This window comes from Triturus cristatus, chromosome 1_1 (assembly GCF_964204655.1).
Source record: "Triturus cristatus chromosome 1_1, aTriCri1.1, whole genome shotgun sequence".
Taxonomy (NCBI): domain Eukaryota; kingdom Metazoa; phylum Chordata; class Amphibia; order Caudata; family Salamandridae; genus Triturus; species Triturus cristatus.
In genome coordinates, this window is record NC_140579.1 from 739,488,923 (window position 1) to 739,561,011 (window position 72,089).

Genomic DNA, 72,089 nt, shown 5'->3' on the forward strand with positions numbered 1-72,089 from the left:
CACTGCACTACCCTAAAATCTGAAATACTACCCCCAGCAAGACCTACTACACTACACAGACACTACTGCACTGCCATAAACCCTAAAACACTACCCCCAGCACGACCCCCTACATTACCCAAACACCACTGCAATGCACTGCCCTAAACTGTAAAACACTACCCCCAGCACGAACCCCTACACTACCCAAACACCACTACACTGCCCTAAACCCTAAACACTACCCCCAGCACAACCCCCTACACTACACAAACACCACTGCATTACCCTAAAACACTACCCCCAGTACGACCCCCTATACTACACAAACACCACGGCACTACCCTAAAACCTAGAACACTACCCCCTACATTACACAAACAGCACTGCACTACCGTAAACCCTAAAACACTACCCCCAGCACGACCCCTACACTACACAAACACCACTTCACTACCCTAAACACTTTAACACTTCCCCAGCACAGCCCCCTCACTACCCAAGCATCACTGCACTAACCTAAATCCTAAACACTACCCCAGCACTACCCCCTACACTACCCAAACACCACTGCTCTGCACTAAACCCTAAAACACTACCCCCAGCAGGACCCCCTACACAACACAAACACCACTGCACTATCCTAAACCGTAAAACATTACCCCTAGCACGACCCCCTACACAACCCAAACACCACTGCTCTATCCGAAACCATAAATCTACCCCAGTGTGACCCCCTACACTACACAAACACCAATCCACTACACTAAACCTTAAAACACTTCCCCCGGCATGACCCCCTACACTACCCAAACACCACCGCACTACCCTAAACCCTAAAACACTACCCCCAGCAGTACCCCCTACACTACCCAAACACAACTGCACTACCCTAAACCCTACAACACTACCCCAGCATGACCCCCTACACTACACAAACACCACTGCACTTCCCTAAACCCTAAAACACTACCTCCAGCACTACCCCCTACACTACCCAAACACCACTGCACTACACTAAACCCTAAAACACTACCCCCAGCAGGACCCCCTACATAACACAAACACCACTGCACTACCCTAAACCCTAAAACATTACCCCTAGCATGACCCCCTACACTACCCAAACCCCACTGCACTACCCTAAACCCAAAAACAGTACCCCCAGCATGACCCACTACAATACACAAACACCACGGCACTACCTTAAAACACTACCCCCAGCAGTACCCCCTACACTACACAAACACAACTGCACTACCCTAAACCCTACAACACTACCCCAGCATGACCCCCTACACTACACAAACACCACTGCACTTCCCTAAACCCTAAAACACTACCTCCAGCATGACCCCCTACACTACCCAAACACCACTGCACTGCCCTAAACCCTAAGACACTTTCCCCAGCATGACCCATTACACTACACAAATACTACTGCACTACCCTAAACATTAAAACGCTACACCCAGCATGACCCCCTACACTCCCCGAACACCACTGCACTACCCTAAAACCTGAAATACTACCCCCAGCAAGACCTCCTACAATACACAGACACTACTGCACTGCCGTAAACCCTAAAACACTACCCCCAGCACAAACCCCTACACTACCCAAACACCACTGCACTACCCTAAAACCTGTAATACTACCCCCAGCAAGACCTCCTACAATACACAGACACTACTGCACTGCCGTAAACCCTAAAACACTACCCCCAGCACGACCCCCTACATTACCCAAACACCACTGCAATGCACTGCCCTAAACCGTAAAACACTACCCCCAGCGCGACTCCCTACACTGCCCAAACACCACTATACTGCCCTAAACCCTAAACACTACCCCCAGCACAACCCCCTACACTACACAAACACCACTGCACTACCCTAAACCCTAAAACACTAGCCCCAGCCTGCCCCTACACTAGACAAACACCACTGCAATACCCTAAACCCTAAAACACTACCCCCAGCAAGACCCCCTACACTATGCAAACACCACTGCATTACCCTAAAACACTACCCCCAGTACAACCCCCTATACTACACAAACACCACGGCACAACCCTAAAACCTAGCACACTACCCCCTACATTACACAAACACCACTGCACTAACGTAAACCCTAAAACACTACCCCCAGCACGACCCCTTACACTACACAAACGCCACTTCTCTACCCTAAACCCTTAAACACTTCCCCTGCACAGCCCCCTCACTACCCAAACATCACTGCACTACCCTAAACCCTAAAACACTACCCCAGCACTACCCCTACACTACCCAAACACCACTGCACTACACTAAACCCTAAAACATTACCCCTAGCACGACCCCCTACACTACCCAAACACCACTGCACTACCCTAAACCCTAAAACAGTACCCCCAGCATGACCCACTACAATACACAAACACCACAGCACTACCTTAAAACACTACCCCCAGCAGTACCCCCTACACTACCCAAACACCACTGCACTTCCGTAAACCCTAAAACACTACCTCCAGCATGACCCCCTACACTACCCAAACACCACTGCACTGCCCTAAACCCTAAGGCACTTTCCCCAGCATGACCCATTACACTACACAAACACTACTGCACTACCCTAAACATTAAAACTCTACCCCCAGCATGACCCCCTACACTCCCCAAACACCACTGCACTACCCTAAACCCTAAATCTACCCCCTTCACAAACCCCTACACTACCCAAACACCACTGCACTACGATACAACCTGAAATACCATCCCCAGCAAGACCTCCTACACTACACAGACACTACTGCACTGCTGTAAACCCTAAAACACTACCCCCAGCATGACCCCCTACATTACCCAAACACCACTGTAATGCACTGCCCTAAACCGTAAAACACTACCCCCAGCACGACCCCCTACACTGCCCAAACACCACTACACTGCACTAAACCCTAAACACTACCCCCAGCACAACCCCCTACACTACCCAAACACCACTGCATTACCCTAAACCCTAAATCTACCCACAGCATGACCCCCTACACTACACAAACACCACTGCACTACCCTAAACCCTAAAACACTACCCCCAGCAAGACCCCCTACACTACACAAACATAACTGCATTACCCTAAAACAATACCCCCAGTACGACCCCTTACACTACACAAACACCACGGCACTACCCTAAAACTTAAAACACTACCCCCTACACTACACAAACACCACTGCACTACCCTATACCCTAAAACACTACCCCCAGCACGACCCCCGACACTACACAAACGCCACTGCACTACCCTAAACCCTTAAACACTTCCCCAGCACAGCCCCCTACACAACCCAAACATCACTTCACTACCCTAAACCCTAAAACACTACCCCAGCATGACCCCCTACACTAGTAAAACACCACTTCAATACCCTAAACCCTAAAACGAAGCCCCCTGCACTACACAAACACCATTGCACTACCCTAAACCCTAAAACACTAACCCCAGCACAACCCCCTTAACTACACAAACACCACTGCACTACCCTAAACCCTTAAACACTACCCCCAGCACTAACACCTACACTACGCAAGCACCACTGCACTACCCTAAACCCTAAGACACTACCCATAGCACGACCCCTACACTACCCAACCACAACTGCACTACCCAAAACCCTAGATTTATCCCCAGCACAACCCCCTACACTACACATACACCACTACACTACCCTAAACCCTAAAACACTTACCCTAGCACGACCCCATACACCACACAAACAATACTACACTACCCTAAACCCTAAAACACTACCCCATCATGATCCCCAATACTACCCAAACACCACTCCACTACCCTAAACCCTAAAACACTTACCACAGCATAACCCCCTATACCACACAAACACCACTGCACTGCCCTAAACCCTAAAACACTACCCCCAGTAAGACCCCCTACACTACACAAACACCACTGCATTACCGTAAAACACTACCCCCAGTACGACCCCCCATTCCTACACAAACACCACGGCACTACCCTAAAACCTAGAACACTACCCCCTACATTACACAAACACCACTGCACTACCGTAAACCCTAAAACACTACCCCCCGCACGACCCCCTACACTACACAAATGCCACTTCACTACCCTAAACCCTTAAACACTTCCCCAGCACAGCCCCCTCACTACCCAAACATCACTGCACTACCCTTAACCCTAAAACACTACCCCAGCACTACCCCCTACACTACTCAAACACCACTGTACTACACTAAACCCTAAAACACTACCCCCAGCAGGACCCCCTAAACAACACAAACACCACTGCACTTCCCTAAACCCTAAAACACTACCTCCAGCATGACCCCCTACACTACCCAAACACCACTGCACTGCCCTAAACCCTAAAGCAGTACCCCCAGCATGATCCCCTACAATACACAAACACCACAGCACTACCTTAAAACACTACCCCCAGCAGTACCCCCTACACTACCCAAACACAACTGCACTACCCTAAACCCTAAAACACTACCCCAGCATGGCCCCTACACTACACAAACACCACTGCACTTCCCTAAACCCTAAAACACTACCTCCAGCATGACCCCCTACACTACCCAAACACCACTGCACTGCCCTAAACCCTAAGACACTTTCCCCAGCATGACCCATTACACTACACAAATACCGCTGCACTACCCAAAACAATAAAACTCTACCCCCAGCATGGCCCCTACACTCCCCGAACACCACTGCACTACCCTAAACCCTAAATCTACCCCCTACACAAACCCCTACACTACCCAAACACCACTGCACTACCCTAAAATCTGAAATACTACCCCCAGCAAGACCTCCTACACTACACAGACACTACTGCACTGCCATAAACCCTAAAACACTACCCCCAGCACGACCCCCTACATTACCCAAACACCACTGCAATGCACTGCCCTAAACCGTAAAACACTACCCCCAGCACGACCCCCTACACTACCCAAACACCACTTCACTGCCCTAAACCCTAAACACTACCCCCAGCACAACCCCCTACACTACACAAACACCAATGCATTACCCTAAAACACTACCTCCAGTACGACCCCCTATACTACACAAACACCACGGCACTACCCTAAAACCAAGAACACTACCCCCTACATTACACAAACACCACTACACTACCATAAACCCTAAAACACTACCCCCAGCACGACCCCCTACACTACACAAACGCCACTTCACTACCCTAAACCCTTCAACACTTCCCCAGCACAGCCCCCTCACTACCCAAACATCACTGCACTACGCTAAACCCTAAAACACTACCCCAGCACTACCCCCTACACTACCCAAACACCACTGCACTCCACTAAACCCCAAAACACTACCCCCAGCAGGACCCCCTACACAACACAAACACCACTGCACTATCCTAAACCCTAAAACATTACCCCTAGCACGACCCCCTACACTACCCAAACACCACTGCACTACCCTAAACTCTAAAACACTACCCCCAGCACGACCCCCTACACTACACAAACACCTCTGCACTGCCCTAAAACACTACCCCAGCACAACCCCCTACACTACCCAAACACCACTGCACTGCCCTAAACACTATAACACTTCCACCAGTACGATCCCCCTGCAACACCCAAACACCACTGCACTGCCCTAAACTTTAAATCACTACCCCGGCACGACACCCTACTGTACAAAAACACCACTGCACTGCCCTAAACCCTAAAACACTACCCCCAGCACGACCCCCTACACTACACAAACACCTCTGCACTGCCCTAAAACACTACCCCAGCACAACCCCCTACACTACCCAAACACCACTGCACTGCCCTAAACACTATAACACTTCCACCAGTACGATCCCCCTGCAACACCCAAACACCACTGCACTGCCCTAAACTTTAAATCACTACCCCGGCACGACACCCTACTGTACAAAAACACCACTGCACTGCCCTAAACCCTAAAACACTACCCCCAGCACGACCCACTACACTACACAAACACCTCTGCACTGCCCTAAAACACTACCCCCAGCACAACCCCCTATACTACCCAAACACCACTGCACTGCCCTAAACACTATAACACTTCCACCAGCACGATCCCCCTACACTACACAAACACCACTGCACTTCCCTAAACCCTAAAACACTACCAGCAGCACGACCCCCTACACTACCCAAACACAACTGCACTACCCTAAACCCTAAAACACTACCCCAGCATGACCCCCCTACACTACACAAACACCACTGCACTACCCTAAACCTTAAAACACTACCTCCAGCATGACCCCCTACACTACCCAAACACCACTGCACTGCCCTAAACCCTAAGACACTTTCCCCAGCATGACCCATTACACTACACAAATACCACTGCACTACCCAAAACATTAAAACTCTACCCCCAGCATGGCCCCCTACACTCCCCGAACACCACTGCACTACCCTAAACCCTAAATCTACCCCTACACAAACCCCTACACTACCCAAACACCACTGCACTACCCTAAAATCTGAAATACTACCCCCAGCAAGACCTACTACACTACACAGACACTACTGCACTGCCGTAAACCCTAAAACACTACCCCCAGCACGACCCCCTACATTACCCAAACACCACTGCAATGCACTGCCCTAAACTGTAAAACACTACCCCCAGCACGAACCCCTACACTACCCAAACACCACTACACTGCCCTAAACCCTAAACACTACCCACAGCACAACCCCCTACACTATACAAACACCACTGCATTACCCTAAAACACTACCCCCAGTACGACCCCCTATACTACACAAACACCACGGCACTACCCTAAAACCTAGAACACTACCCCCTACATTACACAAACAGCACTGCACTACCGTAAACCCTAAAACACTACCCCCAGCACGACCCCCTACACTACACAAACGCCACTTCACTACCCTAAACCCTTAAACACTTCCCCAGCACAGCCCCCTCACTACCCAAACATCACTGCACTACCCTTAACCCTAAAACACTACCCCAGCACTACCCCCTACACTACTCAAACACCACTGTACTACACTAAACCCTAAAACACTACCCCCAGCAGGACCCCTAAACAACACAAACACCACTGCACTTCCCTAAACCCTAAAACACTACCTCCAGCATGACCCCCTACTACCCAAACACCACTGCACTTCCCTAAACCCTAAAAGACTACGTCCAGCATGACCCCCTACACTACCCAAACACCACTGCACTGCCCTAAACCCTAAAACAGTACCCCCAGCATGACCCCCTACAATACACAAACACCACAGCACTACCTTAAAACACTACCCCCAGCAGTACCCCCTACACTACCCAAACACAACTGCACTACCCTAAACCCTAAAACACTACCCCAGCATGGCCCCTACACTACACAAACACCACTGCACTTCCCTAAACCCTAAAACACTACCTCCAGCATGACCCCCTACACTACCCAAACACCACTGCACTGCCCTAAACCCTATGACACTTCCCCAGCATGACCCATTACACTACACAAATACCACTGCACTACCCAAAACATTAAAACTCTACCCCCAGCATGGCCCCTACACTCCCCGAACACCACTGCACTACCCTAAACCCTAAATCTACCCCCTACACAAACCCCTACACTACCCAAACACCACTGCACTACCCTAAAATCTGAAATACTACCCCCAGCAAGACCTCCTACACTACACAGACACTACTGCATTGCCATAAACCCTAAAACACTACCCCCAGCACGACCCCCTACATTACCCAAACACCACTGCAATGCACTGCCCTAAACCGTAAAACACTACCCCCAGCACGACCCCCTACACTACCCAAACACCACTACACTGCCCTAAACCCTAAACACTACCCCAGCACAACCCCCTACACTACACAAACACCACTGCATTACCCTAAAACACTACCTCCAGTACGACCCCCTATACTACACAAACACCACGGCACTACCCTAAAACCAAGAACACTACCCCCTACATTACACAAACACCACTGCACTACCATAAACCCTAAAACACTACCCCCAGCACGACCCCCTACACTACACAAACGCCACTTCACTACCCTAAACCCTTCAACACTTCCCCAGCACAGCCCCCTCACTACCCAAACATCACTGCACTACCGTAAACCCTAAAACACTACCCCAGCACTACCCCCTACACTACCCAAACACCACTGCACTCCACTAAACCCCAAAACACTACCCCCAGCAGGACACCCTACACAACACAAACACCACTGCACTATCCTAAACCCTAAAACATTACCCCTAGCACGACCCCCTACACTACCCAAACACCACTGCACTACCCTAAACTCTAAAACACTACCCCCAGCACGACCCCCTACACTACACAAACACCTCTGCACTGCCCTAAAACACTACCCCAGCACAACCCCCTACACTACCCAAACACCACTGCACTGCCCTAAACACTATAACACTTCCACCAGTACGATCCCCCTGCAACACCCAAACACCACTGCACTGCCCTAAACTCTAAATCACTACCCCGGCACGACACCCTACTGTACAAAAACACCACTGCACTGCCCTAAACCCTAAAACACTACCCCCAGCACGACCCCCTACACTACACAAACACCTCTGCACTGCCCTAAAACACTACCCCAGCACAACCCCCTATACTACCCAAACACCACTGCACTGCCCTAAAAACTATAACACTTCCACCAGCACGATCCCCCTACACTACACAAACACCACTGCACTTCCCTAAACCCTAAAACACTACCAGCAGCACGACCCCCTACACTACCCAAACACAACTGCACTACCCTAAACCCTAAAACACTACCCCAGCATGACCCCCTACACTACACAAACACCACTGCACTTCCCTAAACCCTAAAACACTACCTCCAGCATGACCCCCTACACTACCCAAACACCACTGCACTGCCCTAAACCCTAAGACACTTTCCCCAGCATGACCCATTACACTACACAAATACAACTGCACTACCCAAAACATTCAAACTCTACCCCCAGCATGGCCCCCTACACTCCCCGAACACCACTGCACTGCCCTAAACCCTAAATCTACCCCTACACAAACCCCTACACTACCCAAACACCACTGCACTACCCTAAAATCTGAAATACTACCCCCAGCAAGACCTACTACACTACACAGACACTACTGCACTGCCATAAACCCTAAAACACTACCCCCAGCACGACCCCCTACATTACCCAAACACCACTGCAATGCACTGCCCTAAACTGTAAAACACTACCCCCAGCACGAACCCCTACACTACCCAAACACCACTACACTGCCCTAAACCCTAAACACTACCCCCAGCACAACCCCCTACACTACACAAACACCACTGCATTACCCTAAAACACTACCCCCAGTACGACCCCCTATACTACACAAACACCACGGCACTACCCTAAAACCTAGAACACTACCCCCTACATTACACAAACAGCACTGCACTACCGTAAACCCTAAAACACTACCCCCAGCACGACCCCTACACTACACAAACACCACTTCACTACCCTAAACACTTTAACACTTCCCCAGCACAGCCCCCTCACTACCCAAGCATCACTGCACTAACCTAAATCCTAAACACTACCCCAGCACTACCCCCTACACTACCCAAACACCACTGCTCTGCACTAAACCCTAAAACACTACCCCCAGCAGGACCCCCTACACAACACAAACACCACTGCACTATCCTAAACCGTAAAACATTACCCCTAGCACGACCCCCTACACAACCCAAACACCACTGCTCTATCCGAAACCATAAATCTACCCCAGTGTGACCCCCTACACTACACAAACACCAATCCACTACACTAAACCTTAAAACACTTCCCCCGGCATGACCCCCTACACTACCCAAACACAACTGCACCACCCTAAACCCTACAACACTACCCCAGCATGACCCCCTACACTACACAAACACCACTGCACTTCCCTAAACCCTAAAACACTACCTCCAGCACTACCCCCTACACTACCCAAACACCACTGCACTACACTAAACCCTAAAACACTACCCCCAGCAGGACCCCCTACATAACACAAACACCACTGCACTACCCTAAACCCTAAAACATTACCCCTAGCATGACCCCCTACACTACCCAAACCCCACTGCACTACCCTAAACCCAAAAACAGTACCCCCAGCATGACCCACTACAATACACAAACACCACGGCACTACCTTAAAACACTACCCCCAGCAGTACCCCCTACACTACACAAACACAACTGCACTACCCTAAACCCTACAACACTACCCCAGCATGACCCCCTACACTACACAAACACCACTGCACTTCCCTAAACCCTAAAACACTACCTCCAGCATGACCCCCTACACTACCCAAACACCACTGCACTGCCCTAAACCCTAAGACACTTTCCCCAGCATGACCCATTACACTACACAAATACTACTGCACTACCCTAAACATTAAAACGCTACACCCAGCATGACCCCCTACACTCCCCGAACACCACTGCACTACCCTAAAACCTGAAATACTACCCCCAGCAAGACCTCCTACAATACACAGACACTACTGCACTGCCGTAAACCCTAAAACACTACCCCCAGCACAAACCCCTACACTACCCAAACACCACTGCACTACCCTAAAACCTGTAATACTACCCCCAGCAAGACCTCCTACAATACACAGACACTACTGCACTGCCGTAAACCCTAAAACACTACCCCCAGCACGACCCCCTACATTACCCAAACACCACTGCAATGCACTGCCCTAAACCGTAAAACACTACCCCCAGCGCGACTCCCTACACTGCCCAAACACCACTATACTGCCCTAAACCCTAAACACTACCCCCAGCACAACCCCCTACACTACACAAACACCACTGCACTACCCTAAACCCTAAAACACTAGCCCCAGCCTGCCCCTACACTAGACAAACACCACTGCAATACCCTAAACCCTAAAACACTACCCCCAGCAAGACCCCCTACACTATGCAAACACCACTGCATTACCCTAAAACACTACCCCCAGTACAACCCCCTATACTACACAAACACCACGGCACAACCCTAAAACCTAGCACACTACCCCCTACATTACACAAACACCACTGCACTAACGTAAACCCTAAAACACTACCCCCAGCACGACCCCTTACACTACACAAACGCCACTTCTCTACCCTAAACCCTTAAACACTTCCCCTGCACAGCCCCCTCACTACCCAAACATCACTGCACTACCCTAAACCCTAAAACACTACCCCAGCACTACCCCTACACTACCCAAACACCACTGCACTACACTAAACCCTAAAACATTACCCCTAGCACGACCCCCTACACTACCCAAACACCACTGCACTACCCTAAACCCTAAAACAGTACCCCCAGCATGACCCACTACAATACACAAACACCACAGCACTACCTTAAAACACTACCCCCAGCAGTACCCCCTACACTACCCAAACACCACTGCACTTCCGTAAACCCTAAAACACTACCTCCAGCATGACCCCCTACACTACCCAAACACCACTGCACTGCCCTAAACCCTAAGGCACTTTCCCCAGCATGACCCATTACACTACACAAACACTACTGCACTACCCTAAACATTAAAACTCTACCCCCAGCATGACCCCCTACACTCCCCAAACACCACTGCACTACCCTAAACCCTAAATCTACCCCCTTCACAAACCCCTACACTACCCAAACACCACTGCACTACGATACAACCTGAAATACCATCCCCAGCAAGACCTCCTACACTACACAGACACTACTGCACTGCTGTAAACCCTAAAACACTACCCCCAGCATGACCCCCTACATTACCCAAACACCACTGTAATGCACTGCCCTAAACCGTAAAACACTACCCCCAGCACGACCCCCTACACTGCCCAAACACCACTACACTGCACTAAACCCTAAACACTACCCCCAGCACAACCCCCTACACTACCCAAACACCACTGCATTACCCTAAACCCTAAATCTACCCACAGCATGACCCCCTACACTACACAAACACCACTGCACTACCCTAAACCCTAAAACACTACCCCCAGCAAGACCCCCTACACTACACAAACATAACTGCATTACCCTAAAACAATACCCCCAGTACGACCCCTTACACTACACAAACACCACGGCACTACCCTAAAACTTAAAACACTACCCCCTACACTACACAAACACCACTGCACTACCCTATACCCTAAAACACTACCCCCAGCACGACCCCCGACACTACACAAACGCCACTGCACTACCCTAAACCCTTAAACACTTCCCCAGCACAGCCCCCTACACAACCCAAACATCACTTCACTACCCTAAACCCTAAAACACTACCCCAGCATGACCCCCTACACTAGTAAAACACCACTTCAATACCCTAAACCCTAAAACGAAGCCCCCTGCACTACACAAACACCATTGCACTACCCTAAACCCTAAAACACTAACCCCAGCACAACCCCCTTAACTACACAAACACCACTGCACTACCCTAAACCCTTAAACACTACCCCCAGCACTAACACCTACACTACGCAAGCACCACTGCACTACCCTAAACCCTAAGACACTACCCATAGCACGACCCCTACACTACCCAACCACAACTGCACTACCCAAAACCCTAGATTTATCCCCAGCACAACCCCCTACACTACACATACACCACTACACTACCCTAAACCCTAAAACACTTACCCTAGCACGACCCCATACACCACACAAACAATACTACACTACCCTAAACCCTAAAACACTACCCCATCATGATCCCCAATACTACCCAAACACCACTCCACTACCCTAAACCCTAAAACACTTACCACAGCATAACCCCCTATACCACACAAACACCACTGCACTACCCTAAACCCTAAAACACCTCCCCCAGCAGAACCCACTACACTACCCAAACACAACTGCACTACCCTTAACCCTAAAACGCTACCACCAGCATGACCCCTACACTACACAAACACCACTGCACTACCCTACTGCACTACTCTAAACCCTAAAACACTACCCCCAGCATGACCCCCCACACTACCCAAACACCACTGCATTACCCTAAACCCTAAAGCACTACCCCCAGCATCACCCTCTGCATTACCCAAACACAACTACACTACCGGAAACCCTAAAACACTACCACCAGCAAGACCCCCTACACTCCACAACCACCACTGCGCTACCCTAAACCCTAAAACAATCCCCAGCAGTACCACCTATATAACCCAAACACCACTGCACTACCCTAAACCCTAAATCTAACCCAGCATGGCCCCTACACTACACAAACACTACTGCGCTAACCTAAACCCTAAAACACTACCCCAGCATGACCCCCTACACTACCAAAACACCACTGCACTACCCTAAACCCTAAAACACTACCTCGGCACGATCCCCTATAGTACACAAACACCACTGCACTACCCTAAGCCCTAAAACACTACCCCCAGCATGAACCCCTACACTACACAAACACCACTGAACTACCCTAAACCCTAAAACACTACCCCAAGCACAACCCCTACACTCCACAAACACCACTGTACTACCCTAAACCCTAAAACACTACCCCAGCAAGACCCCCTACACTACACAAACACCACTGTACTACCCTAAACCCTAAAACATTACCCCGAGCACGACCCCTACACTACACAAACACCACTGTAATACCCCAAACCCTAAAACACTACCTCCAGTACGACCCCCTATACTACACAAACACCACGGCACTACCCTAAAACCAAGAACACTACCCCCTACATTACACAAACACCACTACACTACCATAAACCCTAAAACACTACCCCCAGCACGACCCCCTACACTACACAAACGCCACTTCACTACCCTAAACCCTTCAACACTTCCCCAGCACAGCCCCCTCACTACCCAAACATCACTGCACTACGCTAAACCCTAAAACACTACCCCAGCACTACCCCCTACACTACCCAAACACCACTGCACTCCACTAAACCCCAAAACACTACCCCCAGCAGGACCCCCTACACAACACAAACACCACTGCACTATCCTAAACCCTAAAACATTACCCCTAGCACGACCCCCTACACTACCCAAACACCACTGCACTACCCTAAACTCTAAAACACTACCCCCAGCACGACCCCCTACACTACACAAACACCTCTGCACTGCCCTAAAACACTACCCCAGCACAACCCCCTACACTACCCAAACACCACTGCACTGCCCTAAACACTATAACACTTCCACCAGTACGATCCCCCTGCAACACCCAAACACCACTGCACTGCCCTAAACTTTAAATCACTACCCCGGCACGACACCCTACTGTACAAAAACACCACTGCACTGCCCTAAACCCTAAAACACTACCCCCAGCACGACCCCCTACACTACACAAACACCTCTGCACTGCCCTAAAACACTACCCCAGCACAACCCCCTACACTACCCAAACACCACTGCACTGCCCTAAACACTATAACACTTCCACCAGTACGATCCCCCTGCAACACCCAAACACCACTGCACTGCCCTAAACTTTAAATCACTACCCCGGCACGACACCCTACTGTACAAAAACACCACTGCACTGCCCTAAACCCTAAAACACTACCCCCAGCACGACCCACTACACTACACAAACACCTCTGCACTGCCCTAAAACACTACCCCCAGCACAACCCCCTATACTACCCAAACACCACTGCACTGCCCTAAACACTATAACACTTCCACCAGCACGATCCCCCTACACTACACAAACACCACTGCACTTCCCTAAACCCTAAAACACTACCAGCAGCACGACCCCCTACACTACCCAAACACAACTGCACTACCCTAAACCCTAAAACACTACCCCAGCATGACCCCCCTACACTACACAAACACCACTGCACTACCCTAAACCTTAAAACACTACCTCCAGCATGACCCCCTACACTACCCAAACACCACTGCACTGCCCTAAACCCTAAGACACTTTCCCCAGCATGACCCATTACACTACACAAATACCACTGCACTACCCAAAACATTAAAACTCTACCCCCAGCATGGCCCCCTACACTCCCCGAACACCACTGCACTACCCTAAACCCTAAATCTACCCCTACACAAACCCCTACACTACCCAAACACCACTGCACTACCCTAAAATCTGAAATACTACCCCCAGCAAGACCTACTACACTACACAGACACTACTGCACTGCCGTAAACCCTAAAACACTACCCCCAGCACGACCCCCTACATTACCCAAACACCACTGCAATGCACTGCCCTAAACTGTAAAAAACTACCCCCAGCACGAACCCCTACACTACCCAAACACCACTACACTGCCCTAAACCCTAAACACTACCCACAGCACAACCCCCTACACTATACAAACACCACTGCATTACCCTAAAACACTACCCCCAGTACGACCCCCTATACTACACAAACACCACGGCACTACCCTAAAACCTAGAACACTACCCCCTACATTACACAAACAGCACTGCACTACCGTAAACCCTAAAACACTACCCCCAGCACGACCCCCTACACTACACAAACGCCACTTCACTACCCTAAACCCTTAAACACTTCCCCAGCACAGCCCCCTCACTACCCAAACATCACTGCACTACCCTTAACCCTAAAACACTACCCCAGCACTACCCCCTACACTACTCAAACACCACTGTACTACACTAAACCCTAAAACACTACCCCCAGCAGGACCCCTAAACAACACAAACACCACTGCACTTCCCTAAACCCTAAAACACTACCTCCAGCATGACCCCCTACTACCCAAACACCACTGCACTTCCCTAAACCCTAAAACACTACGTCCAGCATGACCCCCTACACTACCCAAACACCACTGCACTGCCCTAAACCCTAAAACAGTACCCCCAGCATGACCCCCTACAATACACAAACACCACAGCACTACCTTAAAACACTACCCCCAGCAGTACCCCCTACACTACCCAAACACAACTGCACTACCCTAAACCCTAAAACACTACCCCAGCATGGCCCCTACACTACACAAACACCACTGCACTTCCCTAAACCCTAAAACACTACCTCCAGCATGACCCCCTACACTACCCAAACACCACTGCACTGCCCTAAACCCTATGACACTTCCCCAGCATGACCCATTACACTACACAAATACCACTGCACTACCCAAAACATTAAAACTCTACCCCCAGCATGGCCCCTACACTCCCCGAACACCACTGCACTACCCTAAACCCTAAATCTACCCCCTACACAAACCCCTACACTACCCAAACACCACTGCACTACCCTAAAATCTGAAATACTACCCCCAGCAAGACCTCCTACACTACACAGACACTACTGCATTGCCATAAACCCTAAAACACTACCCCCAGCACGACCCCCTACATTACCCAAACACCACTGCAATGCACTGCCCTAAACCGTAAAACACTACCCCCAGCACGACCCCCTACACTACCCAAACACCACTACACTGCCCTAAACCCTAAACACTACCCCAGCACAACCCCCTACACTACACAAACACCACTGCATTACCCTAAAACACTACCTCCAGTACGACCCCCTATACTACACAAACACCACGGCACTACCCTAAAACCAAGAACACTACCCCCTACATTACACAAACACCACTGCACTACCATAAACCCTAAAACACTACCCCCAGCACGACCCCCTACACTACACAAACGCCACTTCACTACCCTAAACCCTTCAACACTTCCCCAGCACAGCCCCCTCACTACCCAAACATCACTGCACTACCGTAAACCCTAAAACACTACCCCAGCACTACCCCCTACACTACCCAAACACCACTGCACTCCACTAAACCCCAAAACACTACCCCCAGCAGGACACCCTACACAACACAAACACCACTGCACTATCCTAAACCCTAAAACATTACCCCTAGCACGACCCCCTACACTACCCAAACACCACTGCACTACCCTAAACTCTAAAACACTACCCCCAGCACGACCCCCTACACTACACAAACACCTCTGCACTGCCCTAAAACACTACCCCAGCACAACCCCCTACACTACCCAAACACCACTGCACTGCCCTAAACACTATAACACTTCCACCAGTACGATCCCCCTGCAACACCCAAACACCACTGCACTGCCCTAAACTCTAAATCACTACCCCGGCACGACACCCTACTGTACAAAAACACCACTGCACTGCCCTAAACCCTAAAACACTACCCCCAGCACGACCCCCTACACTACACAAACACCTCTGCACTGCCCTAAAACACTACCCCAGCACAACCCCCTATACTACCCAAACACCACTGCACTGCCCTAAAAACTATAACACTTCCACCAGCACGATCCCCCTACACTACACAAACACCACTGCACTTCCCTAAACCCTAAAACACTACCAGCAGCACGACCCCCTACACTACCCAAACACAACTGCACTACCCTAAACCCTAAAACACTACCCCAGCATGACCCCCTACACTACACAAACACCACTGCACTTCCCTAAACCCTAAAACACTACCTCCAGCATGACCCCCTACACTACCCAAACACCACTGCACTGCCCTAAACCCTAAGACACTTTCCCCAGCATGACCCATTACACTACACAAATACAACTGCACTACCCAAAACATTCAAACTCTACCCCCAGCATGGCCCCCTACACTCCCCGAACACCACTGCACTGCCCTAAACCCTAAATCTACCCCTACACAAACCCCTACACTACCCAAACACCACTGCACTACCCTAAAATCTGAAATACTACCCCCAGCAAGACCTACTACACTACACAGACACTACTGCACTGCCATAAACCCTAAAACACTACCCCCAGCACGACCCCCTACATTACCCAAACACCACTGCAATGCACTGCCCTAAACTGTAAAACACTACCCCCAGCACGAACCCCTACACTACCCAAACACCACTACACTGCCCTAAACCCTAAACACTACCCCCAGCACAACCCCCTACACTACACAAACACCACTGCATTACCCTAAAACACTACCCCCAGTACGACCCCCTATACTACACAAACACCACGGCACTACCCTAAAACCTAGAACACTACCCCCTACATTACACAAACAGCACTGCACTACCGTAAACCCTAAACACTACCCCCAGCACGACCCCTACACTACACAAACACCACTTCACTACCCTAAACACTTTAACACTTCCCCAGCACAGCCCCCTCACTACCCAAGCATCACTGCACTAACCTAAATCCTAAACACTACCCCAGCACTACCCCCTACACTACCCAAACACCACTGCTCTGCACTAAACCCTAAAACACTACCCCCAGCAGGACCCCCTACACAACACAAACACCACTGCACTATCCTAAACCGTAAAACATTACCCCTAGCACGACCCCCTACACAACCCAAACACCACTGCTCTATCCGAAACCATAAATCTACCCCAGTGTGACCCCCTACACTACACAAACACCAATCCACTACACTAAACCTTAAAACACTTCCCCCGGCATGACCCCCTACACTACCCAAACACAACTGCACCACCCTAAACCCTACAACACTACCCCAGCATGACCCCCTACACTACACAAACACCACTGCACTTCCCTAAACCCTAAAACACTACCTCCAGCACTACCCCCTACACTACCCAAACACCACTGCACTACACTAAACCCTAAAACACTACCCCCAGCAGGACCCCCTACATAACACAAACACCACTGCACTACCCTAAACCCTAAAACATTACCCCTAGCATGACCCCCTACACTACCCAAACCCCACTGCACTACCCTAAACCCAAAAACAGTACCCCCAGCATGACCCACTACAATACACAAACACCACGGCACTACCTTAAAACACTACCCCCAGCAGTACCCCCTACACTACACAAACACAACTGCACTACCCTAAACCCTACAACACTACCCCAGCATGACCCCCTACACTACACAAACACCACTGCACTTCCCTAAACCCTAAAACACTACCTCCAGCATGACCCCCTACACTACCCAAACACCACTGCACTGCCCTAAACCCTAAGACACTTTCCCCAGCATGACCCATTACACTACACAAATACTACTGCACTACCCTAAACATTAAAACGCTACACCCAGCATGACCCCCTACACTCCCCGAACACCACTGCACTACCCTAAAACCTGAAATACTACCCCCAGCAAGACCTCCTACAATACACAGACACTACTGCACTGCCGTAAACCCTAAAACACTACCCCCAGCACAAACCCCTACACTACCCAAACACCACTGCACTACCCTAAAACCTGTAATACTACCCCCAGCAAGACCTCCTACAATACACAGACACTACTGCACTGCCGTAAACCCTAAAACACTACCCCCAGCACGACCCCCTACATTACCCAAACACCACTGCAATGCACTGCCCTAAACCGTAAAACACTACCCCCAGCGCGACTCCCTACACTGCCCAAACACCACTATACTGCCCTAAACCCTAAACACTACCCCCAGCACAACCCCCTACACTACACAAACACCACTGCACTACCCTAAACCCTAAAACACTAGCCCCAGCCTGCCCCTACACTAGACAAACACCACTGCAATACCCTAAACCCTAAAACACTACCCCCAGCAAGACCCCCTACACTATGCAAACACCACTGCATTACCCTAAAACACTACCCCCAGTACAACCCCCTATACTACACAAACACCACGGCACAACCCTAAAACCTAGCACACTACCCCCTACATTACACAAACACCACTGCACTAACGTAAACCCTAAAACACTACCCCCAGCACGACCCCTTACACTACACAAACGCCACTTCTCTACCCTAAACCCTTAAACACTTCCCCTGCACAGCCCCCTCACTACCCAAACATCACTGCACTACCCTAAACCCTAAAACACTACCCCAGCACTACCCCTACACTACCCAAACACCACTGCACTACACTAAACCCTAAAACATTACCCCTAGCACGACCCCCTACACTACCCAAACACCACTGCACTACCCTAAACCCTAAAACAGTACCCCCAGCATGACCCACTACAATACACAAACACCACAGCACTACCTTAAAACACTACCCCCAGCAGTACCCCCTACACTACCCAAACACCACTGCACTTCCGTAAACCCTAAAACACTACCTCCAGCATGACCCCCTACACTACCCAAACACCACTGCACTGCCCTAAACCCTAAGGCACTTTCCCCAGCATGACCCATTACACTACACAAACACTACTGCACTACCCTAAACATTAAAACTCTACCCCCAGCATGACCCCCTACACTCCCCAAACACCACTGCACTACCCTAAACCCTAAATCTACCCCCTTCACAAACCCCTACACTACCCAAACACCACTGCACTACGATACAACCTGAAATACCATCCCCAGCAAGACCTCCTACACTACACAGACACTACTGCACTGCTGTAAACCCTAAAACACTACCCCCAGCATGACCCCCTACATTACCCAAACACCACTGTAATGCACTGCCCTAAACCGTAAAACACTACCCCCAGCACGACCCCCTACACTGCCCAAACACCACTACACTGCACTAAACCCTAAACACTACCCCCAGCACAACCCCCTACACTACCCAAACACCACTGCATTACCCTAAACCCTAAATCTACCCACAGCATGACCCCCTACACTACACAAACACCACTGCACTACCCTAAACCCTAAAACACTACCCCCAGCAAGACCCCCTACACTACACAAACATAACTGCATTACCCTAAAACAATACCCCCAGTACGACCCCTTACACTACACAAACACCACGGCACTACCCTAAAACTTAAAACACTACCCCCTACACTACACAAACACCACTGCACTACCCTATACCCTAAAACACTACCCCCAGCACGACCCCCGACACTACACAAACGCCACTGCACTACCCTAAACCCTTAAACACTTCCCCAGCACAGCCCCCTACACAACCCAAACATCACTTCACTACCCTAAACCCTAAAACACTACCCCAGCATGACCCCCTACACTAGTAAAACACCACTTCAATACCCTAAACCCTAAAACGAAGCCCCCTGCACTACACAAACACCATTGCACTACCCTAAACCCTAAAACACTAACCCCAGCACAACCCCCTTAACTACACAAACACCACTGCACTACCCTAAACCCTTAAACACTACCCCCAGCACTAACACCTACACTACGCAAGCACCACTGCACTACCCTAAACCCTAAGACACTACCCATAGCACGACCCCTACACTACCCAACCACAACTGCACTACCCAAAACCCTAGATTTATCCCCAGCACAACCCCCTACACTACACATACACCACTACACTACCCTAAACCCTAAAACACTTACCCTAGCACGACCCCATACACCACACAAACAATACTACACTACCCTAAACCCTAAAACACTACCCCATCATGATCCCCAATACTACCCAAACACCACTCCACTACCCTAAACCCTAAAACACTTACCACAGCATAACCCCCTATACCACACAAACACCACTGCACTACCCTAAACCCTAAAACACCTCCCCCAGCAGAACCCACTACACTACCCAAACACAACTGCACTACCCTTAACCCTAAAACGCTACCACCAGCATGACCCCTACACTACACAAACACCACTGCACTACCCTACTGCACTACTCTAAACCCTAAAACACTACCCCCAGCATGACCCCCCACACTACCCAAACACCACTGCATTACCCTAAACCCTAAAGCACTACCCCCAGCATCACCCTCTGCATTACCCAAACACAACTACACTACCGGAAACCCTAAAACACTACCACCAGCAAGACCCCCTACACTCCACAACCACCACTGCGCTACCCTAAACCCTAAAACAATCCCCAGCAGTACCACCTATATAACCCAAACACCACTGCACTACCCTAAACCCTAAATCTAACCCAGCATGGCCCCTACACTACACAAACACTACTGCGCTAACCTAAACCCTAAAACACTACCCCAGCATGACCCCCTACACTACCAAAACACCACTGCACTACCCTAAACCCTAAAACACTACCTCGGCACGATCCCCTATAGTACACAAACACCACTGCACTACCCTAAGCCCTAAAACACTACCCCCAGCATGAACCCCTACACTACACAAACACCACTGAACTACCCTAAACCCTAAAACACTACCCCAAGCACAACCCCTACACTCCACAAACACCACTGTACTACCCTAAACCCTAAAACACTACCCCAGCAAGACCCCCTACACTACACAAACACCACTGTACTACCCTAAACCCTAAAACATTACCCCGAGCACGACCCCTACACTACACAAACACCACTGTAATACCCCAAACCCTAAAACACTACCTCCAGTACGACCCCCTATACTACACAAACACCACGGCACTACCCTAAAACCAAGAACACTACCCCCTACATTACACAAACACCACTACACTACCATAAACCCTAAAACACTACCCCCAGCACGACCCCCTACACTACACAAACGCCACTTCACTACCCTAAACCCTTCAACACTTCCCCAGCACAGCCCCCTCACTACCCAAACATCACTGCACTACGCTAAACCCTAAAACACTACCCCAGCACTACCCCCTACACTACCCAAACACCACTGCACTCCACTAAACCCCAAAACACTACCCCCAGCAGGACCCCCTACACAACACAAACACCACTGCACTATCCTAAACCCTAAAACATTACCCCTAGCACGACCCCCTACACTACCCAAACACCACTGCACTACCCTAAACTCTAAAACACTACCCCCAGCACGACCCCCTACACTACACAAACACCTCTGCACTGCCCTAAAACACTACCCCAGCACAACCCCCTACACTACCCAAACACCACTGCACTGCCCTAAACACTATAACACTTCCACCAGTACGATCCCCCTGCAACACCCAAACACCACTGCACTGCCCTAAACTTTAAATCACTACCCCGGCACGACACCCTACTGTACAAAAACACCACTGCACTGCCCTAAACCCTAAAACACTACCCCCAGCACGACCCCCTACACTACACAAACACCTCTGCACTGCCCTAAAACACTACCCCAGCACAACCCCCTACACTACCCAAACACCACTGCACTGCCCTAAACACTATAACACTTCCACCAGTACGATCCCCCTGCAACACCCAAACACCACTGCACTGCCCTAAACTTTAAATCACTACCCCGGCACGACACCCTACTGTACAAAAACACCACTGCACTGCCCTAAACCCTAAAACACTACCCCCAGCACGACCCACTACACTACACAAACACCTCTGCACTGCCCTAAAACACTACCCCCAGCACAACCCCCTATACTACCCAAACACCACTGCACTGCCCTAAACACTATAACACTTCCACCAGCACGATCCCCCTACACTACACAAACACCACTGCACTTCCCTAAACCCTAAAACACTACCAGCAGCACGACCCCCTACACTACCCAAACACAACTGCACTACCCTAAACCCTAAAACACTACCCCAGCATGACCCCCCTACACTACACAAACACCACTGCACTACCCTAAACCTTAAAACACTACCTCCAGCATGACCCCCTACACTACCCAAACACCACTGCACTGCCCTAAACCCTAAGACACTTTCCCCAGCATGACCCATTACACTACACAAATACCACTGCACTACCCAAAACATTAAAACTCTACCCCCAGCATGGCCCCCTACACTCCCCGAACACCACTGCACTACCCTAAACCCTAAATCTACCCCTACACAAACCCCTACACTACCCAAACACCACTGCACTACCCTAAAATCTGAAATACTACCCCCAGCAAGACCTACTACACTACACAGACACTACTGCACTGCCGTAAACCCTAAAACACTACCCCCAGCACGACCCCCTACATTACCCAAACACCACTGCAATGCACTGCCCTAAACTGTAAAAAACTACCCCCAGCACGAACCCCTACACTACCCAAACACCACTACACTGCCCTAAACCCTAAACACTACCCACAGCACAACCCCCTACACTATACAAACACCACTGCATTACCCTAAAACACTACCCCCAGTACGACCCCCTATACTACACAAACACCACGGCACTACCCTAAAACCTAGAACACTACCCCCTACATTACACAAACAGCACTGCACTACCGTAAACCCTAAAACACTACCCCCAGCACGACCCCCTACACTACACAAACGCCACTTCACTACCCTAAACCCTTAAACACTTCCCCAGCACAGCCCCCTCACTACCCAAACATCACTGCACTACCCTTAACCCTAAAACACTACCCCAGCACTACCCCCTACACTACTCAAACACCACTGTACTACACTAAACCCTAAAACACTACCCCCAGCAGGACCCCTAAACAACACAAACACCACTGCACTTCCCTAAACCCTAAAACACTACCTCCAGCATGACCCCCTACTACCCAAACACCACTGCACTTCCCTAAACCCTAAAACACTACGTCCAGCATGACCCCCTACACTACCCAAACACCACTGCACTGCCCTAAACCCTAAAACAGTACCCCCAGCATGACCCCCTACAATACACAAACACCACAGCACTACCTTAAAACACTACCCCCAGCAGTACCCCCTACACTACCCAAACACAACTGCACTACCCTAAACCCTAAAACACTACCCCAGCATGGCCCCTACACTACACAAACACCACTGCACTTCCCTAAACCCTAAAACACTACCTCCAGCATGACCCCCTACACTACCCAAACACCACTGCACTGCCCTAAACCCTATGACACTTCCCCAGCATGACCCATTACACTACACAAATACCACTGCACTACCCAAAACATTAAAACTCTACCCCCAGCATGGCCCCTACACTCCCCGAACACCACTGCACTACCCTAAACCCTAAATCTACCCCCTACACAAACCCCTACACTACCCAAACACCACTGCACTACCCTAAAATCTGAAATACTACCCCCAGCAAGACCTCCTACACTACACAGACACTACTGCATTGCCATAAACCCTAAAACACTACCCCTAGCACGACCCCCTACATTACCCAAACACCACTGCAATGCACTGCCCTAAACCGTAAAACACTACCCCCAGCACGACCCCCTACACTACCCAAACACCACTACACTGCCCTAAACCCTAAACACTACCCCAGCACAACCCCCTACACTACACAAACACCACTGCATTACCCTAAAACACTACCTCCAGTACGACCCCCTATACTACACAAACACCACGGCACTACCCTAAAACCAAGAACACTACCCCCTACATTACACAAACACCACTGCACTACCATAAACCCTAAAACACTACCCCCAGCACGACCCCCTACACTACACAAACGCCACTTCACTACCCTAAACCCTTCAACACTTCCCCAGCACAGCCCCCTCACTACCCAAACATCACTGCACTACCGTAAACCCTAAAACACTACCCCAGCACTACCCCCTACACTACCCAAACACCACTGCACTCCACTAAACCCCAAAACACTACCCCCAGCAGGACACCCTACACAACACAAACACCACTGCACTATCCTAAACCCTAAAACATTACCCCTAGCACGACCCCCTACACTACCCAAACACCACTGCACTACCCTAAACTCTAAAACACTACCCCCAGCACGACCCCCTACACTACACAAACACCTCTGCACTGCCCTAAAACACTACCCCAGCACAACCCCCTACACTACCCAAACACCACTGCACTGCCCTAAACACTATAACACTTCCACCAGTACGATCCCCCTGCAACACCCAAACACCACTGCACTGCCCTAAACTCTAAATCACTACCCCGGCACGACACCCTACTGTACAAAAACACCACTGCACTGCCCTAAACCCTAAAACACTACCCCCAGCACGACCCCCTACACTACACAAACACCTCTGCACTGCCCTAAAACACTACCCCAGCACAACCCCCTATACTACCCAAACACCACTGCACTGCCCTAAAAACTATAACACTTCCACCAGCACGATCCCCCTACACTACACAAACACCACTGCACTTCCCTAAACCCTAAAACACTACCAGCAGCACGACCCCCTACACTACCCAAACACAACTGCACTACCCTAAACCCTAAAACACTACCCCAGCATGACCCCCTACACTACACAAACACCACTGCACTTCCCTAAACCCTAAAACACTACCTCCAGCATGACCCCCTACACTACCCAAACACCACTGCACTGCCCTAAACCCTAAGACACTTTCCCCAGCATGACCCATTACACTACACAAATACAACTGCACTACCCAAAACATTCAAACTCTACCCCCAGCATGGCCCCCTACACTCCCCGAACACCACTGCACTGCCCTAAACCCTAAATCTACCCCTACACAAACCCCTACACTACCCAAACACCACTGCACTACCCTAAAATCTGAAATACTACCCCCAGCAAGACCTACTACACTACACAGACACTACTGCACTGCCATAAACCCTAAAACACTACCCCCAGCACGACCCCCTACATTACCCAAACACCACTGCAATGCACTGCCCTAAACTGTAAAACACTACCCCCAGCACGAACCCCTACACTACCCAAACACCACTACACTGCCCTAAACCCTAAACACTACCCCCAGCACAACCCCCTACACTACACAAACACCACTGCATTACCCTAAAACACTACCCCCAGTACGACCCCCTATACTACACAAACACCACGGCACTACCCTAAAACCTAGAACACTACCCCCTACATTACACAAACAGCACTGCACTACCGTAAACCCTAAACACTACCCCCAGCACGACCCCTACACTACACAAACACCACTTCACTACCCTAAACACTTTAACACTTCCCCAGCACAGCCCCCTCACTACCCAAGCATCACTGCACTAACCTAAATCCTAAACACTACCCCAGCACTACCCCCTACACTACCCAAACACCACTGCTCTGCACTAAACCCTAAAACACTACCCCCAGCAGGACCCCCTACACAACACAAACACCACTGCACTATCCTAAACCGTAAAACATTACCCCTAGCACGACCCCCTACACAACCCAAACACCACTGCTCTATCCGAAACCATAAATCTACCCCAGTGTGACCCCCTACACTACACAAACACCAATCCACTACACTAAACCTTAAAACACTTCCCCCGGCATGACCCCCTACACTACCCAAACACCACCGCACTACCCTAAACCCTAAAACACTACCCCCAGCAGTACCCCCTACACTACCCAAACACAACTGCACTACCCTAAACCCTACAACACTACCCCAGCATGACCCCCTACACTACACAAACACCACTGCACTTCCCTAAACCCTAAAACACTACCTCCAGCACTACCCCCTACACTACCCAAACACCACTGCACTACACTAAACCCTAAAACACTACCCCCAGCAGGACCCCCTACATAACACAAACACCACTGCACTACCCTAAACCCTAAAACATTACCCCTAGCATGACCCCCTACACTACCCAAACCCCACTGCACTACCCTAAACCCAAAAACAGTACCCCCAGCATGACCCACTACAATACACAAACACCACGGCACTACCTTAAAACACTACCCCCAGCAGTACCCCCTACACTACACAAACACAACTGCACTACCCTAAACCCTACAACACTACCCCAGCATGACCCCCTACACTACACAAACACCACTGCACTTCCCTAAACCCTAAAACACTACCTCCAGCATGACCCCCTACACTACCCAAACACCACTGCACTGCCCTAAACCCTAAGACACTTTCCCCAGCATGACCCATTACACTACACAAATACTACTGCACTACCCTAAACATTAAAACGCTACACCCAGCATGACCCCCTACACTCCCCGAACACCACTGCACTACCCTAAAACCTGAAATACTACCCCCAGCAAGACCTCCTACAATACACAGACACTACTGCACTGCCGTAAACCCTAAAACACTACCCCCAGCACAAACCCCTACACTACCCAAACACCACTGCACTACCCTAAAACCTGTAATACTACCCCCAGCAAGACCTCCTACAATACACAGACACTACTGCACTGCCGTAAACCCTAAAACACTACCCCCAGCACGACCCCCTACATTACCCAAACACCACTGCAATGCACTGCCCTAAACCGTAAAACACTACCCCCAGCGCGACTCCCTACACTGCCCAAACACCACTATACTGCCCTAAACCCTAAACACTACCCCCAGCACAACCCCCTACACTACACAAACACCACTGCACTACCCTAAACCCTAAAACACTAGCCCCAGCCTGCCCCTACACTAGACAAACACCACTGCAATACCCTAAACCCTAAAACACTACCCCCAGCAAGACCCCCTACACTATGCAAACACCACTGCATTACCCTAAAACACTACCCCCAGTACAACCCCCTATACTACACAAACACCACGGCACAACCCTAAAACCTAGCACACTACCCCCTACATTACACAAACACCACTGCACTAACGTAAACCCTAAAACACTACCCCCAGCACGACCCCTTACACTACACAAACGCCACTTCTCTACCCTAAACCCTTAAACACTTCCCCTGCACAGCCCCCTCACTACCCAAACATCACTGCACTACCCTAAACCCTAAAACACTACCCCAGCACTACCCCTACACTACCCAAACACCACTGCACTACACTAAACCCTAAAACATTACCCCTAGCACGACCCCCTACACTACCCAAACACCACTGCACTACCCTAAACCCTAAAACAGTACCCCCAGCATGACCCACTACAATACACAAACACCACAGCACTACCTTAAAACACTACCCCCAGCAGTACCCCCTACACTACCCAAACACCACTGCACTTCCGTAAACCCTAAAACACTACCTCCAGCATGACCCCCTACACTACCCAAACACCACTGCACTGCCCTAAACCCTAAGGCACTTTCCCCAGCATGACCCATTACACTACACAAACACTACTGCACTACCCTAAACATTAAAACTCTACCCCCAGCATGACCCCCTACACTCCCCAAACACCACTGCACTACCCTAAACCCTAAATCTACCCCCTTCACAAACCCCTACACTACCCAAACACCACTGCACTACGATACAACCTGAAATACCATCCCCAGCAAGACCTCCTACACTACACAGACACTACTGCACTGCTGTAAACCCTAAAACACTACCCCCAGCATGACCCCCTACATTACCCAAACACCACTGTAATGCACTGCCCTAAACCGTAAAACACTACCCCCAGCACGACCCCCTACACTGCCCAAACACCACTACACTGCACTAAACCCTAAACACTACCCCCAGCACAACCCCCTACACTACCCAAACACCACTGCATTACCCTAAACCCTAAATCTACCCACAGCATGACCCCCTACACTACACAAACACCACTGCACTACCCTAAACCCTAAAACACTACCCCCGGCAAGACCCCCTACACTACACAAACATAACTGCATTACCCTAAAACAATACCCCCAGTACGACCCCTTACACTACACAAACACCACGGCACTACCCTAAAACTTAAAACACTACCCCCTACACTACACAAACACCACTGCACTACCCTATACCCTAAAACACTACCCCCAGCACGACCCCCGACACTACACAAACGCCACTGCACTACCCTAAACCCTTAAACACTTCCCCAGCACAGCCCCCTACACAACCCAAACATCACTTCACTACCCTAAACCCTAAAACACTACCCCAGCATGACCCCCTACACTAGTAAAACACCACTTCAATACCCTAAACCCTAAAACGAAGCCCCCTGCACTACACAAACACCATTGCACTACCCTAAACCCTAAAACACTAACCCCAGCACAACCCCCTTAACTACACAAACACCACTGCACTACCCTAAACCCTTAAACACTACCCCCAGCACTAACACCTACACTACGCAAGCACCACTGCACTACCCTAAACCCTAAGACACTACCCATAGCACGACCCCTACACTACCCAACCACAACTGCACTACCCAAAACCCTAGATTTATCCCCAGCACAACCCCCTACACTACACATACACCACTACACTACCCTAAACCCTAAAACACTTACCCTAGCACGACCCCATACACCACACAAACAATACTACACTACCCTAAACCCTAAAACACTACCCCATCATGATCCCCAATACTACCCAAACACCACTCCACTACCCTAAACCCTAAAACACTTACCACAGCATAACCCCCTATACCACACAAACACCACTGCACTACCCTAAACCCTAAAACACCTCCCCCAGCAGAACCCACTACACTACCCAAACACAACTGCACTACCATTAACCCTAAAACGCTACCACCAGCATGACCCCTACACTACACAAACACCACTGCACTACCCTACTGCACTACTCTAAACCCTAAAACACTACCCCCAGCATGACCCCCCACACTACCCAAACACCACTGCATTACCCTAAACCCTAAAGCACTACCCCCAGCATCACCCTCTGCATTACCCAAACACAACTACACTACCGGAAACCCTAAAACACTACCACCAGCAAGACCCCCTACACTCCACAACCACCACTGCGCTACCCTAAACCCTAAAACAATCCCCAGCAGTACCACCTATATAACCCAAACACCACTGCACTACCCTAAACCCTAAATCTAACCCAGCATGGCCCCTACACTACACAAACACTACTGCGCTAACCTAAACCCTAAAACACTACCCCAGCATGACCCCCTACACTACCAAAACACCACTGCACTACCCTAAACCCTAAAACACTACCTCGGCACGATCCCCTATAGTACACAAACACCACTGCACTACCCTAAGCCCTAAAACACTACCCCCAGCATGAACCCCTACACTACACAAACACCACTGAACTACCCTAAACCCTAAAACACTACCCCAAGCACAACCCCTACACTCCACAAACACCACTGTACTACCCTAAACCCTAAAACACTACCCCAGCAAGACCCCCTACACTACACAAACACCACTGTACTACCCTAAACCCTAAAACATTACCCCGAGCACGACCCCTACACTACACAAACACCACTGTAATACCCTAAACCCTAAAACACTACCCCCAGCAAGACCCCCTACACTACACAAACACCACTGTACTACCCTAAACCCTAAAAAGCTACCACCAGCACGACCCCCTTCACTACCCAAACACAACTGCACTACCCTAAACCCAAAAACACTACCCCCAGCATGACCCCCTACACCACCCAAACACCTCTGCACTACCCTAAACCCTAAAACATGACCCCCTACACTACACAAACAGCAGTGCACTACCCTAAGCCCTAAAACACTACCCCCAGCATGACCCCCTACACTATGGCACTACCCTAAACCCTAAAACAATACCCCCTATACTACACAAACACCACAGCACTACCCTAAACCGTAAAACACTACCCCAGCACGACCCCCTACATTACACAAACACCACAGCACTACCCTAAACCTTTAAACACCACCCCATCACAAACCCCTACACTATATGAACGCCACTGCACTACCCTAAACCCTAAAACACTACCCCCAGAAATACCCCTACACTACCCAAACACCACTGCTCTACCCTAAACCCTAACACAATACCACCAGAACAACCACCTACACTACACAAACACCACTGCACTAACCTAAACACTAAAACACTACCCCCAGCTCGACCCCCTACACTACACAAACACCTCTGCACTGCCCTAAAACACTACCCCCAGCACAACCCCCTGCACTACCCAAACACCACTGCACTGCCCTAAACACTATAACACTTCCACCACCACGATCCCCCTACACCACCCAAACAGCACTGCACTGCCCTAAACCCTAAAACCCTACACCCAGCACGACCCCCTACTCAACCCAAACACCACTGCTCTATTCTAAACCATAAATCTACCCCCAGTACAACCCCCTATACTACACAAACACCATTGCACTACCCTAAACCCTAAAACACTGCATAAGCACATCCCCCTACACTACACAATCACCACTGCACTACCCTAAACCATAAAACACTATTCCCAGTGTGACCCCCTACACTACACAAACACCACTGCACTACTCTAAATCCTAAAACACAACCCCCAGAGCGACCCCCTACACCACACAAACACCACTGCACTACCCTAAACCCTAAAACACTACCCCAGCACAACCCCCTACAATACCAAAACACCACTGCACTACCCTAAACCCTAAAACACTACCTCGGCACGATCCCCTATACTACACAAACACCACTGCACTACCCTAAGCCCTAAAACACCACCCCCAGCATGAACCCCTACACTACACAAACACCACTGAACTACCCTAAACCCTAAAACACCACCCCAAGCACGACCCCTACACTCCACAAACACCACTGTACTACCCTAAACCCTAAAACACTACCCCAGCAAGACCCCCTACACTACACAAACACCACTGTACTACCTTAAACCCTAAAACATTACCCCGAGCACGACCCCTACACTACACAAACACCACTGTACTATCCTAAACCCTAAAAAACTACCCCCAGCAAGACCCCCTTCACTACCCAAACACATCTGCACTACCCTAAACCCAAAAACACTACCCCCAGCATGACCCCCTACACCACCCAACACCTCTGCACTACCCTAAACCCTAAAACATGACCCCCTACACTACACAAACAGCAGTGCACTACCCTAAGCCCTAAAACACTACCTCCAGCACAAACCCCTACACTGTATGGACACCACTGCACTACCCTAAACCCTAAAACACTACCCCCAGAACTACCCCCAACACAACCCAAACGTCACTGCTCTACCCTAAACCCTAAAACACTACCACAAACACCTCTGCACTGATCTAAAACACTACCCTCTATACTACACAAACACCACAGCACTACCCTAAACCATTAAACACTACCCCATCACAAACCCCTACACTATATGAATGCCACTGCACTACCCTAAACCCTAAAACACTACCCCCAGAAATACCTTCACACTACCCAAGCACCACTGCTCTACCCTAAACCCTAACACACTACCACCAGAACAACCACCTACACTACACAAACACCACTGCACTAACCTAAACTCTAAAACACTACGCCCAGCTCGACCCCCTACACTACACAAACACCTCTGCACTGCCCTAAAACACTACCCCAGAACGATCCCCCTACACTACCCAAACAGCACTGCACTGCCCTAAACCCTAAAACCCTACACCCAGCACGACCCCCTACTCAACCCAAACACCACTGCTCTATCCTAAACCATAAATCTACCCCCAGTACAACCCCCTATACTACACAAACATTGCACTACCCTAAACCCTAAAACACTGCATAAGCACGTCCCCCTACACTACACAATCACCACTGCACTACCCTAAACCATAAAACACTACTCCCAGTGTGACCCCCTACACTACACAAACACCAATGCACTACACTAAACCTTAAAACACTACCCCCGGCATGACCCCCTACACTACCCAAACACCACTGCACTACTCTAAATCCTAAAACACTACCCCCAGAGCGACCCCCTATACCACACAAACACCACAGCACAAACCTAAACCCTAAAACACTACCCCCAGCACAACCCCCTACAACACCCAAACACCACTGCACTGCCCTAAACCCTAAAACACTACCCACAGCATGACCCCCTACAGTACACCAACCCCTCTGCACTTCCTTAAACCCTAAAACACTACCTGCAGCACGACCCCCTCCACTACCAAAAAAACACTGCATTACCCTAAAACCTAAATCTACCCCCCAGCATGACCCCGTACACTACACAAACACCACTGCACTACCCTAAATCCTAAAACACTACGCCCAGCTTGACCCCCTATTCTACACAAACACCAGTGCACTACCCTAAACCCTAAAACACTACCCCCAGCATGACCCCCTACACTACCCAAACACCACTGCACTACCCTAAACGCTAAGACACTACCCTCAGCACAACCCCCTACAATACCCAAACACCACTGCCCTGCCCTAATCTCTAAAACAATACCCCCGCGTGACCCCTTACACTACACAAACACCAATGCACTGCCCTAAACCCTAAAACACTACCCCCAGCATGACCCCCTACACTACCCAAACACCACTGCACTGCCCTAAACCCTAAACACTACCCCCAGCATGACCCCCTACACTACACAAACACCACTGCAGTGCCCTAAACCCTAAAACACTACCTGCAGCATGACCCCCTACACTACACAAACACAACTGCACTGCCCTAAACCCTAAAACACTACCCCCAGTGCGACCCCTTACACTACACAAACACTATAGCACTACCCTAAACCCTATATCTACCCACAGCATGACCCCTACACTACCCAAACACCACTGCACTACCCTAAACGCTAAAACACTACCCCCAGCACAACCCCCTACAATACCCAAACACCACTGCACTGCCCTAATCTCTAAAACAATACCCCCAGCATACCCCCTTACACTACCCAAACACCACTGCACTACCCTAAACCCTAAAACACTACCCCCAGTGCGACCCCTTACACTACACAAACACCATAGCACTACCCTAAACCCTATATCTACCCACAGCATGACCCCCTACACTACCCAAACACCACTGCACTACCCTAAACGCTAAAACACTACCCCCAGCACAACCCCCTACAATGCTCAAACACCACTACACTGCCCTAATCCCTAAAACACTACCCCCAGCACGACCTCCTACACTACACAAACACCAGTGCACTGCCCTAAACCCTAAATCTATCCACAGCATGACCCCCTACACTACACAAACACCACTACACTGCCCTAATCCCTAAAAAACTACCCCCAGCACGACCCCCTACACTACACAAACACCACTGCACTGCCCTAAACCGTAAATCCACCCACAGCATGACGCCCTACACTACAAAAACACCACAACACTACCCGAAACCCTAAAACACTACCCCCAGCATAACCCCCTACACTCCACAAACACCACTGCGCTACCCTAAACCCTAAAACAATCCCCAGCAGTACTGCCTATACTACCCAAACACCACTGCACTACCCTAAACCTTAAATCTAACCCAGCATGCCCCCTACACTGCACAAACACCACTGCGCTACCCTAAACCATAAAACACTACCCCAGCATGACACTCTACACTACCAAAACACCACTGCACTACCCTAAACCCTAAAACACTACCTCAGCTCGAACCCCTATACTACACAAACACCACTGCACCACCCTAAACCCTAAAACACTACCCCAGAATGAACCCCTATACTACACAAACACCACTGCGCTACCCTAAACAATAAAACACTACCCCAGCATGACACTCTACACTACCAAAACACCACTGCACTACCCTAAACCCTAAAACACTACCTCAGCTCGAACCCCTATACTACACAAACACCACTGCACCACCCTAAACCCTAAAACACTACCCCCAGCATGACCCCCTACACTACCCAAACAACACTGCAGTACCCTAAACGCTAAGACACTACCCCCAGCACAACCCCCTACAATACCCAAACACCACTGCCCTGCCCTAATCTCTAAAACAATACCCCCGCGTGAACCCTTACACTACACAAACACCAATGCACTGCACTAAACCCTAAAACACTACCCCCAGCATGACCCCTACACTACCCAAACACCACTGCACTGCCCTAAACCCTAAACACTACCCCCAGCATGACCCCCTACACTACACAAACACCACTGCAGTGCCCTAAACCCTAAAACACTACCTGCAGCATGACCCCCTACACTACACAAACACAACTGCACTGCCCTAAACCCTAAAACACTACCCCCAGTGCGACCCCTTACACTACACAAACACCATAGCACTACCCTAAACCCTATATCTACCCACAGCATGACCCCTACACTACCCAAACACCACTGCACTACCCTAAACGCTAAAACACTACCCCCAGCACAACCCCCTACAATAAACAAACACCACTGCACTGCCCTAATCTCTAAAACAATACCCCCAGCATACCCCCTTACACTACCCAAACACCACTGCACTACCCTAAACCCTAAAACACTACCCCCAGTGCGACCCCTTACACTACACAAACACCATAGCACTACCCTAAACCCTATATCTACCCACAGCATGACCCCCTACACTAACCAAACACCACTACACTGCCCTAATCCCTAAAAAACTACCCCCAGCACGACCCCCTACACTACACAAACACCACTGCACTGCCCTAAACCCTAAATGCACCCACAGCATGACGCCCTACACTACAAAAACACCACTACACTACCCGAAACCCTAAAACACTACCCCCAGCATAACCCCCTACACTCCACAAACACCACTGCACTACCCTAAACCCTAAAACAATCCCCAGCAGTACTGCCTATACTACCCAAACACCACTGCACTACCCTAAACCTTAAATCTAACCCAGCATGCCCCCTACACTGCACAAACACCACTGCGCTACCCTAAACCATAAAACACTACCCCAGCATGACACTCTACACTACCAAAACACCACTGCACTACCCTAAACCCTAAAACACTACCTCAGCTCGAACCCCTATACTACACAAACACCACTGCACCACCCTAAACCCTAAAACACGACCCCAGCATGAACCCCTACACTACACAAACACCACTGCACTACCCTAAACCCTAAAACACTACCCCAAGCAAGATGCCCTACACTACACATACACCACTGTACTACCCTAAACCCTAAAACACTACCACCAGCACGACCCCTTCACTACCCAAACAAAACTGCACTTCCCTAAACCCTAAACCCAAAATCACTACCCCAGCATGACCCCCTACACCACCCAAACACCTCTGCACTACCCTAAACCCTAAAACATGAACCCCTACACTACACAGACAGCACTGCACTACCCTAAGCCCTAAAACACTACCCCCAGCATGACCCCCTACACTATGGCACTACCCTAAACCCTAAAACTCTACCCCCTATACTAAACAAACAGCACAGCACTACCCTAAACCCTAAAACACTACCCCAGCACGACCCCCTACATTACACAAACACCACAGCACTACCCTAAACCCTTAAACACTACCCCCAGCACAAACCCCTACACTGTATGGACACCACTGCACTACCCTAAACCCTAAAACACTACCCCCAGAACTACCCCCAACACAACCCAAACGTCACTGCTCTACCCTAAACCCTAAAACACTACCACAAACACCTCTGCACTGATCTAAAACACTACCCCCCACAAAACCCCCTACACTTCCCAAACACAACTGCACTGCAATAAACACTATTACACTTCCACCAGCACGATCACCCTACACTACCCAAACACCACTGCACTGCCCTAAACCATAAAACCCTACACCCAGCACAACCCCCTACACAACACAAACACCACTGCTCTATCCTAAACCATAAATCTACCCCCCCGGTACAACCCTGTACATTCCACATTCACCACTGCGCTACCCTAAACCATAAAACACTACCACGAGTGTGACCCCCTACACTTCACAAACACCACTGCACTATCCAAAACACTACCCCTAACACGACCCCCTATACTACCCAAACACCACTGCACTACCCTAAACCCTAAAACACTTACCCCAGCATGACCCCCTACACCACACAAACACCACTGCACTACCCTAAACCCTAAAGCACTACCCCCAGCTTGAACCCCTACACTACACAAACACCACTGCACTACCCTAAACCCTAAAACACTAACCCCAGCACGACACCCTACACTACCCAAACACCACTGCACTACCCTAAACCAAAAAACACGACCCCCTACACCACACAAACACGACTGCACTACCCTAAATCCTAAAACACTACCCCCAGCACAACCCCCTACACTACACAAACACCACTACCCTAAACCCTAAAACACTACACACTACACCACACAAATACCACTGCACTACCCTAAACCCTAAAACATTACCGCAGTACGACACCCTACACTACACAAACACCATTGCTCTACCCTAAACCACTACCCCCAGCACGACCCCCTACACTACACAAACACCACTGCACTACCCTAAACCCTCAAACACTACCACCAGCACTACGCCCTACACTACCCAAACAACACTGCACTACCCTAAACCACTATCCCCAGCACTACACCCTACACTACACAAACACCACTGCACTACCCTAAACCATAAAACACTACTCACAGTAGTACCCCCACACTACCCAAGCACCACTGTACAACACAAACCCTAAAACACTTCCCCCAGCACTACGCACTACACTGCACAAACACCACTGCACTACCCTAAACCCTAAAACACTATCCACAGCACTACCTCCTACACTACACAAACACCACTGCACTTCCCTAAACCCTCAAACACTACCCCCAGTATGACCCCCTACAATACCCAACACCACTGCACTACCTTAATCCCTAAAACACTACCCCTACACTACACAAACACCACTGCACTACCCTAAACACTAGAAACCTACCCCCAGCACGAACCCCTGCACTACCCAAACACCACTGCACTACCCTAAACCCTAAAAAATTAACCCCAGCATGACCCCCTACACTACCCAAACACCACTGCAATATCCTATATCCTAAAACATGACCCTCTATACTACACAAACACCAGTGCACTACCCTAAACCTTGAACACTACCCACAGCATGACCACCTACACTACGCAAACACCACTGCACCACCCTAAACCCTACATCTACCCCCAGCACAACCCCTATACTACACAAGCACCACTGCACTACCCTAAACCCTAAAACACTACACCAAGCACGACCCCCTTTACTACACAAACACCACTGCACTGCCCTAAACCTGAAAACATTACCCCCAGCACGACCCCTACACTACTCAAACACCACTACACTACCCTAAACCATAAAACACTACTCCCAGCAAGACACTCTACAGTACACAAACACCTCTGCACTACCCTAAACCCTAAAACATGACCCCCTACACTACACAAACAGCAGTGCTCTACCCTAAGCCCTAAAACACTACCTCCAGCATGACCCCTTACACTATGGCACTACACTAAAACTCTACCCTCTATACTACACAAACACCACAGCACTACCCTAAACCATTAAACACTACCCCATCACAAACCCCTACACTATATGAACGCCACTGCACTACCCTAAACCCTGAAACACTACCCCCAGAAATACCTTTACACTACCCAAGCACCACTGCTCTACCCTAAACCCTAACACACTACCACCAGAACAACCACCTACACTACACAAACACCACTGCACTAACCTAAACTCAAAACACTACCCCCAGCTCGACCCCCTACACTACACAAACACCTCTGCACTGCCCTAAAACACTACCACCAGCACGACCCCCTTCACTACCCAAACACAACTGCACTACCCTAAACCCAAAAACACTACCCCCAGCATGACCCCCTACACCACCCAAACACCTCTGCACTACCCTAAACCCTAAAACATGACCCCCTACACTACACAAACAGCAGTGCACTACCCTAAGCCCTAAAACACTACCCCCAGCATGACCCCCTACACTATGGCACTACCCTAAACCCTAAAACAATACCCCCTATACTACACAAACACCACAGCACTACCCTAAACCGTAAAACACTACCCCAGCACGACCCCCTACATTACACAAACACCACAGCACTACCCTAAACCTTTAAACACCACCCCATCACAAACCCCTACACTATATGAACGCCACTGCACTACCCTAAACCCTAAAACACTACCCCCAGAAATACCCCTACACTACCCAAACACCACTGCTCTACCCTAAACCCTAACACAATACCACCAGAACAACCACCTACACTACACAAACACCACTGCACTAACCTAAACACTAAAACACTACCCCCAGCTCGACCCCCTACACTACACAAACACCTCTGCACTGCCCTAAAACACTACCCCCAGCACAACCCCCTGCACTACCCAAACACCACTGCACTGCCCTAAACACTATAACACTTCCACCACCACGATCCCCCTACACCACCCAAACAGCACTGCACTGCCCTAAACCCTAAAACCCTACACCCAGCACGACCCCCTACTCAACCCAAACACCACTGCTCTATCCTAAACCATAAATCTACCCCCAGTACAACCCCCTATACTACACAAACAACATTGCACTACCCTAAACCCTAAAACACTGCATAAGCACATCCCCCTACACTACACAATCACCACTGCACTACCCTAAACCATAAAACACTACTCCCAGCAAGACACTCTACAGTACACAAACACCTCTGCACTACCCTAAACCCTAAAACATGACCCCCTACACTACACAAACAGCAGTGCACTACCCTAAACCATAAAACACTACTCCCAGCAAGACACTCTACAGTACACAAACACCACTGCACTACCCTAAACCCTAAAACACTACCCCAGCACGACCCCCTACACCACCCAAACACCACTTCACTACCCTACACCCTAAAACACTACCCCAGCACAAACCCCCACACTACACAAACACCACTGCACTACCCTAAACCCTAAAACATTACCCCTAGCACGACCCCCTACACTACACAAACACCAATGTAGTACCCTAAACCCTCAAACACTACCCCCAGCATGACCCCCTTCATTACCCAAACACAACTGCACTTCCCTAAACCTCTTAAACACGACCCCCTACACTACACAAACACCACTGCCCTACCCTAAACCCTAATACACTACCCCGAGCATGACCCCCAACACTACACAAACACCACTGCACTACCCTAAACCCTTAAACACTACCCCCAACACAACCCCCTTCACTACACAAACACCACTGCAATGCCTTAAACCCTAAAACACTATCCCAGCACAACCCCATACACTATAAAACAGCACTGCACTACCCTAAACCCTACATCTACCCCCAGCATGACCCCCTACACTACACAAACACCACTGCACTAAACTAAACACTAAAACACTACCACCAGCATGAACCCCTTCACTACCCAAACACAACTGCACTACCCTAGTCCCAAAAACACTACCCCCAGCATGACCCCTACACTACCCAAGCACAACTGCACTACCCTAAATCCAAAAACACTACCCCAGCACGAACCCCTATACTACACAACCACTGCACTATCCTAAACCCTAAAACACTACCCACTACACCACACAAACAACACTGTGCTACCCTAAACCCTAAAACACTAACCCCAGCACGACCCCTACACTACCCAAACATCACTGCACTACCCTAAAACACTACTCCCAGCACTAACCACTACACTACCCAAACACCACTGCACTACCCTATACCCTAAAACACTACCCGCAGCACAACACCCTACACTACCCAAACATAACTGCACTACCCTAAACCCTAACACACTACCACCAGCACGACTCCCTACACTACCAAAACACCACTGCACTACCTTAAACCCTAAAACTACCCCCGGCACAACCCCCTACACTACACAAACACCACTGCACTACCCTAAACCCTAAAGCACTACCCCAAGCACTACCCCCTACACTACCCAAACACCACTGCACTACCCTAAACCCTAAAACACGACCCCTACACTACACAAACACCACTGCACTTCCCTAAACCCTAAAACACTGCCCCAGCACGACCCCCTACACTACACAAACACCACTGCACTACTCTAAACCCTAAAACACTATTTCCAGCACGACCCCCTACACTACACAAACACCACTGCACTACACTAAACCCTCAAATACTACCCCCAGCACAACCGCCTACACTACTTAAACACCACTGCACTACCCTAAACCCTTAAACACTACCCCCAACACAACCCCCTTCACTACAAAACACCACTGTACTGCCTTAAACCCTAAAACACTATCCCAGCACAACCCCATACACTACAAAACAGCACTGCACTACCCTAAACCCTACATCTACCCCCAGCATGACCCCCTACACTACACAAACACCACTGCACTAAACTAAACACTAAAACACTACCACCAGCATGGACCCCTTCACTACCCAAACACAACTGCACTACCCTAGTCCCAAAAACACTACCCCCAGCACGACCCCTGCACTACCCAAGCACCACTGCACTACCCTAATTCCTAAAACACGACCCCCTACACTACACAAACACAACTGCACTACCCTAAATCCAAAAACACTACCCCAGCACGAACTCCTATACTACACAACCACTGCACTATCCTAAACCCTAAAACACTACCCACTACACCACACAAACAACACTGTGCTACCCTAAACCCTAAAACACTAACCCAAGCACGACCCCTACACTACCCAAACATCACTGCACTACCCTAAAACACTACTCCCAGCACTAACCACTACACTACCCAAACACCACTGCACTACCCTATACCCTAAAACACTACCCACAGCACAACACCCTACACTACCCAAACATAACTGCACTACCCTAAACCCTAACACACTACCACCAGCACGACTCAATACACTACCAAAACACCACTGCACTACCTTAAACCCTAAAACTACCCCCGGCACAACCCCCTACACTACACAAACACCACTGCACTACCCTAAACCCTAAAGCACTACCCCAAGCACTACCCCCTACACTACCCAAACACCACTGCACTACCCTAAACCCTAAAACACGACCCCTACACTACACAAACACCACTGCACTTCCCTAAACCCTAAAACACTGCCCCAGCACGACCCCCTACACTACACAAACACCACTGCACTACTCTAAACCCTAAAACACTATTTCCAGCACGACCCCCTACACTACACAAACACCACTGCACTACACTAAACCCTCAAATACTACCCCCAGCACAACCGCCTACACTACACAAACAACACTGCACTACCCGAACCCTAAAACACTACCCCCAACACTACACAAACATCACAGCACTACCCTCAACCCTAAAACACTACCCCCAGCACTGCGCCCGACACTACCCAAACACCGCTGCACTACCCTAAACCCTAAAACACTATACCCAGCATGACCCCCTACACTACACAAACACCACTACACAACCCTAAACCCTATATCACTACCCACTACACTACACAAACACCACTGCACTACCCTAAACACTAAAACACTACCCCAGCACAACACCCTACACTACACAAACACCATTGCTCTACCCTAAACCCTTAAACACTATCCCCAGCACGACCCCGTACACTACCCAAACATCACTGCACTACCCTAAGCCCTAAAACACTACCCCAAGCCCTACCCCCTACACTACCCAAACACCACTGCACTGCTCTAAACCCTAAAACACTAACACCAGCACGACCCCCTACACTACACAAGCACCACTGCAATGCCCTAAACCCTAAAACACTACCCCAGCACGACACCCTACACTACCCAAACATAACTGCACTACCCTAAACCCTAAAACACTATCACAAGCATGACTCCCTACACTAGCTAAACACCACTTGACTACCCTAAACCCTAAAACACTACCACCAGCACAACCCCCTATTCTACACAAGCACTACTGCACTACCCTAAATGCTAGAACACTACCCCCAGCACGACCCCCTACACTACACAAACACCACTACACTACCCTAAATGCTAGAACACTACCCCCAGCACGACCCCCTACACTACACAAACACTACTGCACTGTTCTGGCCTAAACCCGAAAACATTACCCCCAGCCCTTCCCCCCATACTACCCAAACATCACTGCACTACCCTAAACCCTAAAACACTACCCCCAGCCCTACACCCTACACTACCCAAACACCACTGCACTACCCTAAACCCTAAAACACTACCCCCAGCACGACACCCTACACTTCCCAAACATAACTGCACTACCCTAAACCCTAAAACACTACCACAAGCACAACTCCCTACACTACCCAAACACCACTGCACTACCCTAAACCCTAAATCTATCCCAACACAACCCCCTACACTACACAAACACCACTGTAGTACCCTAAACCCTAAAACACTATCCCCAGCACGACCCCCTACACTACCCAAACACCACTGCACTACCCTAAACCCTAAAACACTACCCCTAACAAGACACCCTACTGTACACAAACACCACTGCACCACCCTAAACCCTAAAACACTACCCCAGCACTACCCCCTACACTACCCAAACACCACTGCACTACCCTACTCCCTAAAACACTATCCCAGCACAAACCCCTACACTGCACAAACACCACTGCACTACCCTAAATGCTAGAACACTTCCCCCAGCATGACCCCCTTCATTATTCAAACTCAACTGCACTACCCTAAACCTCTTAAACATGACCCCCTGCACTACAAAAACACAACTGCACTACCCTAAACCCTAAAACACTACCACCAGCATGACCCCCAACATTACACAAATATCACTGCACTACCCTAAAACCTAAAACACTACCCCAGCACGACCACCTACACTACAAAACAGTACTGCACAACCTTAAACCCCAAATCTACCCCCAGCATGACCCCCTACACTACACAAACATTACTGCACTACACTAAACCCTCAAACACTACCCCCAGCACAACCCCCTACACTACCCAAACACCACTGCACTATCCTAAACCCTAAAACACTACCCCCAGCCCTACCCCCTACACTACACAAACACCACTACACAACCCTAAACCCTATATCACTACCCACTACACTACACAAACACCACTGCACTACCCTAAACCCTAAAACACTATACCCAGCATGACCCCCTACACTACACAAACACCACTACACAACCCTAAACCCTATATCACTACCCACTACACTACACAAACACCACTGCACTACCCTAAACACTAAAACAGTACCCCAGCACAACACCCTACACTACACAAACACCATTGCTCTACCCTAAACCCTTAAACACTATCCCCAGCACAACCCTGTACACTACCCAAACATCGCTGCACTACCCTAAGCCCTAAAACACTACCCCAAGCCCTACCCCCTACACTACCCAAACACCACTGCACTACCCTAAACCCTAAAACACCAACACCAGCACGACCCCCTACACTACACAAGCACCACTGCACTGCCCTAAACCCTAAAACACTACCCCAGCACGACACCCTACACTACCCAAACATAACTGCACTACCCTAAACCCTAAAACACTATCACAAGCACGACTCCCTACACTAGCCAAACACCACAGGACTCCCCTAAACCCTAAAACACTACCACCAGCACAACCCCCTATACTACACAAGCACTACTGCACTACCCTAAATGCTAGAACACTACCCCCAGCACGACCCCCTACACTACACAAACAACACTACACTACCCTAAATGCTTGGGCACTACCCCCAGCACGACCCCCTACACTACACAAACACTACTGCACTGCTCTGCCCTAAACCCGAAAACATTACCCCAGCCCTTCCCCCTATACTACCCAAACATCACTGCACTACCCTAAACCCTAAAACACTACCCCCAGCCCTACACCCTACACTACCCAAACACCACTGCACTACCCTAAACCCTAAAACACTACCACCAGCACAACCCCCTATACTACACAAGCACTACTGTACTACCCTAAACCCTAAAACACTACCCCCAGCACGACACCCTACAGTCCCCAAACATAACTGCACTACCCTAAACCCTAAAACACTACCACAAGCACACCTCCCTATACTTCCCAAACACCACTGCACTACCCTAAACCCTAAAACACTACCACAAGCACAACTCCCTACACTACCCAAACACCACTGTACTACCCTAAACGCTAAAACACTACCCCCAGCACAACCCCCTACAATACCCAAACACCACTACACTGCCCTAAACCCTAAAACAAAACCCCCGGCACGACCCCCTACACTACACAAACACCACTGCACTGTTCTAAATCCTAAAACACTACCCCGAGCACGGCCCCCTTCTCTACCCAAACACCACTGCACTGCCCTAAACCCTAAAACACTACCTGTAGCACGATCCCCTACACTACCCAAACACCACTGCATTACCCTAAACCCTAAATCTACCCCCAGCAAGACCCCCTATGCTACACAAACACCACTGCACTGCCCTAAACCCTAAAGCACTACCCCAGCTTGAACCATACACTACACAAACACCACTGCACTACCCTAAACCCTAAAACACTAACCCCAGCACGACATCCTACACTACCCAAACATAACTGCACTACCCTAAACTGTAAAACACTACCACCAGCAAAACTCCCTACACTACCCAAACACCACTGCACTACCCTAAACCATAAATCTACCAACAGCACAACCCCTTACACTACACAAACACCACTGCACTACCCTAAACCCTAAAACACTACCCCCAGCACAACCCCCTTCACTACACAAACACCACTGCACTGCCTTAAACCCTAAAACACTACCCCAGCACGACCCCATACACTACAAACAGCACTGCACTACCCTAAACCCTACATCAACCCCCAGCATGACCCCCTACACTACACAAACACCACTGCGCTACCTTAAAACTCTATCCCAAGCAAGACCCCCACACTACACAAACACCACTGTACTACCCCAAACACTAAAACACTACCCCCAGCATGACCCCCTTCACTACCCAAACACAACTGCACTACCCTAGTCCCAAAAACACTACCCCAGCACGACCCCCTACACTACCCAAGCACCACTGCACTACCCTAATTCCTAAAACACGACCCCCTACACTACACAAACACAACTGCACTTCCCTAAATTCAAAAACACTACCCCCAGCACGAACCCCTATACTACACAAACACCACTGCACTACCCTAAACCCTAAAACACTACCCACTACACCACACAAACACCACTGTGCTACCCTAAAGCCTAAAACACTAACCCCAGCACGACCCCTATACTACCCAAACATTACTGCACTACCCTAAAACACTACTCCCAGCACTAACCCCTACACTACCCAAACACCACTGCACTACCCTATACCCTAAAACACTACCCGCAGCACGACACCCTACACTACCCAAACATAACTGCACTACACTAAACCCTAAAACACTACCATCAGCACGACTCCCTACACTTCCAAAACACCACTGCACTACCCTATACCCTAAAACTATCCCCAGCACAACCCCCTACACTACACAACCACTGCACTACCCTAAACAATAAAACACTACCCCCAGCCTGACCCCCTACACTACACAAACACCACTGCACTACCCTAAACCCTTAAACACTATCCCCAGCAAGACCCCCTACACTACCAAAACAGTACTGCACTACCCTAAACCCTAAAACACTACCACCAGCATGACCCCCTACACTACACAAGCACCACAGCACTACCCCAAACCCTAAAACACTACCCCAGCACGACACCCTACACTCCCCAAACATAACTGCACTACGTTCACAAGTGTATGAGAGGCAACACAAGGCTGGATTCACTGTGTCAGTACAGTTAGAAGCTGATTGTAGAGTCCACACAAAACTTGTAAGATTCAAGTATTCTTTATTCCATAATTCGGTACAACCACATTCACAGCCAACACGTTTCGCCCAAGCATGGGCTTCTTCAGGGCTGTTAGGAATCATACAAGGATAATGGTTGTAACATTGACTTGTACAAATAAAACTTTATTTACAAAAAAAGAGAAAGACACGAAATAGAAGGAAGAATCAGCAAAGTGTTAGGGGAACTGGTGACGTGAAAGAAGCAAAGCGTACCGTTGTCTAGTGTCAGACAAACAAAAGACCTTTTAACCCCTTCGCCGCGGCAGGAATTCCGCCGCGGCGCTGGGGGTGGTTTGGGGGCAGCGCGGTGGCGCTGTGCTCGTGACGGAACCGCTCCGTCACGAGCCACGGTTGAGCTGTGCTCATGACGGAGTGGTTCCGTCACGTCTCCGCCCACTGCGCTAATCGCCCGCACAGGGGGGAAATTAGCACCGCGTGGGCGGAGCGGCCGCCAACGGCCGTAGCATGACGGAACCACTCCGTCATGAGCACAGCGCAACCGTGGCTCATGACAGAGTGGTTCCGTCATGAGCGGGGAAGGGGTTAATAATCTTGAAAAGAGGGAAAGGGTGAAGTGAAGTGGTCCAAGGAAGAAACCCCGACGAGTGTCCATAAGACAAAAGCGAAGGTAAACATTAAGTGACCATATGTGTGTTTAAAGAGACCTCAGGGGAACGGTGACGTCGTGTTAAAAAATTCAGTAGTGAGAAGAAAGAAAAAATTAAAGAAAACATTTTTTTGAGCATGGCTAAGACAGTCGCTTACCAGAAAATGTAAAACGATGATGCACAAAGGCTGTCGTGAAAATAAGGGTGTCTTTCGAAAATTATATCTGAAAGTAATAAGGGTGAGAGGAAGTAATGGCCCAGAGTGGAATGCACCGAGGTATCACAGTGATGCTAGGTTAAAACGGTGCCTACTAACCTTGCCAAAAGGTGGCGTGGGAGCAGTGGAGAAGCGTATATAGGTATACGTGAGGAACCGTATGTTTCAAGGAATCCTGGTTATTCCAATCTGTCTAAAAAGTAACAAAACGTTCAGGTGTGGAATAAAGGAAACGAGTAAGCAAGTGCATGTATAGGCCAAAATTGCACAAAAAATGATAACAGGAAAACGAAAGGTGCCACACTTATAAATCCGCCAAACTAGTCAAGTGTGCCCAAACACAGTAAGTTGGCACAGCCAGATTTCTCAGCTATGTAAGTTGTAGTTCAAAAACAGGAACGCATACCTTCCCGGGAATCTATATTATAATAAGTATCCAAACGTAACTAGTCAGGTACGACAAAGGAGAGTGCTAGCCCGTACAAAGATAAAAGCATTGGTATTTAGCATGTGGCGTTAAATCTGCCAAACTAATCAAGTGTGCCCAAACAGAGTAAGTTGGCACAGCCAGGGTTCTCAACTATGTAAGTTGTAGTTCAGACATAGGAACGCATACCTTTACGGGAATCTATGCTATAATGAGTATCCAAACGCAAATAGTCAGGTACGACAAAGGAAAGTGCTAGCCCGTTCAAAGATAAACGCATTAATATTTAGCATGTGGCGTAAAAGAGGTAGAACACTAAAGCCACAAAGCCGTGTTTCAGTGTTTAAGTATACAGGTAACAGTAAACACGTATATTGACTGGAATCAAGTAGGAATAACATTAAGGCCGAAAAATCCATATATCGCCAATATTGCACTTACTTCAGGTGTATCGTATCAAGTCATATCGAAGGAGGGCCTGTAGTGCCGTAATGACCGTCGTGTTGAAACGGTTACCAGAATAAGAAAAACGCCAGTATAGATATACGTTGGCGCCAAAAAGGAGTTTCCGGTGATCGTGGGAGCACGCAAGTAAACTAGAGCGTAACCCAAATAGGAATACTCCATATTGGAGTACTTACGGAATACGGGCGATCTTATCAACTTCCGTGTCACGTATAACAAAACATTAAGGAAACAGTAATGGACTGTCCCCTTGAACATTTTAAAGTAACGTGCATCCAATAATGAGAAAAAGTAAAAATGAATAATGGACTAGGTTTGGCGTAATAAGAGCAAGAGTTAAAAACACAAGGTGAGCGACTGAGAATCGATCTGTTCACAGCCGTATATTAACACGTGTGTATAAAATGCAAAAAGAGACATCAGGCCAATAGGTATCGGCGTGAGTAACGTGTACGGTGACGACCAAATGCAATAAAGACTCGGACTTCATCCAGAATTGGGATGAAAAAAAGGGGAGATCTAGAAATGGGGAAAGCACGAATAGGGCGAACCCAATACCGTACTAACAGTGGATTGAATAGAGAGATGATACGTGGTTGTGTTATGACAATCAAATGAGTAAAGTTTATAGAGCTAGTTAAAACATACTTGAATATGTGATGGCTTTCCTATATGGCCACTATTGACAAAATAAAACTCTAAATGACAGATAGAATGTTCATAGCCTTAAAATGTAAGGCTGATGATCACCAAAGAAACTAACAGGAATGTACTGAACCAATCATAATGCAAGGTCCAATAAAACAGGTTGGAACAGTGTAGACAGACAAGGTATGAGCATGGTACAAAAATGTGTACCCCAGATAGAAAACACACCCGAATATGTTCCATTGCCATTGTAGTGTGCAAGTGACGTAGAGAGTAGACAGACATATTACAGGGGTATCGATACACTAGAATGTAATGAGTACAAATAAGGTTGTTAAATTGAAAAACATAGTTTCAGACAAAAAGATTACAATGATCTGAGAAAGTCAAGAATATAGCACTCATTACAAGGTGTACACAAAATTTAGAGGAAATGATGCATCTCATTATCGCTGTTGAAGCCCAGTGCAACTGATCGCAGTGTAAAAATCCATCTGGCCTCCAGTTGCCTCAGTCTGAGTTCTCTATCCCCACCCCTTTTAGCAGGCATGACTACATCAATGCCATGGAAACGAAACCTGGATCTATCTACACCTTCTGTACAGGTGTGTGACACTATAGCATACGTAGTGTCACCATGTAACGCAGCTCTACGGTGTTCCTGTATGCGGGTTTTAAGTGGTCTCACAGTACTACCCACATAAATTTTATTACATCCACAAATCAAGACATAGACCACAAAGCTGGTAAGGCAATTGATGAAGTGGTAGATTGTGTTGTTTGTCTGAGTTGTACCTGAACGTGAGAGTTTTGTTACATCCTAAGTGGCAGATATTACAGGAACTACAAGTGTAGAACCCTAAAGGTTTTTGTAACCAACCAGACTTTAGGGGGCTGAGGTAACGTATAGCTAGGGCATAAGTTGTCCCTAATTGTTCTGCTTTTCTGAAGGTCATAGATGGTTTTGGTGTAATGATACTGTTGACACCAGGCGCTCCCTTAAGGATGGACCAATGTCTGTCTAGAATCTTAAACATCTCATGATTAAGAGTAGAATATGTTGTGATGAATGCAAGTCTATCTTTGTGTCTCTGAGTTTTCTTGTTGGTGTTTTTAAGTAGATCTTCTCTTTTCAGTTTCATGGCCCTATTTCTTGCCAGCTGTAAGGTGTCAAGTTCATATCCTCTCTTATGTAGTCTGTTCATTGCATGTGTAGTTTGGTTTTCAAAATTGTCATCCTCACTACAATTTCTTCGAATACGTATCATTTCTCTATAAGGTATGGCCTTCTTAGTAGAAGCCGGGTGAGCGCTGGTGTAATGTAGGATACTGTTGACTGTGGTGTCCTTCCTATGGAGTGTACTATGTATTCTCTTGTCGTGAACATATAGTTCAAGGTCCAAGAAGTGTATAGATGTCTGAGACAGCTCCAAAGTGAAGGCTACGTTGAAGGTATTTTAATTCAAGAAGTTAAAATAGTCTTTTAATTCTAGCTCCGTGCCTGTCCATATGATGATGATGTCATCAATATAACGACCCCAGAACTGAATATATCCAGTCCATTCAGATGCCATGCGTGATCAGGCGTGTATGTGTTCTACCCACCCCATGAACAGATTCGCATATGAAGGTGCAAATTTGGAACCCATTGAAGTACCTTGCTCCTCTTTGTACCAAATGTTGTTGAAAAGGAAAAAGTTGTTATCCAAAATAAGATTAATCATGGACAGGAGCATGGTATTGTGTTCAAACAATGTTGCCAGTCTTTTCCCAAGAAAGAAGTCAACAGCCATCATACTCAGATCTTTTTTGATGCACGTATAAAGTGATGTCACATCCAATGTGGCAAGCCACATGCCATCCTCCCATTCCAGATCTTCCAATTTGTTAAGGATATCCGTGCTGTCTCTAACATATGAAGGTAAGTTAGTGACTAGGGGCTGTAAGAAAGTGTCCACAAATAGGGCCAAAGCTTCAGTCATGGAGCCAATGCCCGAGATTATTGGGCGACCAGGAGGGAAAGGTTGTTTTTTGTGTACTTTTGGTAGTAGGTATATGCAAGGAAATCTAGGATTCTGGAAAGTGAGGAATTTATGTTCAGTCTCAGATAGGAGGCCAATTTCTTTCCAGTGTGATGAATGGTCATTGATTCGTGTAGTAGCTAGGGGACATGGGTTAGCTGAGAGCCTGGTATAGTTAGTAGTGTCATTGAGCTGTCTCAGTACTTCTCCCTCATAGTCCCCTCTCTTCATGATGACCACATTTCCACCTTTGTCCGCCTCTTGCACTACCCTAAACCCTAAACCCTAAAGCACTACCACAAGCATAACTCCCTACACTACCCAAACACCACTGCACTACCCTAAACCCTTAAAAAATATACCCAGCACGACCCCCTGCACTACCCAAACATCACTGCACTACCCAAAACCCTAAAACACTACCACCAGCCCTTTCCCCTACACTACTCAAACACCACTGCACTACCCTAAACCCTAAAACACTACCCCTAACAAGACACCCTACAGTACACAAACACCACTGCACTACCCTAAACCCTAAAAAACAACCCCAGCACGACCCCCTACACTACCCAAACACCACTGTACTATCCTACACCTTAAAACACTATCCCAGCACAAACCCCTACACTGCACAAACACCACTGCACTACGCTTAACACTAGTACACTTCCCACAGCACGACCCCCTTCATTATCCAAACACAACTGCACTACCCTAAACCTCTTAAACACGACCCCCTACACTACACAAACACAACTGCACAACCCTAAACCCTAAAACACTACCACCAGCATGACCCCTAACATTACACAAACATCACTGCACTACCCTAAACCCTAAAACACTACCCCCAGCATGACCCCCTACACTACACAAACACAACTGCACTACCCTAAACCCTAAAACACTACCCCAAGCACGACCCCCTACACTACATAAACACCACTGTACTACCCTAAACCATAAAAAACTACCCCGAGAACGGCCCCCTTCACTACCCAAACACAACTGCACTACCCTAGTCCCAAAAACACTACCCCAGCACGACCCCCTACACAACCCAAACACCCATGCACTACCCTAAACCCTAAAACACTAACACCAGCACAATCCCCTACACTACACAAACACCACTGCACTACTCTAAACCCTAAAACACTACCTCCAGCACGACACCCTACACTACACAAACACCACTGCACTACACTAAACCCTCAAACACTACCCCCAGCACAACCCCCTTCACTAATAAAACACCACTGCACTATCCTAAACCCTAAAACACTAACCCCAGCACGACCCTCTACACTACACAAACACCACTGCACTGCCCTAAACCCTAAAACACTCCACCCTACACTACACAAACACCACTGCACTTCCCTCATCCCTAAAACACTACCCCCAGCACTACGCCCTACACTACCCAAACACCACTGCACTACTCTAAACCCTAAAACACTTTCACCCGGAACTACCCCCTGCACCACACAAACACCACTGCACTACATTAAAACCTAAAACACTACCCCCAACGTTACCCAAATACCACTGTACTACCCTACATCCTAAAACACTAACCCCAGCACGACCTCCGACACTACACAAACAGCACTGCACTACCCGAACCCTCAAACACTACCCCCAGCACGACCCTCTAGACTACCCAATCACCACTGCACTACACTAAACCCTAAAACACTACCCCCTACACTACACAAACACCACTGCACTACCCTCAACCCTAAAAACACTACCCCCAGCACTACGCCCGACACTACCCAAACACCACTGCACTACCCTAAACCCTAAAACACTATCCCCAGCACGACCCCCTACACTTCACAAACACCACTACACTACCCTAAACCCTATATCACTACCCACTTCACTACACAAACACCACTGCACTACCCTAAACCCTAAAACACTAGCCCAGCACGACAACCTACACTACACAAACACCACTGCACTATCCTAAACTCTAAAACACTACCCCAGCACGACAACCTACACTACCCAAACATTACTGCACTAACCTAAATACTAAAACACTACCACCAGGACGACTCCCTTCACTACCCAAACACCACTGCACTACCCTAAAAACTGAAACTACCCCCAGCACAACCCCCTACACCACACAAACACCACTGCACTGCCCTAAACAATAAAACACTACCCCCAGCACGACCCTCTTCTCTACACAAACACCACTGCACTGCATTGAACCCTTAAAAACTTTCCCCAGCACAACCCCCTACACTACCCAAACATCACTGTACTACCCTAAGCCCTAAAACACTAACCCAAGCCCTACCCACTACACTACCCAAACACCACTGCACTACCCTAAACCCTAAAACACTACCACCAGTACGACCCCCTACACTACACAAGCACCACTGCACTGCCCTAAACCCTAAAACACTACCCCAGCACGACACCCTACACTACCCAAACATAACTGCACTACCCTAAACCCTAAAACACTACCACCAGCACGACCCCCTATACTACACAAGCACTACTGCACTACCCTAAACCCTAAAACACTACCCCCAGCACGACACGCTACACTCCCCACACATAACTGCACTACCCTAAACCCTAAAACACTACCACAAGCACGACTCCCTACACTACCCAAACACCACTGCACTACCCTAAATCCTTAAATACTATCCCCAGCACGACCCCCTACACTACCCAAACATCACTGCACTACCCAAAACCCTAAAACACTACCACCAGCCCTACCCCATACACTACTCAAACACCACTGCACTACCCTAAACCCTAAAACACTACCCCTAACTAGACACCCTACAGTACACAAACACCACTGCACCACCCAAAACCCTAAAACACTACCACCAGCCCTACCCCATACAATACTCAAACACCACTGCACTACCCTACACCCTAAAACACTGTCCCAGCATAGACCCCTACACTGCACAAACACCACTGCACTACCCTAAACCCTAAATCACTACCCCCAGCACGACACCCATCACTACCCAAACATAACTGCACTACCCTAAACCCTAAAACACTACCACAAGCACGACTCCCTATACTACCCAAACACCACTGCACTACCCTAAACCCTAAAACACTAACACCAGCACGACCCCCTATACTACACAAACAGCACTGCACTACCCTAAACCCTAAAACACTACCCCCTACACCAGAGACACACAACTGTGCTGCCCTAAACCCTAAAACACTACCCCCAGCACTAACCAAACACCACTGCACTAACCTAAACCCAAAAACACTACCTCCAGCACAAACCCCTACACTACACAAGCAGCACTGCACTATCCTAAACCCTAAAAAACACTACCCCCAGCACGACACCCTACACTACCCAAACATAACTGCACTACCCTAAACCGTAAAACACTACCACCAGCACGACTCCCTACACTACCCAGACACCACTGCACTACCCAAACCATAAATCTACCAACAGCACAACCCCTTACACTACACAAACACCACTGCACTACCCTAAACCCTAAAACACTACCCCAGCACAACCCCCTTCACTACCCAAATACAACTGCACTGCTCTAAGCCCCAAAACACTACCCCCCGCATGACCCCCTACACTACTCAAACACCACTGCACTAACCTAAACCCTAAAACACGACCCCTACACTACACAAACATCACTGCACTATCCTAAATCCTAAAACACTACCCCCAGCATGACCCCCTACACTACCCAAACACCACTGCAATACCCTATATCCTAAAACATGACCCTCTATACTACACAAACACCAGTGCACTACCCTAAAGCTTAAACACTACCCACAGCATGACCCCCTACACTACACAAACACCACTGCATCACCCTAAACCCTAAATCTACCCCCAGCACAACCCCTACACTACACAAACACCACTGCACTACCCTATACCCTAAAACACTACACCAAGCACGACCCCCTTTACTACACAAACACCACTGCACTGCCCTAAACCTGAAAACATTACTCCCAGCACAACCCCTACAACACTCAAACACCACTGCACTACCCTAAACCCTAAAAACTACTCCCAGCAAGAGACTCTACAGTACACAAACACCACTGCACTACCCTAAACCCTAAAACACTACCCCAGCACAAACCCCCACACTACACAAACACCACTGCACTACCCTAAACCCTAAAACACTACCCCTAGCACCACCCCCTACACTACACAAACACCAATGTAGTACCCTAAACCCTCAAACACTACCACCAGCATGACCCCGTTCAATACCCAAACACAATTGCACTTCCCTAAACCTCTTAAACACGACCCCCTACACTACACAAACACCACTGCCCTACCCTAAACCCTAAAACACTACCCGAGCATGACCCCCAACACTACACAAACACCACTGCACTACCCTAAACCCTTAAACACTACCCCAGCACAAATCCCTACACTACCCAAACATCACTGCACTACCCTGAACACTAAAAGACTATCCCCAGCACTACCCCTAAACTTCCCAAACACCACTACACTACCCTATACCCTAAAAGACTACCCCCAGCATGACCCCCTACAGTACAGAAAAACCACTGCACTACCCTAAACCCTAAAACACTACCCCCAGAGTGACCCCCTACACTACAAAAACACCACTGCACAACCCTAAACCCTAAATCTACCCCCAGCATGACCCCCTACACTACCCAAACACCACTGTACTACCCTAAACGCTAAAACACTACCCCCAGCACAACCCCCTACAATACCCAAACACCACTACACTGCCCTAAACCCTAAAACAAATCCCCCGGCACGACCCCCTACACTACACAAACACCACTGCACTGTCCTAAATCCTAAAACACTACCCCCAGCACGACCCCCTTCTCTACCCAAACACCACTGCAGTGCCCTAAACCCTAAAACACTACCTGCAGCACGATCCCCTACACAACCCAAACACCACTGCATTACCCTAAACCCTAAATCTACCCCCAGCAAGACCCCCTATGCTACACAAACACCACTGCACTACCCTAAACCCTAAAGCACTACCCCAGCTTGAACCCCTACACTACACAAACACCACTGCACTACCCTAAACCCTAAAACACTAACCCCAGCACGACATCATACACTACCCAAACATAACTGCACTACCCTAAACCGTAAAACACTACCACCAGCACAACTCCCTACACTACCCAAACACCACTGCACTACCCTAAACCATGAATCTACCAACAGCACAACCCCTTACACTACACAAACACCACTGCACTACCCTAAACCCTAAAACACTACCACCAGCACAACCCCCTTCACTACACAAACACCACTGCACTGCCTTAAACCCTAAAACACTACCCCAGCACGACCCATACACTACAAAACAGCACTGCACTACCCTAAATCCTACATCAACCCCCAGCATGACCCTCTACACTACACAAACACCACTGCGCTACCTTAAAACTCTATCCCAAGCAAGACCCCCACACTACACAAACACCACTGTACTACCCTAAACACTAAAACACTATCCCAAGGATGACCCCCTTCACTACCCAAACACAACTGCAGTACCCTAGTCACAAAAACACTACCCCCAGCACGACCCCCTACACTACCCAAGCACCACTGCACTACCCTAATTCCTAAAACACGACCCCCTACACTACACAAACACAACTGCACTTCCCTAAATCCAAAAACACTACCCCCAGCACGAACCCCTATACCACACAAACACCACTGCACTACCCTAAACCCTAAAACACTACCCACTACACCACACAAACACCACTGTGCTACCCTAAAGCCTAAAACACTAACCCCAGCATGACCCCTACACTACCCAAACATCACTGCACTACCCTAAAACACTACTCCCAGCACTAACACCTACACTACCCAAACACTACTGCACTACCCTACACCCTAAAACACTACCCGCAGCACGACACCCTACACTACCCAAACATAACTGCACTACCCTCATCCCTAAAACACTACCCCCAGCACTACGCCCTACACTACCCAAACACCACTGCACTACCCTAAATCCTAAACCACTATCCCCAGCACTACCCCCTGCACCACACAAACACCACTGAACTACTCTACAACCAAAAACTCTACCCCCAACGTTACCCAAATACCACTGTACCACCCTACACCCTAAAACACTAACCCCAGCACGACATCCGACACTACACAAACAGCACTGCACTACCCGAACCCTCAAACACTACCCCCAGCACGACCCTCTAGACTACCCAATCACCACTGCACTACACTAATCCCTAAAACACTACCCCCTACACTACACAAACACCACTGCACTACCCTCAACCCTAAAAACACTACCCCAGCACTACGCCCGACACTACCCAAACACCACTGCACTACCCTAAACCCTAAAACACTATCCCCAGCACGACACCCTACACTTCACAAACACCACTACACTACCCTAAACCCTATATCACTACCCACTTCACTACACAAACACCACTGCACTACCCTAAACCCTAAAACACTAGCCCAGCACGACAACCTACACTACACAAACAGCACTGCACTATCCTAAACTCTAAAACACTACCCCAGCACGACAACCTACACTACCCAAATATTACTGCACTAACCTAAATACTAAAACACTACCACCAGGACGACTCCCTTCACTACCCAAACACCACTGCACTACCCTAAAAACTGAAACTACCCCCAGCACAACCGCCTACACTACCCAAACACCACTGCACTGCCCTAAACAATAAAACACTACCCCCAGCAAGACACTCTTCACTACACAAACACCACTGCACTGCATTGAACCCTTAAAAACTTTCCCCAGCACAACCCCCTACACTACCCAAACATCACTGTACTACCCTAAGCCCTAAAACACTAACCCAAGCCCTACCCACTACACTACCCAAACACCACTGCACTACCCTAAACCCTAAAACACTACCACCAGCACGACCCCCTACACTACACAAGCACCACTGCACTGCACTGCCCTAAACCCTAAAACACTACCCCAGCACGACACCCTACACTACCCAAACATAACTGCACTACCCTAAACCCTAAAACACTACCACCAGCACGACCCCCTATACTACACAAGCACTACTGCACTACCGTAAACCCTAAAACACTACCCCCAGCACGATACGCTACACTCCCCACACATAACTGCACTACCCTAAACCCTAAAACACTACCACAAGCACGACTCCCTACACTACCCAAACACCACTGCACTACCCTAAATCCTTAAATACTATCCCCAGCATGACCCCCTACACTACCCAAACATCACTGCACTACCCAAAACCCTAAAACACTACCACCAGCCCTACCCCATACACTACTCAAACACCACTGCACTACCCTAAACCCTAAAACACTACCCCTAACTAGACACCCTACAGTACACAAACACCACTGCACTACCCTAAACCCTACAACACTACCCCAGCACGACCCCCTACACTACCCAAACACCACTGCACTACCCTACACCCTAAAACACTATCCCAGCATAGACCCCTACACTGCACAAACACCACTGCACTACCCTAAACCCTAAAACACTACCCCCAGCATGACACCCATCACTACCTAAACATAACTACACTACCCTAAACCCTAAAACACTACCACAAGCACGACTCCCTATACTACCCAAACACCAGTGCACTACCCTAAACCCTAAAACACTAACACCAGCATGACCCCCTATACTACACAAACAGCACTGCACTACCCTAAACCCTAAAACACTACCCCCTACACCAGAGAAACACGACTGTGCTGCCCTAAACCCTAAAACACTACCCCCAGCACTAACCAAACACCACTGCACTAACCTAAACCCAAAAACACTACCTCCAGCACAAACCCCTACACTACACAAGCAGCACTGCACTATCCTAAACCCTAAAAAACACTACCACCAGCACGGCTCCCTACACTACCCAGACACCACTGCACTACCCAAACCATAAATCTACCCCCAGCACAACCCCCTACTCAACACAAACACCACTGCACTACCCTAAACCCTAAATCTACCCCCAGCATGACCCCCTACACTACCCAAACACCACTGCACTACCCTAAACCCTACATCTATCCCCAGCACAACCCCCTACACTACCCAAATACAACTGCACTGCTCTAAACCCCAAAACACTACCCCCAGCATGACCCCCTACACTACTCAAACACCACTGCACTAACCTAAACCCTAAAACACGACCCCTACACTACACAAACATCACTGCACTATCCTAAATCCTAAAACACTACCCCCAGCATGACCCCCTACACTACCCAAACATCACTGCACTACCCAAAACCCTAAAACACTACCACCAGCCCTACCCCATACACTACTCAAACACCACTGCACTACCCTAAACCCTAAAACACTACCCCTAACTAGACACCCTACAGTACACAAACACCACTGCACTACCCTAAACCCTACAACACTACCCCAGCACGACCCCCTACACTACCCAAACACCACTGCACTACCCTACACCCTAAAACACTATCCCAGCATAGACCCCTACACTGCACAAACACCACTGCACTACCCTAAACCCTAAAACACTACCCCCAGCATGACACCCATCACTACCTAAACATAACTACACTACCCTAAACCCTAAAACACTACCACAAGCACGACTCCCTATACTACCCAAACACCAGTGCACTACCCTAAACCCTAAAACACTAACACCAGCATGACCCCCTATACTACACAAACAGCACTGCACTACCCTAAACCCTAAAACACTACCCCCTACACCAGAGAAACACGACTGTGCTGCCCTAAACCCTAAAACACTACCCCCAGCACTAACCAAACACCACTGCACTAACCTAAACCCAAAAACACTACCTCCAGCACAAACCCCTACACTACACAAGCAGCACTGCACTATCCTAAACCCTAAAAAACACTACCACCAGCACGGCTCCCTACACTACCCAGACACCACTGCACTACCCAAACCATAAATCTACCCCCAGCACAACCCCCTACTCAACACAAACACCACTGCACTACCCTAAACCCTAAATCTACCCCCAGCATGACCCCCTACACTACCCAAACACCACTGCACTACCCTAAACCCTACATCTATCCCCAGCACAACCCCCTACACTACCCAAATACAACTGCACTGCTCTAAACCCCAAAACACTACCCCCAGCATGACCCCCTACACTACTCAAACACCACTGCACTAACCTAAACCCTAAAACACGACCCCTACACTACACAAACATCACTGCACTATCCTAAATCCTAAAACACTACCCCCAGCATGACCCCCTACACTACCCAAACACCACTGCAATACCCTATATCCTAAAACATGACCCTCTATACTACACAAACACCAGTGCACTACCCTAAAGCTTAAACACTACCCACAGCATGACCCCCTACACTACACAAACACCACTGCATCACCCTAAACCCTAAATCTACCCCCAGCACAACCCCTACACTACACAAACACCACTGCACTACCCTAAACCCTAAAACACTACACCAAGCACGACCCCCTTTACTACACAAACACCACTGCACTGCCCTGAACCTGAAAACATTACCCCCAGCACAACCCCTACACCACTCAAACACCACTGCACTACCCTAAACCCTAAAAACTACTCCCAGCAAGACACTCTACAGTACACAAACACCACTGCACTACCCTAAACCCTAAAACACTACCCCAGCACAAACCCCCACACTACACAAACACCACTGCACTACCCTAAACCCTAAAACACTACCCCTAGCACAACCCCCTACACTACACAAACACCAATGTAGTACCCTAAACCCTCAAACACTACCACCAGCATGACCCCGTTCATTACCCAAACACAACTGCACTTCCCTAAACCTCTTAAACACGACCCCCTACACTACACAAACACCACTGCCCTACCCTAAACCCTAAAACACTACCCGAGCATGACCCCCAACACTACACAAACACCACTGCACTACCCTAAACCCTTAAACACTACCCCAGCACAAATCCCTACACTACCCAAACATCACTGCACTACCCTGAACCCTAAAACACTACCCCCAGCACTACCCCCTAAACTACCCAAACACCACTACACTACCCTATACCCTAAAAGACTACCCCCAGCATGACCCCCTACAGTACACAAAAACCACTGCACTACCCTAAACCCTAAAACACTACCCCCAGAGTGACCCCCTACACTACACAAACACCACTGCACAACCCTAAACCCTAAATCTACCCCCAGCATGACCCCCTACACTACCCAAACACCACTGCACTACCCTAAATGCTAAAACACTACCCCCAGCACAACCCCCTACAATACCCAAACACCACTACACTGCCCTAAACCCTAAAACAAATCCCCCTGCACGACCCCTACACTACACAAACACCACTGCACTGTCCTAAATCCTAAAACACTACCCCCAGCACGACCCCCTTCTCTACCCAAACACCACTGCACTGCCCTAAACCCTAAACCACTACCTGCAGCACGATCCCCTACACAACCCAAACACCACTGCATTACCCTAAACCCTAAATCTACCCCCAGCAAGACCCCCTACGCTACACAAACACCACTGCACTACCCTAAACCCTAAAGCCCTACCCCATGCACGACCCCCACACTATAAAAAACACTACTGTACTACCTTAAACCCTAAAACACAACCCCCAGCACGACCCCCTTCACTACCCAAACATAACTGCACTACCCTAAACCCAAAAACACTACCCCCAGCACGACCTCCTACACTACCCAAACACCACTGCACTACCCTAAACCCTAACAAATTAACCCCAGCATGACCCCCTACACTACCCAAACACCACTGCATGACCCTCTATACTACACAAACACCAGTGCACTAACCCTAAACCTTAAACACTACCCACAGCATGACCCCCTACACTACACAAACACCACTGCTCCACCCTAAACCCTAAATCTACCCCCAGCACAACCCCTACACTATACAAACACCACTGCACTACCCTAAAACACTACACCAAGCACGACCCCCTTTACTACACAAACACCACTGAACTACCCTAAACCCTGAAACACTACCCCCAGCACGAACCCCTGCACTACCCAAACATCACTGCACTACCCTGAACCCTAAAACACTACCCCAGCACGACCCCCTACACCACCCAAACACCACTGCACTACCCAACACCCTAAAAAACTACCCCAGCATAAACCCCACCACTACACAAACACCACTGCACTACCCTAAACCCTTAAACACTACCCCCAGCACAAACCCCTACACTACCCAAACATCACTGCACTACCCTGAACCCTAAAACACTACCCCCAGCACTACCCCTAAACTACCCAAACACCACTACACTAACCTATACCATAAAAGACTATCCCCAGCATGATCCCCTACAGTACACAAACACCACTGCACTACCCTACACCCTAAAGCACTACCCCAGCGTGACCCCTACACTACCCAAACACCACTGCACTACCCTAAACCCTAAAACACTACCCCCAGAGTGACCCCCTACACTACACAAACACCACTGCACAACCCTAAACCCTAATTCTACCCCAAGCATGACCCCCTACACTACCCAAACACCACAGCACTACCCTAAACGCTAAACCACTACCCCCAGCACAACCCCCTACAATACCCAAACACCACTACACTGCCCTAAACCCTAAAACAATACCCCCGAGCACGACCCCCTACTCTACCCAAACACCACTGCATTACCCTAAACCCTAAAGCACTACCCCCAGCCTGAACCCCTACACTACACAAACACCACTGTACTACCCTAAACCCTAAAACACTAACCCCAGCACAACAACCTACACTACCCAAACATAACTGCACTACCCTAAACCGTAAAACACGACCACCAGCACGACTCCCTGCACTACCCAAACACCACTGCACTACCCTAAGCTATAAATCTACCAACAGCACAACCCCTTACACTACACAAACACCACTGCACTACCCTAAACCCCAAAACACTACTCCCAGCATGGCCCCCTACACTACCCAAACAACAGTGTACTACCCTAAACCCTAAACACGACCCCCTACACTACACAAACACCACTGCACTACTCTAAACCCTAAAACACTACCCCAGCACGACCACCTACACTACACAAACACCACTGCACTACCCTAATCCCAATAACACTACCCCCAGCATGACCCCCTACACAACACAAACACCACTGCCCTACCCAAAACCCTAAATTACTACCCCCAGCAGAACCCCCTTCACTACACAAACACCACTACACTGCCATAAACCCTAAAACACTACGCCAGCAATACCCGTTATACTACAAAAAAGCACTGCACTACCCTAAACCCTACATCTACCCCCAGCATGACCCCCTACACTACACAAACACCACTGTACTACCCTAAACACTAAAGCCCTACCCCCAGCATGACCCCCTTCACTACCCAAACACAACTGCACTACCCTAGTCCCCAAAACACTACCTCCAGCACGACCCCCTATACTACACAATCACCACTGCACTACCCTAAACCCTAAAACACTACCCACTACACCACACAAACACCACTGTGCTACCCTAAACCCTAAAAAACTACCACCAGGTCGACCCCTACACTACCCAAACACCACTGCACTGCCCTAAACCCTAAAACATTCCCCGCAGTACGACCCCCTACACTATCCAAACACCACTGCACTACCCTAAACCCTAAAACACTACCACCAGCACGACCCCCTACACTACACAAGCACCACTGCAGTACCCTAAACCCTAAAACACTACCCTCAGCACAACACCCTACACTACGCAAACATAACTGCACAACCTAAACCCTAAAACACTATCACAAACACGACTCCCTACACTACCCAAACTCCTCTGCACTACCCTAAACCCTAAAACTACCCCCGGCACAACCCCCTACACTACACAAACACCACTGCACTACCCTAAATGCTAGAACACTACCCCCAGCACGACCCCTACACTACAAAAACACCACTGCACTGCTCTGCCCTAAACCCGAAACCATTACCCCCAGCCCTACCCCCTACACTACGCAAACATCACTGCACTACCCTATACCCTAAAACACTACCCCCAGCCCTACCCCCAACACTACCAGAACACCACTGCACTACCCTAAACCCTTAAAGACTACCACCAGCACGACCCCCTACACTACATAAGCACCACAGCACTTCCCTAAACCCTAAAACAGTACCCCCAGCACGACACCCTACACTCCCCAAACATAACTGCATTACCCTAAACCGTAAAACACTACCACAAGCACGACTCCCTACACTACCCAAACACCACTGCACTACCCTAAACCCTTAAACACTATCCCCAGCACAACTCCCATACTACCCAAACATCACTGCACTACCCAAAACCCTAAAACACTACCCCCAGCCCAACCCCTACACTACTCAAACACCACGGCACTACCCTAAACCCTAAAACACTACCCATAGCAAGACACCCTACAGTACACAAACACCACTGCACTAACCTAAACCCTAAAAAACTACCCCCAGGATGACCCCTACACTACCCAAACACCACTGCACTGCCCTAAACCCTAAAACATACCCCGCAGCACGACCCCCTACACTACCCAAACACAACTGCACTACCCTGGTCCCAAAAATACTACACCAGCACGACTCCCTACACAACCTAAACACATCTGCACTACCCTAAACCATAAAACACTAACACCAGCACAACCCCCTATACTACACAAACACCACTGCACTACCCTAAACCCTAAAACACTACCCCCTACGCCAGAGAAACACCACTGTGCTGCCCTAAACCCTAAAACACTACCCCCAGCACTACCCAAACACCACTGCACTACCCTAAACCCTAAACCACTACCCCCAGCACGACACCCTCCACTACCCAAACATAACTGCACTACCCTAAACTGTAAAACAATACCACCAGGACGACTCCCTACACTACCCAAACACCACTGCACTACCCAAACCATAAATCTACCAACAGCACAACCCCTTACACTACACAAACACCACTGCACTACCCTAAACCCTAAAACACTACCCCCAGCACAACCCCCTTCACTACACAAACACCACTGCACTGCCTTAAACCCTAAAACACTACCCCAGCACGACCCCATACACTACAAAACAGCACTGCACTACCCTAAACCCTACATCTACCCCGAGCATGACCCCCTACACTACACAAACACCACTGCGCTACCCTAACCCCTAAAACTCTATACCAAGCACGACCCCCTACACTACACAAACACCACTGTACTACCCTAAACCCTAATACACTACCCCCAGCATGACCCCCTTCACTACCCAAACACAACTGCACTACCCTAAACACTAAAACACTACCCACTACACCACACAAACACCACTGTGCTATGCTAAACCCTAAAACACTACCCCCAGCATGACCCCCTACACTACACAAACACCACTGCACTACCCTAAACCCTTAAACATAATCCCCAGCACAACACCCTACACTACCCAAACATCACTGAACTACGCTAAAACACTACTCCCAGCACTAACCCCTACACTACCCAAACACCACTACACTACCCTATACCCTAAAACACTACCCCAGCACGACACCCTAGACTACACAAACATAACTGCACTACCCTAAACCGTAAAACACTACCACAAGCACGACTCCCTACACTACCCAAGCACCACTGCACTACCCTAAACCCTTAAACACTATCCCCAGCACAAACCCCATACTACCCAAACATCACTGCACTACCCAAAACCCTAAAACACTACCCCAGCCCTACCCCCTACACTACTCAAACACCACTGCACTACCCTAAACCCTAAAACACTACCCATAGCAAGACACCCTACAGTACACAAACACCACTGCACTAACCTAAACCCTAAAACACTACTCCAGCACAGCCCCTACACTACCCAAACACCACTGCACTACCCTACACCCTAAAACACGATCCCAGCACAAACCCCTACACTACCCAAACATCACTGCACTACCCTGAACCCTAAAACACTACCCCCAGCATGATCATCTACAGTACACAAACACCACTGCACTACCCTACACCATAAAGCACTACCCCAGCGTGACCCCTACACTACCAAAACACCACTGCACTACCCTAAACCCTAAAACACTACCCCCAGAGTGACCCCCTACACTACACAAACACCACTGCACAACCCTAAACCCTAATTCTACCCCAAGCATGACCCCCTACACTACCCAAACACCACAGCACTACCCTAAACGCTAAACCACTACCCGCAGCACAACCCCCTACAATACCCAAACACCACTACACTGCCCTAAACCCTAAAACAATACCCCCGGCACGACCCCTTACACTACACGAACACCACTGCACTGCCCTAAATCCTAAAACACTACCCCGAGCACGACCCCCTACTCTACCCAAACACCACTGCACTACCCTAAACCCTAAAGTACTACCCCCAGCTTGAACCCCTACACTACACAAACACCACTGCACTACCCTAAACCCTAAAACACTAACCCCAGTACAACAACCTACACTACCCAAACATAACTGCACTACCCTAAACCGTAAAACACGACCACCAGCACGACTCCCTGCACTACCCAAACACCACTGCACTACCCTAAACTATAAATCTACCAACAGCACAACCCCTTACACTACACAAACACCACTGCACTACCCTAAACCCCAAAACACTACTCCCAGCATGGCCCCCTACACTACCCAAACAACAGTGCACTACCCTAAACCCTAAAACACGACCCCCTACACTACACAAACACCACTGCACTACTATAAACCCTAAAACACAACCCCAGCACGACCACCTACACTACACAAACACCACTGCACTACCCTAATCCCAATAACACTACCCCCAGCATGACCCCCTACACAACATAAACACCACTGCCGTACCCAAAACCCTAAATTACTACCGCCAGCACAACCCCCTTCACTACACAAACACCACTGCACTGCCTTAAACCCTAAAACACTACCCCAGCACGACCCGTTATACTACAAAAAAGCACTGCACTACCCTAAACCCTACATCTACCCCCAGCATGACCCCCTACACTACACAAACACCACTGTACTACCCTAAACACTAAAACCCTACCCCCAGCATGACCCCCTTCACTACCCAAACACAACTGCACTACCCTAGTCCCCAAAACACTACCCCCAGCATGACCCCCTATACTACACAAACACCACTGCACTACCCTAAACCCTAAAACACTACCCACTACACCACACAAACACCACTGTGCTACCCTAAACCCTAAAAAACTACCCCCAGGACGACCCCTACACTACCCACACATCACTGCACTACCCTAAAACACTACTCCCAGAACTAACCCCTACACTACCCAAACACCACTGCACTACCCTATACCCTAAAACACTACCCGCAGCACGACACCCTACACTACCCAAACATAACTGCACTACCATGAACCCTAAAACACTACCACCAACACGACTCCCTACACTGCCCAAACACCACTGCACTACCCTAAACCCTAAAATTACCCCCGGCACAACCCCCTACACTACACAAACACCACTGCACTACCCTACACCCTAAAACACTATCCCCAGCACGACCCCCTACACTACACAAACACTCCTGCACTACTCTAAACCCTAAATCTAATACCAGCATGATCCCCTACACTACACAAACACCACTGTACTTCCCTAAACCCTAAAGCACTTCCCCAAGCACGACCCCCTACACTACCCAAACACAACTGCACTACCCTAAACCCAAAAACACTACTCCCAGAATGACCCCTACACTACCCAAACACCACTGCACTACCCTAAACCCTAAAGCACAACCCCTACACTACACAAACATCACTGCACTACCCTAAATCCTAAAACACTACCCCCAGCACGACCCCCTACACTACACAAACACCACTGCACTACCCTAAACCCTAAAACACTACCCCCTATACTACACAAACACCACTGCACTACACTATACCCTAAAACACTACCCCAGTACGACCCCCTACACTACACAAACACCACTGCACTACCCTAAACCCTAAAACACTACCTCCAGCACGACCCCCTACACTACACAAACAAGACTTTACTATGCTAAACCTCAAACATTACCCCAGCACAACCCACTATACTACCCAAACACCACTGCACTATCCTAAACCCTAAAACACTACCCCCAGCACTACGCCCTATCCTACACAAACACGACTGCAAACCCTCAAACACTAGCCCCAGTATGACCCCTTACACGACCCAAAAACCACTGCAGTACCCTAATCCCTAAAACACTACCCCCTACACTACACAAACACCACTGCACTACCCTACACCCTAGAAACCTACCCCCAGCACGAACCACTACACTACCCAAACACCACTGCACTCCCCTAAACCCTAAAAAATTAACCCCAGCATGACCCGCTACACGACCCAAACACCACTGTAATACCCTATATCCTAAAACAAGACCCTCTACACTACACAAACACCAGTGCACTACCCTAAATCCTAAAACACTACCCCCAGCACGACCCCCTACACTACCCAAACACCACTGCACTACCCTATACCCTAAAACACTACCCGCAGCACGACACCGTACACTACCCAAACATAACTGCACTACCCTAAACCCTAAAACACTACCACCAGCACGACTCCCTACACTACCAAGACACCACTGCACTACCCTAAACCCTAAATGTACCCCCAGCACAACCCGTACACTACACAAGCACCACTGCACTACCCTAAACTCTAAAACGCTACACCAAGCATGACCCCCTTTACTACACAAACACCACTGCACTGCACTACCTGAAAACTGAAAACATTACCCCCAGCACAACCCCCTACACTACTCAAACACCACTGCACTACCCTACACCCTAAAACACTACTCCCAGCAAGACACTCTACAGTGCACAAACACCATTGCACTACCCTAAACCCTGAAACACTACCCCCAGCACGAACCCCTACACTACCCAAACATCACTGCACTACCCTGAACCCTAAAACACTACCCCTAGCACGACCCCCTACTCTACACAAACACCAATGTACTACCCTAAACCCTCAGACACTACCACCAGCACGACCCCCTTCATTACCCAAACACAACTGCACTTCCCTAAACCTCTTAAGCACGACCCCCTACACTACACAAACACTACTGCCCTTCCGTAAACCCTAAAACACTACCCCGAGCATGACCCCCAACACTACACAAACACCACTGCACTACCCTAAACCCTGAAACACTACCCCCAGCACGAACCCCTACACTACCCAAACATCACTGCACTACCCTATACCCTAAAACACTACCCGCAGCACGACACCCTACACTACCCAAACATAACTGCACTACCATGAACCCTAAAACACTACCACCAACACGACTCCCTACACTGCCCAAACACCACTGCACTACCCTAAACACTAAAATTACCCCCGGCACAACCCCCTACACTACACAAACACCACTGCACTACCCTAAACCCTAAAACACTATCCCCAGCACGACCCCCTACACTACACAAACACTCCTGCACTACTCTAAACCCTAAATCTAATACCAGCATGATCCCCTACACTACACAAACACCACTGTACTTCCCTAAACCCTAAAGCACTACCCCAAGCACGACCCCCTACACTACCCAAACACAACTGCACTACCCTAAACCCAAAAACACTACCCCCAGAACGACCCCTACACTACCCAAACACCACTGCACTACCCTAAACCCTAAAGCACAACCCCTACACTACACAAACATCACTGCACTACCCTAAATCCTAAAACACTACCCCGAGCACGACCCCCTACACTACACAAACACCACTGCACTACCCTAAACCCTAAAACACTACCCCCTATACTACACAAACACCACTGCACTACCCTAAACCCTAAAACACTACCCCAGTACGACCCCCTACACTACACAAACACCACTGCACTACCCTAAACCCTAAAACACTACCTCCAGCACGACCCCCTACACTACACAAACAAGACTTTACTATGCTAAACCTCAAACACTACCCCAGCACAACCCACTATACTACCCAAACACCACTGCACTATCCTAAACCGTAAAACACTACCCCCAGCACTACGCCCTATCCTACACAAACACGACTGCAAACCCTCAAACACTAGCCCCAGTATGACCCCTTACACGACCCAAAAACCACTGCACTACACTAATCCCTAAAACACTACCCCCTACACTACACAAACCCCACTGCACTACCCTACACCCTAGAAACCTACCCCCAGCATGAACCACTACACTACCCAAACACCACTGCACTCCCCTAAACCCTAAAAAATTAACCCCAGCATGACCCGCTACACGACCCAAACACCACTGTAATACCCTATATCCTAAAACATGACCCTCTACACTACACAAACACCAGTGCACTACCCTAAATCCTAAAACACTACCCCCAGCACGACCCCCTACACTACCCAAACACCACTGCACTACCCTATACCCTAAAACACTACCCGCAGCACGACACCGTACACTACCCAAACATAACTGCACTACCCTAAACCCTAAAACACTACCACCAGCACGACTCCCTACACTACCAAGACACCACTGCACTACCCTAAACCCTAAATCTACCCCCAGCACAACCCGTACAC